The 72,089-nt window shown below is 34.0% G+C and overlaps 1 protein-coding gene, 1 long non-coding RNA gene and 2 pseudogenes across 2 annotated transcripts; 2 read left to right on the forward strand and 2 right to left on the reverse strand.

Annotated features, from left to right (window-relative positions):
• Window positions 1-2,327: 2,327 nt before the first annotated feature.
• Window positions 2,328-25,881, reverse strand: LOC114758810 (uncharacterized). Its single transcript, XR_003741854.1, has 3 exons — window positions 25,871-25,881; window positions 24,547-24,553; window positions 2,328-2,409 (listed from the first exon to the last, which is right to left on the reverse strand). It is a non-coding gene; the product is annotated as an uncharacterized LOC114758810 (long non-coding RNA).
• A 7,068-nt stretch (window positions 25,882-32,949) lies between these two features.
• Window positions 32,950-33,723, reverse strand: LOC114758807 (pathogenesis-related protein 1-like; annotated as a pseudogene).
• Window positions 33,724-36,017: 2,294 nt separating this feature from the next.
• On the forward strand, window positions 36,018-40,612 carry LOC114758808 (putative F-box/kelch-repeat protein At1g12870). Its single transcript, XM_028947893.1, has 2 exons — window positions 36,018-36,822; window positions 40,572-40,612. Exons 1-2 carry the CDS (start codon window positions 36,036-36,038, stop codon window positions 40,610-40,612), a joined length of 828 nt encoding a protein of 275 aa, XP_028803726.1. The 5' UTR covers window positions 36,018-36,035.
• A 404-nt stretch (window positions 40,613-41,016) lies between these two features.
• On the forward strand, window positions 41,017-44,966 carry LOC114758809 (G-type lectin S-receptor-like serine/threonine-protein kinase At1g11410; annotated as a pseudogene).
• The last annotated feature ends 27,123 nt before the right edge of the window (window positions 44,967-72,089 follow it).

Genomic DNA, 72,089 nt, shown 5'->3' on the forward strand with positions numbered 1-72,089 from the left:
GCCTACACGCGCCCCTAGAAGGAAAAATTTGAGAAAAATGAAAAAAAAAATTTCCCACTCGCCTTCTCAGCGCGTGTAGTGCAGATTGCCGGCAGAGACACGCGCCGTTCCGGCGGCCTCTACGCCCACCACCTTTCAGGTGGTGGTCCCACGTGCCCAGGTGGGTGCCACGTGGCGCTGCTGGCTCAAAAAAAATGTTTTTTTTTTTAAAGAATTTTTTATGGTGAACGGGCTGGATCGGGTTAGGTGAACCCGATCCAGAGGCAGACTTAGATCTGCAACCCCTTTTTTTTTGAAATTTTTAATTATTTTTTTTAAAGTATTTGGACCGGTTGGGTTTGGGTCCATTTCAGCCCAACCGGTTCCCTTCACAAAACATTTTTTATTTGGGGCAGTGACCAAAACAACGCCGTTTTGGTCATTGTTCATCGTCATCTTCCTCTAGCCGGGTCAACCCGACCCGAATGGATCGATGAGTCGGGTCCGACGGACCCGAAAACTTCTCTCCTCCATATCTTGGTCGTCCGGTGTCCATTTTTCGCGCACTTTATATCGTTTTCTTCATTTTTTCGTATTCTACACAATGGCATAAGTTTTATAGCCTAAAAACTTTATTTTAAGCAAACCCAAAATTGAAAAAACAACGGCCGAATGAAGGTACTGCATGAAACGATTTTCATGGAGGCAGAGAAGCAACCCAATATGTCTAAACATAAATATAAGACACAAAAACTATCATACTAAAAGTAAAATGGAGGATTTGCATAATATATTGAAGCAAATCGCAAGTTACTCAGACCGAACAATCAGAAAAAAATACTGATATGAAAACGCAGGCCACAGAATCAACAGGAAAAATCACATGCTCTGATACCAATGAAGGATTTCGGGCATGCCTGGAGTCTGCAATGAAGTTAGGTTGCCACGCAGAGGTCCGATCACGGTGACGGAGTCGGATCTGGGAGACACAGCAAATACACTGGAGGGAGAGTTTGGAGAGACGAAGAGAGAGTCTAATGGAGGAGAAAAAAATGCTTAAATCTACTGCCCAAAACTGATCCCTTTTGATCAATTTCGTAACTCCTTGTTTATTCAAATAAAAAACCGTCTCCTCCTACCCAACCGTTCCCGCCTTTGGAAAAATTTATGAAAGGGCGAAAATTACAGTTAAAGACCCAAGAGTTTTGCTATTTACACTGGAGTCCCAAATGATAAATCGGCTTGGGTCCAATCCACTAAGGGTGGACTGGCCCATTTTCTTACAAGCTCAAATAGATATTCAAACCGCAGATACAATACTTCATAACCTAGCTCATAGCTAGTAAGGTTTTCTGTTCTTTTTTTTTATTCACTACAAAAAATTCGACTTTCAGCGGCGACAAATGTCGCCGCTGAAAGTCCAAAAGTCGCCGCTGAAAAGCTTCAGCGGCGACATTTTGTCGCCACCAAGTCGTTGCCGTAGCGACCGTGGCTGAAACTTATCAGCGGCGACAAAAAAAGTCGCCGCTGAAAATGGACATTCAGCGGTGACAGAAAGTCGCCGCTGATGAACTGGACATTCAGCGGCGACAAAAAGTCACCGCTGAAACTCCTTTCAGCGGCGACATTCTGTCGCCGCTGAAAGCTGATGAGTTTGCCGCTCAGAACTGTCGCCACTGAAACATGAGAATCGACGGCGACTAATGTCGCCGCGGAAGCTTGCTTCGGCGGCGACATTGTTGTCGCCGCAGAATCTTGATTCGGCGGCGACAAGGAGGTCGCCGCCGAAGCTTGATTCTGCGGCGACAAGGAGGTCGCCGCCGAAGCTTGATTCGGCGGCGACAAGAAGGTCGCCGCCGAAGCTTGATTCTGCGGCGACAAGAAGGTCGCCGCCGAAGCTTGTTTCGGCGGCGACATATGTCGCCGCTGATTGTTATTTTAATTATTTTTATAATATATTAATTCTGCAAAAACTTTTATTTATATTGCTGATAAATATTATTAAAAGGTTTAATAAAAATAAAGTAATTAACACACAAATATGGTATATTAAATAATAAGATTTATAACCATGAAAGTGTTCTTTATGTCTCTAACTGAAAAAAAAAATTATTCAATTAAAAGATACATTACATAATACAGAAGAAAAATTACGTAGAGGGATCAATATTAGGGACGCTAGAAGTAGGGGTATCTGCAGGAGCATTTAACTGCATCTTTTGCATGAAAGCAGTGAACTGAGCTTGTATTCTCTGTTCCATCAACTGCTCCATCCTTTGTTCAAGTTGCGTACGCTCTGCTTCCATCTTTGCTCGCTCTGCAGCACGTTCTGCTTCTATCTTTTCTCGCTCTGCTGCACGTTCTGCTTCCATCCTCTCTCGCTCTGCAGCAAGATTTGCTTCCATCTTTTCTCGCTCCTCTTGAAATCTTCTTTCAAACTCTTCATACAATTGGGTGCGTACATTCTCAAGTGAATCACTAGATTGAGTGTGAAGTCTCTTCCTCCGAGGCTCTGCTCCATAACCTTTTCCTCTAACATATCCTGACCTCTCACCAAGAACAGCTGTCAATATCTCATCAGAGGTCATTCGAGCATCACTCTCTAAGGATTGCTGCTGAACGAGCTCATGCATGCGATCCTATAGTTACAAATTACAAATTACATGAATGAAAAAAATATAATTATTTAATTAAATATAAAGGACAGATATTTATACATACATGAATCTCTTCAGATCGCGAATCCACCCACTGTAACTGGCCATCTGCAGTCTTCCTAGTATGTGTTATCTCCCAAACCTGATCTGGGGGGGCAGGCTGTCCAGTGGTGGGGTCTCTCTATAAAGCATAATATACAAAAATAACAAATCTTGAAAAATAAAAAAATGGATAAAAAAATAAAGTGTAGTGAAGAGGCAACTTACTACAGAGAACTCAACCTCCGCAAATGATCGGGGACCACATGTATGCTTTGTTACTTGTTTTGCTCGGTTTTGTGTGTTTCTAGCACTTTTGTTCTACATCAAATTTGAGTAACTACTAAGTATGTTGAATGATATAATTATATTATTCATTTAAATAGTTAGTATTTAGTAAGATACCTTAAATGGATCTGATTGAAAATATGTCAATAACCACTCCCAATCTTCAAAACTTACAGTTTGAGGTGGATTTGCCAACCTTTCTTCATCAGTGTCAAATTTCTTATAGTGGGTATGCAAGTTGGTCTTCCAATTTCTGAAAGCATTTTGCAATGTGGTCACTATCATCTTTTGGAACTTCTCTTCATCTGTTGCAACAGCAGGTTGAAATTTTTCCTAAAATAAAAATCAATATCAGCATAAGTACTTGTTTTGAATGCATAAATAAAGTAGGATATACATTTACTAAACATAAATTGTACCTTCACTTTTAAAATCATAACATCAATATAATTTGTGTAAACATTCCTCCATTCAGCACAATCCTTCAAAGATATTGTGGTTCTAATAACATAACCACAATAATTAGCTAGCTCTCTTGCTCCTTGCCCTACTGCTCTTGTCATGTCATCTGTGAAAGTAAGCTGAATTTTTCCTCCAAATTTAGTCATTAAGTCCACATTGAGCGACTTATAAACTCCTCTACCTTTTTTAATTATATTAGAAGAGCCTATCATTCAAGTGAACAAATAATATAGTCAAAAGTATGTGATGCTAATTAGTTACTTGTATTATATAAAAGTAAAGAAAATTTACCTGCACTACTGTTTTGAGTAGGGGGAGAGTCGACAGGCAATTCCTCAAATTGTACTTGGAGTGGTCGAGGTGAAATGGTATGTCCAATTGCAGGGGTAGAGCTAATACCTCCACTACTTGTGCTGCCATGTCGTGTGAAGGAAGAGCTTCTCCCACCCGTCCTCTCTTTAGCCCTGACATATCCTGCAATAATGTACAAAATTTAGATTGTTTTTTATGTTAATAAAACTACTCTTTATGAAGATAGTATATATTAAAAAAATTACAAAATCTAACTTGTTAAGAATATATTAATAAAAACTACCATTTATGAGGATTGTAGTTTCATTCTGTTGAGTCCTCTGTGGTACTATCACTTGTATCATCATCTTCTATTTCACCTTCAATGTCACTTTCTTCTTCAGTATCACTATCATTACCATCAAGCACATCTTCTTCATCACTATCGTCATGAACTAGTGAATTAGATTCACTATCATCAATAAATCCAATCTCCATATTACTTCTTTGTGATGGTTCTCCTACTTGAATGAAAGTTTGGGGTTGCACATCATCTCCACACAAGTCAATAAAGATATCATGCTGTATAAGACTTGCATTTAAATCAACCACCAATTGTTGATAAGGCTCTTCATCAACCATTGCAATATTAACATCACTACCAACATTAACATTCTCAATCGGCATATTGAACAAGTCACGTGGATTCGTTTTGACAACAACAATCCAACCCGGGTCAACAATATCATGAGTGACTTGGTAGACATGGCATAGACAGCATGAGTTTGGAGCTTTCCTTGCATATGGAAAGTGAGCCTGAAAGCCGAAAATACAGATGCTGAGTCGTATTTTTCACATTGTCTCGCAAAAAAATTTTAAATTTTTAAAAAATAAATATATAGAATTTATTGCATAAGCTATAACTTCTCTTTCGGCGAACACATAAGCTATAACTCTAGCCATTAATCCAGACCTAGCATAACTTCTGAAAAACTATTGATGTTACCAAGAAAAGTATTTTTAAATTTAAATGCATATTTTCTTAACTAAAATAACCTCAAACGAGTAATGACGATCACAATAATAATATAAATTCGAAAATATATATTTATTTTGAATATTGGGAAAGTCCTGAAATATATTAATATTCATATATCATATATGTTATCCTTCATACAGAAGTTTTTGAAACGTGACAGCTTAACAATATAAAAATATTATATGCAGGAAGAATTACATTTTTTTCTCAGCACAGGAAGAGTTACACTGAACTATATAGTTTTGGGCAATTATATATGAAAGAAAAATGAAAAAGTGAAAGAAAATAGCAGATGCCATTGAAAAATAATGTCAACATGAGATGTTAGAAACATGCAGCCTTTTTCATTCTTAGATTGCACAATATAAACTTGGGGTCCCTAGGCATGTTTGAGGCGACTTAGAAATCAGTTCCCTCCGCGTCTTTGAAGTTTTGTAGGATGACATGTTTTATTTAAATCATTATTGTGAAATGTATATGGTTGATACTATTAGATCCACCCTTTGATTTTAGTTGATCATTTAATGATTTTGATTATCATAAAGGATCTTAAATTGTTTCAATCAAATTCGTGGAATTATTATAGCTAGTTAAAATATTCTTTTGGCTGTAGCAATTGAAATAATTTGAGATTGGCAAAGAGACCAAGCAATCGTAGGAAAGCTAGAAATATGATCATTGCATGACTAAGGAAAAAAGCTAAGGCTACATAAACGCATGCAAAGGATAGAAGATGTTGAAGACAATATAAATATATCAGCCCCCAACGTTCAGATTACGGTTCAAAATGATGTATAAGAAGCATGAACATAGATAAGAAAACAAGGAGAACAAAGAAAACACACTGTGCAATATACTTTATATTATGAGAATTTACAAGTTTGTTATGTGTTCTGCTCATTAAGTAAGAGCAAACCAAACAAATCTTGATCATACACCTGTAAAGGTTCTGAGTGAGCTGTGAGAAAATCATGTAATTAGTTATGGGTAAGCCATGCAGAAACCCTGAAAGATTGAATCGGTTGCATGTGAGTTCATTAACCTATGCATTCTTAACAATGTGTGTGAGATCTTGACTCCAACAAAAGATGGACATGTTATTGCACAGTCGATGGTGTTTCCCTGCTCAAGCTTCTGGTTCCAGGGGTATTGTCAGGAATCCAGATTGTGTCCTATTAGTTTTTTTACCCTCTTTGTAAGGACAAAATAGGCCCAAAATTTTTTCAACCCACCTAATATCTTCTGGTGTCTAGTCAAAACATTAACAACCTCACTCATCTCAAAACTAAGGTTGGCTAGGTAATCTGTCCAAGTGGTGCCTTTCTTATACTTCACATGTTCAAAACTATCGAATTATTCCACCATCCCATGGGTATTCAGATCCGGGGATAGCCACTACGGCTAAGGGACAGGGGAAAGGGGAAGTTCCAATGAAAGCTTTTCAAAGGTTATATATTAGCGATTGATTCGGAGGATAGAGAATGGAGTTGGAAGGCAGTTCAGTCTTGAATCTTCCCTCCCTCACTGATTGACTCCTCCGGGAAATGTCGAATAGTAGGGACAGCAGTTTAACAGGACACTTTTTTAACATGTCGAATAGTAGGCATTTCCCATATGATATTCCTCTCCTGTTTCCTCCCCCCACACCACCATATTTCCCCAAAGTAAATAAAGTTTCATTTACATAATGATCGATTATCATTTTTGGGTTTTCTGGCCACCTAAACTCATACTCAAATATACTTCTATTCCTCCAATTTCACAATAGCCAACAAGTAAACCTAATCGGTGAGAGGCTCGACCTTACCTGGATCTGTACTAACGGTGACGAAGCTGGAGAGTAGCGGCGATCCGGCAACTGGCGAGCAAATAGTGAGTTGCGGCAGCAAGCACAAATTGAAGGACTAGGAGGCAAGCTTGGTTGCAACTGCTACGGAATGGGGTCGCCGGCGCTGCGCAAATCACGAAAGGGGATGGGGGAGAAGCAGGTCTGAGGTCCCTCTTCGCCGTCTTCGCTAATCGGTGAGAAATGAGAATGTGAGATGCTGCCGCTAGCGCTAGGTTTGGAGGGAGAGGGGATTTGGGGATGAACTCGTGCGCGGCGCTGGTCTGATCTGGTGAGAGTGAGGGAAAAGTAAACTTTCAGAAGATTAGAATTGTTTTGGGTTTCAAAATAAGAAACTTTACATACAAAAACAATGCGCCAGCCTTGCCAATAACACACGTGGGTTCAGTGGCAGGGGAGTGTTAACTATTATAATTATCAGATCCCCTGTTCGAACTAGCCAGGTAACATTAAATGTTTTTTTTAACCTTTTTGAGCCAAAATTAATGTGTAAAAATTAGACATTTTCCAGATGGCCAGCCAGGCTAATAAATTTAATTGAAACCATTGAGCAATAGAAAATATATATAATATGCAACTCTATATGTTTTACAAAATTTAATTAATCACATTTTAAATTAAAAAATATAAATAGTAATAATATTTAATTAACTATATACATGATTTTATTATCTATATCTCTCACACATTTTTAATTAATTATATTATCTCCTTTAATGATTTTATTTCTCAATCCTCTCATACATATGTTCATCATCAAATATTATTATGTCAATTAAGTATACTCACACTAATTTAATTATAATAATCTCTCACATATGTTTAATTATGTTATCTCTTTCAATTATAATATCCTTCTCTCTCTCACACATACAGACTATCTCTCTTCCAATAATATTTACATCTACCTCTCACCTCTCACCCTCTCACTCTATATTTCATTACTTATCCCATCAAACTTGCATACTTTTTCACGCATGCCTCGATCTCATTTCTCTCCCATGCATAATGTTTTTCTATTCCATCTCTCAAACATTTGGATATGGGATATGTGTGTTAAACACACACTCCAAACTTTCTTCCTCTTCCTTTCTCTCTCAAACACCATATTATCTTTCTTTTAGTCTCTCTCTAACACAAAAATACATAAAAAAAACATTAATTATCAAAGTTACTTAATTACGCAAATAAAAGATTATAATATAAAATTTTTACAAAAAAAAAAGATTAAAAAAATGTGAAAAAACTTTCAGCGGCGACATTTGTCGCCGCTGAAAGTGAGCTTCAGCGGCGACACCAAGAGTCGCCGCTGAAAATAAGATTTAGCGGCGACAAAAGGTCGCCGCTGAAAGATATATTCAGCGGCAACAGGAAGCGTCGCCGCTGAAAGAGACATTCAGCGGCGACAATTTAAGTCGCCGCTGAAAGAGGATTCAGCGGCGACTTGAATTGTCGCCGCCGTAGTGCACACTTTCGGCGGCGACAAATTTTGTCGCCGCTGAAAGTTGAAGTTACAGCGGCGACAATAATATGTCGCCGCCATAACTCATACTTTTGGCGGCGACATACTTGTCGCCGCAGAAAGGCCGACTTTCAGCGGCGACAATAATTGTCGCCGCTGAAAGTCATATTTTCAGCGGCGACTCCCTTTGTCGCCGCTGAAAGTGGTCGCTGAAAGTCCAGATTTTTGTAGTGATTGTTTTTCAATGCAAATTATTTCCTTTCATGGATCGACCAATAAGGTCTTTGTCGAGCGTAAGTGCCAGGAGGATCATAGTTGCAGCCAATGAAAGTGCCTCCATTGTTACACCTCACTTTAGCACGACCAACACGAATCGAATTCTTCCATACCACTTGAGTATAATGCCAGCACTCCCCACCAACGCATGAGTTGCTATTGTAGCCATACTTCGCCTTCTCAGCCACCCACAACTTCATGGCGTCCGTGCCCGTCAAGTCGCCGGAGCTCCCTGTGAGGTTCTCACCATACTAGAAGTTAGCCTTGCGTTGGTTAGCATAGTTTCGGGCATAAGCAGCCACGGTATCATCCTAAACTATGTTTGGAACTCCCACTTGTGATCTTCCTGCGTTGTGGGCATTCACATAGTCCCGTGGTGAGTCCTGAGCATAGGCCATGATGGCAAAGAGAGCAAAGAAGAAGAAGAAAGGAAATGGAAGCTTTGATGACAACTCCATTATTCATTATTTTGTGATGTGTTTGATGAAGAAAATGGGAGTCCTTAAGGAGGAATTTACAGGGATTTTCATGTGGAAAATTAGCAGCATATAGCTCATGTAATGGGGGAGAGAAAGAGACTGATACATCTGTCTCTAAATTGTGTAGACTGGATATTTTGGAGGGATCCTATTTGGTAAAAGATTAAAAGAATGTATACGCTAAAGGTTTTTATCTCAGATGACTCTTTCGAATGTGAACGGATAGAAATTTTCCACGAAACCCGAGTATTAATAATTTACAACAAAGTTTTGGTAATTTAACTCTTGCATTAGGGTTTTGATAATTTTGGTGTTTCATTAATTCACATTTATTTATATATTTTCATTAAATTTTCTACTAACTATATGATATTAAGTACTGTCAGATTTTCTACTAACTATATGATATTAAGTACTACTAACTGTATGATATTAAGTACTGTCAAAGTGTTCCTAATGGAAGTGGAGTCCTCATTTGCGATCAACACCATGTGCTTATCGGTGTAATGCATTCTAGACAATTCAAAATCTGATATGAATAGTTGTGATTTAAAATCTTTAATACGTAATTTTCTCAATGGTAAATTTATTTTTTTAAAAAGTATTAGTTATAAGATTATCTTTATTTTAAATTTTTTATTTATTAAAATGAATAGTAATTAAACAATATAAAAAAACCCTAAATTCAATTTTGACCATCTAAAATCAATCTGGATTGTTCAAATTAAGATGAGCATTCTATGCTCATCATTGTGACGAGTATGGAATATGCTTTTGTGAAATTGTTTTTAGTTGCTTAAACACTAGGTCTCAAGTTTGAATTTGTATGAATGGAAAAACACTTTTGGGAAGAGCTAGTTTCAATTAGGTTTGACAGCACTCGAATATGGCCTAGTTAAGTGGCCGAATCAAAATGCTAGGGGGATGTTAGATATTTTATTTATTTATGATATGATACTTTGAATATTTGAAATTATATATAGACATTCTGCGTATCCAGTCATCTTATTTCACTAACGTATTCTAAGTGTGCCCTCTTGTTAGTTTTGACAGGTAATAGACGTTACTTCTAATAGTCATCAATATGCCAACAAGTCAGGGAAAAGATTCCCTAACAGATTTCTTCTATTTGTGTTTTACGCTTCCCGTTTTCAGAGAATATCTAGCATGCAAAAGGTATTTATGTGAGCTTTTTTACAACTACTCTAAATTGTGAGATTTTTTTGTTGTTGTTATGTGCGCGTGTGTGTGTGTGTGTGTTTTTTTTTTTTAAAGTTTTGTTGGGGCATGCTCAAATTAGATGGCCCGATCAACGCGAGGATCGTGTGGAAAAGTCAGAATCGAGACTTTCCGACGTATTTCGAATGAACAACAACTTTAATAAACCATTGACTTCGAGACCATAGTTTATACCGAACGGTGCAATTTGTTCAGTTACAGATCTTTCTAACGAAATTTAGTGACAAAGTTTTTATTTAGCGACAGAATTAGTGATGGATTAACAACAAAATCATATAAGCCGTTGCTAATTTTTCTGTCACTAATTCGCTAATTACCGCGGATTAGCGATAGAACATTTCCGTCACTAATTACTAACAGAAATTTTCCGTGGCCAATCCCTCACTAATTAGTGACGGAAAATTTCCTTCATAAATTAGCGACGGAAAAATTCCATCACTAATCTGATTTTTTTAAAGAAAAATTAAAATGCTACGTGGCGTCTCTACAGCTGCCACCTTATTTGTGCACGCTTAGTTTCACTAGTTAAGCTACAATGAACTTGCTGATTTATTATACAAAATTAAATATCAATAATATTCTCTTACACAAACAATTATATATACACATATACCTTATTAGAAACAAAAAAATAAGTTATATGATAATTTTAATCATAACTATTTTGTGACAAAATAATTTTTAAATATTATTTTACTATTTAATTTATAATTTTTGTTTAAAAAAATATTTTTAATATAATATTAATTTCTAATAACGCTAATCTTGAATTTTAAATCCTAAATAATTTTTTATAAATATGTTTTTTATATTTAATTTTTATTTAACATTAATAAAATATATGTTATAATTATATATTTATTATATTATATTATATTATATTATCTATATGTGTTTTATATATTTGATGAAAACCATTTATAATTAGTAAAAAAATCTTTTAATTCAAAAAATAGCTACCATAATAAAATCTAATAGATTATTCTATATAAAAAAATTAAATAATTTGAATAGATTATGACAAACAATATTCTTCTATTTATATATGCATTTTATATAATTTATTTTCTTAAAATTTTTTTCTATATACCATTTGTTTTTGCGTTGAAGACTAAAATTAATCTATATTATGAGTATTAATTATATCATGATCAAATTTTACTGTTTAATGATTGAAATTTAAAGTTCACTTCAACATTAGTTTGATTTATAATTATAAACTGAGGTGTTCATATAAATTCATTTTTTGGTTTTGAATTTCTATTATATATAACATCTTTCAATATATTGTAGATATAATATAATTATTTCTTTCTTGTATTAATTTGCATAAGAGAGTTATTAATATTCTTATCATATTTGTTTAATTATTATTAATAATAGAGAGGTGATTTTAATGAAATATAAATAAATTTTTCTAAAAAATTGCCTTCCAATTCTCAATATATACCTAATGAAAAGATAAACGATAATGATATCTTCATTAACATTATATCAATTTATTTTACAATTGAAAATATAGTTAAATTATTTTATTTTTAATTATTTTATTATATAAATTGTTGTAAGATTATAATCTAAAATGATAAAATTTAAAATTAGTGATGGAATTAGCAACGGAATTTTTGTTGACAAATAATTTAGTAACTAAAATTAGTGACAGAATAATTTTTATGCCTAATTCTGTCGTAAATTTTAATTATAAAATTTTAGCAACAAAATTAGCGACAAAAATTTCTGATAGAAAAACTTCTGTCGCTAATTCCATGACTAAATATTTACTATCAGATTTTTCAATAGATTAGTGATGGAATTTTAATTCGTCATTAAATCTAGCCGCGGAATTTTCATCGGTGATTCATTAGAAATTAGCTACGGAATAATCTTTCGTTGCTAATTCCGTCAGCAATAAGTTATGTTTTTGTAGTACAAAAATCTAATACTGTGGGAAACAGTAATGAATGAGACACATTGTCCCTAAGACGGGCTATAAATTTTTTATTAATCATATATATTGATTATCAACTCATTTTTATTTTCTTGTCGTGATCAACTCATTTTTATTTTCTTGTCGTGATCATATTCCGCAATAAGAATGAATAAAATATAAAAATCTTGTTTAATTATAAATACATGTCTACATCAGTGAATTGATTACTCTTCAAATATGATTTTTGTAATTACATAGAAAGAATCAAACACGAAACTTTGCTAAAGATGTCCATATATAACTATTCAATGCTATGAAAGGGAATAGAAGCCGTGCAAGGAACGGCACATGCGCGGACCACCATTGTGTTGTCATCACATGGCCCTTCCAATCCAACCGTTCAATGCTATAAATCAAAATATTTAGTTTGTAGCGCAAATTAAATTAAAAACTAAATCTTAGATTTAGGATCAGAGGTAGTATGAACAAAAAGACCCATTATTAGTTTTTATGGTTTCATCAAATTTTGAATACCTATATGGACTTTCTTTAAAATCAAAATATATGTTATACAAACATCTTTTTTAGTTTTGGGATTCAACTTCCATCCACTCAATTATACCCCTCCTTAATGTAAATATTACTTAATAATTATCATTTAATCATATATATGATATGTCATTATTTGAATTTACAAAATAATGTTAATACATATTATCATATTATAAATTTAGCTAATTTGTAAATAAAATTTTTATTTTACAGTAAATTTAGATGTTTAATTTTTTTATTAAAATTTACTTGTAATGTAATTTTTTAAATATATATTAGCTGAAAGTGTTTGGTATTGTATATATGTATTTTCAATTGAACTAAAAGTTATCTCTTAATTTAGTAAATTCCGTAAAAATATTAAACAGATCATTAATAAATATTAATAGTAAAAGATAAACTAGACATTTAATATAATGAGGGGTAAAGTAGTAAACAAGATTTATTCTAATATGTTTAATAAATGTTAATAGTAAAAGATAAACTAGACATTTAATATAATAAGGGGTAAAGTAATAAACAAGATTTATTCTAATATGTTTTTTAATTAAAAAATATACATAAGGTTAAAATATACGTTTAGTCCTTTAAGTTTACATAAAATCTCAATTTAGTCCCTTAAATTTATAAAGTATAGTTTTAGTCTTTTAATTTTAACACCGTTAACTCTCACTAATGGAAAGCTGACTCAGCAAATCTATCAGCAATTAAATGTACACGCTAGAGATGTTTATCTCAGAGGATTCTTTTGAATGTGAACGTACAGGAATTTTCCATGAAACCCGAATATTATTAATTTACAACAAAGTTTTGGTAAATTTACTCTTGCATTAGGGTTTTGATAATTTTGGTGTTTCATTAATTCACATTTATTTATGTATTTTCATTATTTTCTGCTAACTATATGATATTCAGTACTGTCAAAGTGTTCCTAGTGGAAGTGGCTTTAGCTGCTTAAGCATTAGGACTCAAGTTTGGATTCATACAAATGGAAAAATACTTTTGGGTTGAGCTAGTTTCAATTAGGCTTCACACAACACTAGAATATGACCTAGTTAAATGGCCATATCAAAATGCCAGGGGTGATTAGATATTCTATTTATTTATGATATGATATTTTGAATAATTGAAATTATATATATAGATATTCTGGGCATCCAGTCATCTTATTTAACTAAAGTACTCTTAAGTGTGCCTCTAGTTAGTTTTGACAGGTGATAGACGTTACTTCTAATTGTCATCACCATGCCTGCAAGTCAGGCAAAAGATTCCCTTACAAATTTCTTCTATTTGTGTTTTAAGCTGTCAGTTTTCAGAGATGATCTACCATGTACAAAAGGTATTTACTTGAGTTTTTTTTAGAACTACTCTAAATTGTGAGATTTTTTTTAACTACTTTTTATATGCTTCTAGAATTTGTCATACGGATTTAGTTGATAGGCTAGCGAAAGCTTCTCATGACATGGAAGCTAATTTTTGTTTTCTTGATCAATCTCCACTTTTACTGTGAGGGATGGATCTTGATAAATGAGATTAATTTGTGTACTGATTTGAAGGAAGTTTCTTTTTACTCAAGAATAGTTTTTAAAAGAATTCACAATATTTAAGTTTTTTTTTTCCTGTTAGTTAAAAGATATATTCTTATTAAAAGTAATTTTGTTCGAAATATTATCAATTACTAAATAGGAGTATATTTTTTAATAAAAATTTAAATATTGACTTATCACGATTTCACTGAACCCAATTGGTAGAATTAAGTCATTTGGCGGAATTAGTTTGCCACCATTTTGTTGTTGTTATGTGTTTTGCTTTTTTTCAGTTTTGTTTGGCCATTTTCAAATTAAATGGCCCGATCAACGCGAGGATTGTGTGGAAAAGTTAGAGTCGAGACTTTTTTACATATTCCGAATGAACGCCAACTACAATAAACTATTGACTTTGAGACCATAATTTATATCCAACGGTGCACTTTGTCCAGTTGGAGATTTTTTTTCCGGACGAAAATGACAGTTAAAGGAATCTAAACATTTTAATATTAATTTAGTAATAGTTACATGTCTTATACTTTTTCGTCATATAATTATTTCCATATATGCGTGGGTACGGGGATGGGAATGGGACCAGCCCATTCCAGTGAACAGGGAGGAGATGGGATTTTTGTCCCGTGTCCCGTTCCCATCCCAGTCCATTTCTCTTTTTTTAAAAAAAATTATAAGTCTTTATATAAATTTTTTTATGTTATAATACTTATTTTTTATTAGGCTTCTAAAGATAAAAATATTATAACAAAATATTATGTAAAAAACTCAATTATATAGTATAAAAAAAGGATAAGAATAATACTGTAAAAAAAACACAGTAAAAGAAGTATTATATAATGATTTTGTGAATTATTTTACTGCAGAAGGAAATTTTGTTGAGATAATACTACTACTTAAGAGATAAAAATCACTATAAAAATTATTATTATTATTAATCCATAAATTGAATAATCTAATAATAATTATTAATAAATAATTTTTTTAAAAAAATATTTCAGGACAGGACGGAATGGGATAGGTTGCGTCCTGTCCCATCTCTTCCGGAGCTCACTAGAACCAAAGACAAATTGAACACCCTTATATGGTTAAATAGTCCAATTTATATTGATGAAAAATTCTGCATGATAATTAATAATTAAGCAATAATATGTAAATACAAAAAATCTATTATTGTAGGGAATAGTAATGAATGAGACACATTGCTCCCTAAGACTTGCTATAAAATTTTTTATTAATCATATATATTGGATATCAACTCATTTTTATTTTCTTGTGGTGATCATATTCCGTAGTATGAATGAATAAAGTATATTAAAATCTTATTTAATTATAAATATATGTCTAATCAGTGAATTTTATACTTTTCAAATTCTTAATATAAGACTTATTTAATTAATTTGATTAGATTAAAAAAGTTAGGTAAGTTAGTTGATTATAAGAAATATGACATGTCTTTCTTAAAACATTATAATCATCTTCTTTAATGTCCTCGTTTCCTTTCCTACTTGATTATAGTTGAGTGTATATCAACATGAGATAATTTAAGAAAAATTAATAAATATGACAAATGAGTTATATATTTAGAATTAAGATTAACTTAATAATTAGTTCATATATTAAGAAATGGTGGGATATTAGATTTGATGACTCTTTAAATATGATTTTTCTAATTACATAGAAAGAATCACACATCGCAAAAGATGTCCATACATAACTATTCAATGCTGTGAAAGGGAATAAGCCGCGTAAGGAAAGGCACATGTGCGGACCACCATTGTGTTATCAATATCATCTCACGGTCCTTCCAATCCAACTATTCAACGTTATAAGAGTTTATATTATCTCTTGTGTTAAATATAATATTTAGTTTGCAGGAACAAATAATACTAAAAATTAGATCTTATATTTAGAACAGAAGGTAGTATGAATAAAAAGACTCATCATTAATTTTTTATAGTTTGATTAAATTTTGATTTTTATTCATATAATTTAAAACTGTGGTTTTATATTCCTCTAATTTATTAAGTTCAAAGCATTAATTTCCTGTAGTTTTATAAGTATTTGAATATAATTTTAACCACGCTAACTTTCTTAATTCCCATAAATATAAGATTAACATCGTTAAAAATATAGACCCAAAATCAAAACTCATTAGAGACCAGAATCGAATGTTGCTAAAAAATAAAAAATAAAATACGTTAACTTTCTCTCTATTTAACTTAAATTACAGAGATATTTTTTTTATTTTGAAAACCTATACAGACCTCCTTTAAAATCAAAATATATGTTGCACAAACCTTCTGTATAGTTTTGATATTCAACTTCCATCCAATCAATTGTTAGTTGACTGTTAAATCATAAGGTTGGCTTTTTTTTTCCTCACCAAAATGTGCCTCCTTAATGCAAATATCACTTAATAATTATCATTTAATTATATATGATATATCTTCATTTGAATTTAAAAAATAATTTTAATACATGTTTTAATGTTTTTTTTACTATTAAATCGATTACCATATTCTAAATTTAACTAATTTTTTAAATAAAATTTTTATTTTGCAATAAATTTAAATGTTTAATCTCATTTATTTATTAAAACTTACTTGTGGTGTAATTTTTTAAATATATATTAGCTGAAAATGTTTTGTATTGTTGTATATTTGTATTTTTAATTGAATTAAAAAATTATCTCTTAATTTAGTAAATTTAGTAAAAATATTAAATAGATCATTGATAAATATTAATAGTAAAAGACAAACTAGACATTTAATATAATGAAGGGTAAAGTAATAAATAAGATTTATTCTTATATGTTTTGTTGGATGTGGAAGTAACATAAAATAATAAACTCTCAAATATGAGCTGAAGAATCCAATTAATTTATTTGCTACTAGCGAAGCCCTTATATAGGCTTTACAAAGACAACATGCTTGCTAAACAATAGCATGCATAATGTCACATTCCGCCAATTTTAACCCTAAAAATGTGAATAATAAATTAGACAAAGGTTCAAGTAGAAAAGTACATTCAAAGGTGAAATAACTTTTGAGTTGAGATCGAACTTTTGTCCGGACTGATATTTTTGAAGTTATCGGTCCAAGAAGGGTAAAATAAAAAAATTGGAAAAAATTTCAGAAAATTTTCAAAAAATAGTAAAAAAAAGGTAAATTAGAGAGTTTGGAACCCTATTTGAGATCCTAGAAGTGGAAATGACAAAAAAATAAATTATTACAGATTTTTTTGTAAACAAATGTTTTTTTCCCAGAAAAACAGTGAAAAATTAGCCAGAAATAATTATTTTAAATATGTAGAGGCTCTCAACTCAAAAAAAAATATGTAAAGGCTCAATAATTTTAAAAAAATATATGAGAAAATTATTTGAAGATTTATTTGAGTTTATGAAATTATTTTTAGGCCCCGAAAATGAAAGGATTAATTTTAGAATATTTATTACCGAAATCTTGTTGGTAAAGCCTGATTTCGGAGAAAATTCAAAATAAATAGTTAGAGGTTAAGATAAACTCTAAAAACATGCAGGGAACCTATCTATATTAAAATATGATTTTTGATGGGTAGAACTAAATTTTTGGAGGTCTAAAAATATTTTTAAAAATAGTAACCGATATAGTGAGTTTCGATTGGAAATTGATAATTTATCATTGGGCCATATTTCCCTTTCCTTTCTAATCAGTTTTGGACTCATTTTGAGCCAAGAAAGCCTAGGAATTTCAAGCATCCCATGGTCTCTTGCCTTTCTAATGATGCAATAGGAGGCTTGTAATTCGTCCGAGATGATCCAAGGTATGATCCAAGTTCTTGATCTGATATGTATGTGGTTTCACGATATTAATTTGAAAATTGGCCTAAATCGGTTATCATCTAATAATTCTCCTTGACTGTAAAAATAAAAATTTAATCCTTCCTTCCAAGGAACTTGTCCCTTGCTTAGAGGTGAGAGTGGGTTTTATTAATGAGGCATAGACAGAGAAACATTTGAGGCAAGGTTGCCAAGGGTACATGGTATTTCTTGGTGCATGCAGAGATAGAAGAGGGAATTGAGAAAATACCCAGAGGTATTCCCAAAAGAGATTAGTGGACTCACACCTAAGAGGGAAGTAGAATTTGCAATTGATTTGATGCCCAGAACAAAACTAATTTCAAATGCTCCTTGCTTGATGGCTCCTAATGAGATGCAGAGTTGAAAAAGCAAATAGAAGAATCATTAGAGAAGGGTTGAAAAAGTAGATAGAGGAATCATTAGAGAAAGGTTTTATTAGATCTAGCATATCCCCATGGAGTGCTCCCATATTATTCGTTATAAAGAAAGATGGGAGTTTGAGATTGTGTATTAATTACTGAGAATTGAATAAAAGTAATGGGTCAAAAGTTAGAGACCCTAGTTAGAAGAGGTCTCAATAGAGGTCTTTTAACTAGAATTGAAATAAGCAGACCACTGATGAGTTAGATACCTGACCTAGATACCATATAATAGAAACATTTGAAGGATTATGCCTACTGGGTGGTATGATGATCAATGCATAACCATGTAAGTGACATGTCAGAGAATAAGAGAGGATAAAGGGAATAAGAATCATGCAATATTCTTGAGAATAAGAAAGATGAGAACAGATAAGAAGGTTATAGATGATAATTACACTAGCAACTAGAATAGAGAAATAAATATGTTTCTAATGGTGCTCAAATGTTTGATAGTGCTTTCAATTGGACGAAATTCCTGTAGATGATTGCTATTGCCCACAACATTAAGTAATTTTAGTAGAGAGGCTTCCTTTGATAAAGATATGGCAATTGAAAAATGTATCCTGGCAAAGATTGGGTACGAGAAAAATCTTGGTCATGAAGTACCTCTCCAAGAGTGAAAATATCCTCTGACACAGAGCTGATGCTACTCTCACAGGGAGTAAGCTATCCTCTATAGAAAGTATAGAAAAATAGCTCAGATGGAGTCAATAAGTGATACATCCACCATTGATAGTACTAGAAATGGAGGGCAAATAATTGTTCTAGTATGAGCAATGTGTTCTCCCATAAGGATAACTCCTTTTATGAGGATAGAGAAAAGCAGAAGAGGCAAGGCGCAAGATGAGCCTTACCCTGAGGAGAGTAAAATTGCTCAAGAAAAATGAAAGCGTAATATGAGGTAGATACTCCTTGAGCTTAACAGGGTACTACAGTATCATAAAGGATAACAAAAATAAGATGATATAAGTCTTCTCCTGATGCTCTTATGAATTGACAAGAGGCAGCAAGGACTGCAGAATCCTAAGACAAGTTAGATTGGCATTGACAAGTAAATAGGCCCTAAAGATGAGGTAGTGCCTAAAGATTAGAGAGGCACAATGAAGGGACAGTGGCCTGAAGTAGCTAAACTCAAGAGCTAAGGGAAAGAAAAATATAGATAGATGAATGATTTCAGAGTTAACAGAAAGAATTGAGTAAGGCCTGAGAAGGTAATACTGGCATCTGTGATCAGTCTTGAGGAATGATCAGTTAAGTTACTAATTAAGTGGAGGTGACTTATTTTGTTACTCAATCTTATGGTGGTCTAAAGTCTCCTAGAAATCTGAATGTGGCTCAAATAGATGATAATACTCTAGGGCTCACAGTGGATCCTAAAGAGGCTTACGGTAGAGCACAATAGCTCTTGAGGTCATAGTAGACCAAACCTAAAAGGAAGCGGCTGAGCCATAAGAATAAGAGTATAGTACCTCTTTGAAAAGATAAGGACCGGGGATGAGTTTAAGATATAGAAGCCCCCTCCAGTGGTTGACTAGTACAAAGAGCATACCCTTAACCTTTTCACAGATACCATTATTGTTGATTAGACCAAAAGCTATAAGTCTTGGACAATGTGCATTCAGGCAAGCTAAATATGAAATGAGAATATAAAAAAAAGGAAATAGAACCTTGAAATAAAGAGAAAAATGGCTGATAATGCCAAAACACCTGTTGAGGGTAGTGAAATATCATAAGGATAGGTATACAATTATGGCATTATCTTGAGAGAATATGCCTAGGTAACACGAGAAAATGAACAATGCCAATAAACTAATAAAGTACCTAAAGATGAAAGCCATGCTCTTGTAAATGATAGATAGAATGGACTATTCAGAATTGGTAGATATGCTACAAGCCTGTGTATTAAGTTTTAAAGGAAAACTGGAATGAGTACTTATTGTTGGCATTCATTGTCCACAATAATAGTTACCATTCCAGTATATAGATGGCTTTGTATGAAGCCTTATATGGTAGAAAGTACAAATCACCACTGTGTTGGACTGAATTGAGTGAAAGAAAAGTCTACGGTCTAGAGATAGTGGATTAAACCTCAAAGCAAATAAAGATGATTTGATAGAGATTGTTAATAGCACAAAGCAGACAGAAAATCCATGCAGATATAAGAAGGAAGCCATTAAAGTTTGTAAGTAGGGATCATGTTTTCCTAAAAGTATCTCCAACCACAAAAGTGGGTCAAACCCTTAAGGTGAAAAAGTTAATGCCGAACACCTTTCCAAATTCTGTCAAAAGTTGGGCTGATAGCTTATAAATAGGCCCTACCCCCTAATAATCTTAGTTAGATACATAACGTCTTCTATGTTTTCCAGTTAAAGAAGTATCAATCAAATCCTGCTAATGACATAGAGTATGATGATATCACACTTTAGGATGACTTAATGATTGAGGTACGACCAATAAGGATTAAGGATCGGAAGGTTAAGCAGTTGCGAACTAAGTCAATTCTACTAGTTAAAGTGATTTGGAAGAATCTGACACAAGAAGAAACAACCTAGGAAAAGGAAGATGAGATAAAGAGCGGTTACCCAAAACTCGTCACCTAAGGTATGTTTCAAATTTCAAGGACGAAATTTATTTTTAAGAAGGGAGAAATGTTAAATCCCGCCAATTTTAACCCTAGGAATGTGAATAATAAATTAGACAAAAGATTAGGTAGTGAAGTAGACTCAGAGGTGAAATAACTTTTGAATTGAGATCTAACACTTGTCTGGATTGATATTTTTAAAATTATCAGTCCGGGAAGAGCAAAATGAAAAAATTAGAGAAAAATTTTACAAACTTTCTGAAAAATAAAAAAAAAGGTAAATTAGAAGGTTTCGAACCCTGTTTGAGGCCTTGGAAGTGGAAATGGCATAAAAATAAATTATTATAGAATTTTTTATAAACAATGTTTTTCCAGAAAAACAATGAAAACTTAGGTGAAAACAATTATTTTAAATATATAGAGGCATCAATAATTTTCAAAAAAATAAGAAAAATTATTTGAGGATTTATTTGAGTTTATAAAATTATTTCTAGGCCATGTAAGTGAAAAATTATTTTCAAATATTTATTACTGAAATCTTATTGATAAAGCTTGATTTCGGAGAAAATTCAAAATAAATAGTTAGAGGTTGATATAAATTCTAGAAAAATTCAGGGGACCTTTCTATATTAAAATATTATTTTTGATTGGTAGAAATGAATTTTTTGTGGTCCAAAAATATTTTGAAAACAGTAATTGATTTAGTGAGTTTTGGTTAGAAATTGATAATTTATGATTGGGCCACACTTTCCTCCCCTTTCTAATCATTTCGGGGCTCATTTTGGGCCAAGAAAGCCCAAAAATTTTGTGCAGCCCATGGTATCTTATGTCAAGAGAGTCCAAGCCCAATTTAAGCCCAAAATACCAAGAAAAATCAAGAGTAGAGGAACGCTTGACTTCATCTAAAATTTAAGGATGATGAAGAGGGACACATATCCCTTTAAGTGGTAGAAAATAAGGTTATTTTGGAGGGGTTATGGCTAGCTTGTTATGTCTATAAATACCTCCCCAAATAAGCATAATTAGGCCAAAATTGGAGAAATTAGGGGAAACTCTGCTCAACCAAAAACTCATCATAAAATAACACCTAAAACCTTGCAAAGGAAGGAAAAATTATCAAGCTTCAAGCAAGGATCCATCAAGGTATGTTTAAACTTGATTTTGGTTAGGTTTAAATGTTGTGTTGGTTGAAATTTCATGACAAAATCATAAGTCTACATGCTGGCCAATTTCAGTCACTACAAGGAAGAAGCATTAGGGAAGGATAGAAACCATGAATATAAGCTTGGAAGGATGTGTTTAATTAATGTTTGGATGGAATTTTGAAAGAAATCCTAAGTTAGCGATTTAAGGGATCTATTCAGCCACTATGTGTTCTTGAAGCTAGAAATTATTTCAATGTAATTTGATAATTTTAACGATTTTAAAAAGTATTTTTGTGTAGGTAAACACCAAGAAAAAATATTTAAAATCATTAGAATCAAAAATAAAAATTTAGGACCCCTAAAGCATACTATTCGGCCAACATGAGTTAAGGGGGAAGGAATGTAATTTTGTTAAATCTGATTTAATATTTGGATTCTACAAAAAACTTGTGTAGGAATGGCCCAAGAGCAAAGATGAAACAATTATGTTAAAAATTAAGGAAAAACACGTTTATATGAGTTTATTGTTGAGTAATGGTGTTTATACTTGGATTATTGGTAATATGGTATATGTTTATGCTTGAATTGGTAGGCATTATGCAAGAAAACAAAGAGAAGCACTAAATCACATGGAGGCCAAATTGTATACTTGAGTAAGAGGTAACATTGTACTCATAATTTGATTGCTTTCTTACTAGTTTAAATGTGTATGTGTTATTTGGTTTAGATGGCCATGATGTGATTGAGCAAATTATGTGATTATGTATGAAATTCTATGTCAAATATGCCTTGGTAATATGTAATGTAGAATGGTTCAATGGCTTGAGTTGTGACTCTCTTTCCATAGCAATGAAATGGACATGAAATGTTGCATAATAATCTTAGTTTCATGATAACATGTCACAGTTTTACACAGCATGATTAACATGATAATTATAATTTATTGCTACTGAGATTTCTTATGAAATCTCATTCTTTTATGTTCAAATATCAACCAACTAAGGGTTGGACCAAGCAAAGAGAAAGGAAAGGAGATTATCTTGGGAGAGAATTGAGTTTAACACCTCTTGAGGAATATTTTGTAAATTATGTATGAATTATTGTAAATTATTATAATATTGATCAAGGATATCATGCATGTGAATATTTGATCAAGGAATCATGTTTAAACATGTGCTATGTGATTGAAATGGTCCTATGGGGTTTAAAGACAAGAAAAATCAAGAAAAACATGAAAAGGGGATAAAAGAACCCTAAAAATACCTCATTTTTGTACTAACAAAATTCTCAAATGAATGAGATTTGAGCTTAAACATGGCCAGCTTATAGGTTATATTTTTTTATCTTTAGAACAAGTGTATTTCATCAAATTTGGAGTTTTGTACAAAAAGTTATGTATATCTAAAGTTAAGTATAAATTTTAAAAAATTAAAAAATTACCATATGAACAGTATCACTTTGTGTTAATTATGGGATTGATTGATATGGACTAGATACCAATGAGTATTTTTTCCCTAAAGACCATATTGAGAGCTTTAAATAGAACTTAGAACCACTTTATTTTGATTTTTCTAGAATTAGTTATGATTTTTCAAAATTTAGCTTTGGTTAGGGTTACATGAATAGTAACCCGAATTTAATGAATTTTTAAGTTCAAAATTTTCCAATTTAAGGCCATAAGAAATGATTTTAAATAGTTCTAATTGGGATAAAATATAGTTTAAAAGTAAGGTGTGACACATAAAGCCCATAAATCCATGATTAAAGATCATGACTCTAACAGACCTATTATCCTAACTAAAATATCCACTCGCTAATAAGGAGGAGCTGACCAATTCAAATGACAATAGTAAATAAACAATAAGAGGATAAATCCCAACCGACTAAATAAATGACAAATAAATAATATCCTAAATAATAAAAGGATAAATCCCAATAATGCCTCCCTTAAACTAACAAGTCATAGACTTCCAGTTTAATTAATGTTCCTATCGATGATAGCCTCCCTCAAGGTACAAACAGCCAGTAACTTCCTTAGCTCCTCAAAAACTGCATTTTTTAGGGGCTTGGTTAAAATATAAGCAACTTGATCTTCACTTTTGCAGTAGATAACATCAATAATGCTCTCTTCATGAGATCTCTAAGAAAGTGAAATTTCACATCAATATGTTTGCTTCTCCCATACAATACCTGATTTTTTCAAAAGTTTGATTGCTGAACCATTGTCACAATAAATTGGAGTTGGGTCTTGCTGGATAGAATGAAGCTCAGCAAGAATATTCCTCAACCAAATTGCCTGACTAGCACACACAGTTGTAGCCATAAATTCTACTTCTGTGGTGGACAATGTTACAATTGGTTGTTTCTTGGAACACCATCAAACAGCACCAGATCCAAACACAAAAACAGAGCTTGAAGTACTTTTTCTATCATCTTTGTCTCCAACAAAGTCACTATTTGTAAAGCCAATTAAATGAGACTTTCCTCCTTTCTTGTACACAATATCATAATCAATGGCACCTTGTAAATACTTGAGGATTCTATTGGCAGCTAGCATGTGAGTCTCCTTTGGCATCTCCTATCTACTAATGAGACTAACAGAATACATTATTTCAAGTCTAGTGGCTGTTAAATACATCAAACTTCCAACAATTTGTTTGTAAAGAGTGATGTCAATATGCTTTCCTGGAGGACTCTTCTCCAACTTCAGCCCCAATTTTGTTGGTATCGTGACAGAATTGCAACCTCCTATTCCAAACCTCTCTAAAATTTCCTGGACATATTTCTTTGTGAAATAAAAATTCCATTGCCAAATTGCTTCACTTTAATACCCAAAAAATAATGCGTCAAACCAAGGTTAGCCATATCAAACTCTTTCATCATTGATTGCTTAAACTTTTCAAGCAATGTTGGATCATCCCCGGTATAAATCAAATCATCTACATATAAGCATACAATAACAAGCTTGCCATCTTCAATTTTTGTATAAAGTGTATGCTCATATGGGCATTTTTTAAAACTTGCCATAGTAAAATAAAAATCAATAAGACTATACTAGCCCTTGGAGCTTGCTTTAGCCCATATAATGCCTTTTTCAGTTTATAGACCCTATGTTTTTTTTTTTTGGCCTCCATGTTTTACATAACTAGGGGGTTTATCAACAAATACCTATTCTTACAACTCTCCATGTAGAAAAGCAAATTTCACATCTAGTTGATAAATTGGCTAACTGTGTTGAGCTGCAAGTGCCACCACCAATCTAGTTGTATCAATTCTAACTATCGAAGCAAAGACCTCCCTGTAGTCCGCACCATACTCTTGCTTGTATCCTTTGGTCACCAAACAGGCCTTGTATTTGTCAACTTCACCATTCTCATTGTATTTGGTTTTGAAAACCCATTTGACTCCTATAGCCTTTTGCCCCTTTGGAAGATTGGTAAGCTCCTAAATGTTGTTTTTCTCAATGGTGGCTATCTCAGCATCCATTGCTTGTTTCCACTTTAAATCTTTATATGCATCCCCAAATGTTACAGGATCATAATCAAAAAATAAAGCAATATATGTGAGTGAATCTTCATTTTCAGATTGATCATGTCCACTAACCTCATAATCAGCCATCTATGCCAGTCTTCTTCTGTTTCGTTGAGGTCGAGAACTAATGCCTTGTTGGTGAACCAAGGTAGTGGTGCCTTCTTCAATAACAGGTTGCTCTTGCCCCTTGCCACTATCATCAAGATCCAATAAAAGTGGCTGGTTGAGTGGATTTTCATGCCATGGCCAAAAGCTATCTTCATCAAATACCACATCCTGGCTAATAATGACCTTCTTGCTGATTGGATTGTATAGTTTGTAAGCCTTTGATTCCTTGCTAACACCAAGGAAAACACACTTCTCCGCTTTATCATCTAGCTTTGTTGTCTTTTGATCTGGAATATGCGTAAATGAGATGCAACCAAACACTCTAAAATATTTAACATTTGGTCGCTGACCAGTCTAAGATTCTTTTGGTGTCATATTTTGAATAGCATAAGAGGACTTCTATTCAAAACATAAACACCCTAGGATACAGCTTTAGGCTAGCAGACTTTTGGAAAATTGCTTCTTCACAAAAGGCTTCGCACTACATTCAGGATTGTTCAATTCTTCCTCTCGCATACTCTATTTTGTTGAGGAGTATAACCTGCTGTAAGTTGTCCATATATCCCATGAGAATCATAAAAAATTATAAATTCCTGTGAGAGATAAACATACTATCTCATTTTCAACCAAAGCTTTGAAGCTTTTAAAGACAATAAAAGCTTCAGATTTTTCCTGCAAGAAATATACCCAAGTCTTCTGGCTAAAATCATCAATAAACATTATAGAGAAACGTTTACCTCCATTGGATATTGGGTTATATTGGTCCACAAATATCTAAGTGAACCAATTCTAGTTGCCTTTTAACTGTCCAAGATTTGCTTTGTGGAAAGCTATCATGAGGTTGTTTGCTAACAATGCAATCTTGACAAATTTCTGTAGGAGTATCAAAATTAAGAAGACTAGAAACCATCTTTTTCTACTGTAACATTTTTAATTGTCCAAAATTTAGATATCCATATCAGTAATGCCAAAGCCATGCTGGACTACTTACTTTTGTTGAAAAACAAAAATTAGTAGAGCTAACATTTTGCACAGAGTGGGAAAAGCTTATTTGCAATAATCTTGGCTTCAGCAATCAAGCCACAATAGATCTCACAAATTCTGCAAACTTCACATTTAATAGACACCTCATAGTCTTTATCTTGAAGCTGACCCATACTAATAAGATTTGTTTTCAAATCTGGAACAAAGAACATATTAGAGATAATCTGTAAGGACGACTTTGTTTGGAGTTTCACCTTCCCTTTTCCTTTGACAGCAATATGAGAATTGTCTCCAAACTTGACTGTTGTGTGAAAAGTTTCATCTAAGTCAGAAAATGTAGATTTATCTCCACACATGTGGTTGCTACAACCTATGTCCAAATACCATAAGTCTGTATGGATTTCATTTGATGGTTGACACACCATTAGCAAAGAGACTTCCTCTTTAGTCCTAGTCACTTCTTCAGCCTCTTCGTTTTCAGTCACTATTGCAAAATTAGAGTTTTCTCCATGTGCATTTTTTAGTTTTATTCGACATTCAAAACTATAATGGCCATACCTGTGACATCTAAAACACTCAATGTGGGATTTGTTTGCAACCTTTGACTTCCCATTAGATGGGCATTATTGATCACAACCATTTCTTTCATCAGCTGCATTTGAGTTTCTTTCCTTCCACTTGTTTCTTCTATACCCAAAATCTTTAGAGTTTTGAAGTTCATCAAGTGAAAGATTGTCAAAATCTTTTGACTCTTCAATGGCACAAATAACAAAGTTAAATTTCAGCAACATGGACCGCAAAATTTTCTCAATGATGGTGACGTCTACAAGCCACTCTCCAAGGATCCGCATCTTGCTCACAATCACCGTAGTGCGTGAGAAGTACTTTGACACTGCCTCTCCTAATTTCATCCAGAAGGTCTCAAACTCACCTCGTAGAGTTTAATTTGAAGCAGTGTTCGCTTCGCCCTTGCATTCCCTTGGCACTTCTTCATGGAGTCCCAAATTTGCTTTGACGCATTCTTGCAAAGAATTGTTTCCAGGATTGAACGATCAATGGCTTGGAAAAGGTAATTCTTTGCCTTCGAGTCTTTCAATTTCAATGCCTCAAGTTTAGCCTTTTCACCATTTGACAGAACAACACCACCTGCAGGTTCTTGGATGCCATGCTCAACAACTGTCTAAAACTCTTTGGACTGCAAAAAATTTTCCATCAACATACTCCAATGGTCATAATGACCATCAGAGTGAGGGATAGAAGGTTGAACAAAATTCTTTGAAGCCATTGCCTAACTGTTGCAAAATTTCACTGAGACTCTCGTGTTTGCACTCGACACTCGGTGTTTGCACTCACACAATCTCTCCTCAACTTGGCTTTGATATCACTGTTGGATGTGGAAGTAATATAAAATAATAAACTCTCAAATATAAACTGAAGAATCCAATGAATTTATTTGCTATTAACGAAGCCTTTATATAGGCTTTACACAGACAATGTGTTTGCTAAATAATAGCATGTACAAAACCCATAAACCCATGATTAAAGAATATAACCCTAACAGACCCATTATCCCAACTAAAATATCCACTCCCTAACTCCCTAACAAGTAGGAGCTGACCAATTCAAATGACAATAACAAATAAATAATAAGAGGATAAATCCCAACTGACTAAACAAATGACAAATGAATAATATCCTAAATAATAAAAGGATAAATCCCAACAGTTTTTCAATTAAAAAAAATACACATAAAGAATCTTTTTAAAATATTCTTTAATAATGTATGTTATTAAAGAAGAAGGAAAGTGCATGTAATTAAGACAAAATAAAAAAGTGGTCAGAATATTTTACGCTAAAAAAATAGAGACCGGAATATATATTTCCAATGCACTAAAGCTTTTAAATAAACTTGCATTTGGACTTTTAATTTATGTGGATTTCTTATTTACAAATGCATGGCAATGTCTTTGTGATGAAACAGGAAATTTTTTGTCATATTCATCAGAATATTCTTTTATATAAATATATATTTATATCAGACAACTGGCTCTCTGGTCTTTATGGCTCAGTTTTGCAACTGATTTGTAATTACAATTACAATGACGCGGGCTTGAGAGCTGGTATATCCCTTCCTTTCCTCCAAACCTTACCCTTCGATATATTTATATCAGACAATAGGCGTATTTACATTGAAACAACTTTTTCTTCATTTTTAATTTAGCCACATTATTCTTGCCTTTATCCTTTAAAAATGCTTTTCTTTGCCTTGCTACGCATAAGTGTCCTCTTATTAGAGACCATTTGATTTGAGGTACCGTCGGACAGTAAATGTGGACACCTCTCACAGTAGAAACTCAAACTTTAATTTGTCATGGTAGGAGAAACTAGCTTCCTTTCACTAGACTCAGAACTCACAAAGAAGATAGCAGAGACGCAGGACCAATGTTCTCAAATGAAGTCTTCTGTTATCGTAACTTTCAAATTGGGAGGTTTTGGTGCGTTTAAAAATTGATTATGTTCCCCACGATTCTCTGCCATAACTACCCACCATCCTAACTGGTTTCTCATGCATTTGAAATATAATGGGCATATCCTCGATAAGTACCTGAAGTTCTGTTCATTAGCATCTGGATCCTCAAATGTTTTGGATTTGGGCCTCATCCACTAAGGATGGACCAAACATGGTCCAAAAATATGTGCATGCAGCTTTGCTTGGGTAAGTAAAGCGTAACGCTAACTTCCATGGATACACAATGCTGAACACGAATAGTTTTTCAAGTGCATTCAGAACCTCGAGATAAAAATTTCACAAATCAAAACTCAAGCTACAAAAATCGAATAAATTACTCTGTTATGAGCCATTCTAAAACTTAAGATTTCCTCTACTGTACGAATAAAATATCAAACTGGAATCGATATATCGATACAGTTTAGGCCTGGCTCTAACTGTAATCAATATCCGATACCACATATAAAATAATTATCATTTATAGAATGAACAAGATATTGCACTATTCATTTGCATGCACTGTTTTAATATTTAGTCTTCTCCAACAGAAACAAACACCAGAGTGCTCCATATATGTAATTTATCAATTTATCGCCCAACAATATACACAAAATGTCTCAAAATTAGCTTCAACATCTAAGTGACAGCCTTCTCCTTGCCTGTATCTCATAAATGGGGTGAGATTAGGAGAAATTTAAATCTCAGTATTTTTAATTAATTACTTGGAGCAATACACATGTCAGCTGGAAGAATTATGCTCCATGCAAACGAAAGCCAAGGGGCAATCCCTAAAGATATGGTTAATATCTTCTATGCCCCATGACAAAGAGTAAATCACTGATCCAATGTCATTTCCCTTCTGTATCTTTATGAATCTGTGAGGAGCCAGAGAAAAGTCCTCACTCTCTAGGTACCTGGAAGTTTCCACACAGGAGTAAGTTTTGTTTCAGAGCTATATTGTTCCAAATAAGAGATTGAGAAGCACGATAGGCAGATTTGGTGGTGAATTTGCCAGTGGCCATGAGTCAATTGCCGAGTACAAGAAAGCTCATTTATGCGAGCAGCAATTGAGATTCCTGATGATATGTCTTAGAGAACGTCTGGAGGTAAAAGATGTTGAAATATATTCCATTTCTAATGCCCAATATCATTAATGTAAGCAGAGATAGGATTAGAGAGCTCATGTTTAGGGATATCAGCATAAGATAGATGCTTCAATGGGCCACAATCACCCACCATAGGCAAGTGGTTGATGATTGGTAATGGTGACTATGTTTCTTTAAATAATAGGCTAGGGTGGCCATTAAAGCAGTCCGGTCTATCATATCCTTCCATGAAGGGGTTATGAGTCCCATGTTAGGGAGTTTCACTAGTATTGTAGAATTTATAAGTTCAAGAGATTTTTTTCCTCTTAATAGACTAATCTTTTAGGATTACGCTTTCCTTTTAAGTTTATGCTTATCACAAAATGTATTATACCTTATACCCTTAGACGTAAGGGACATACTCAGTGGGTTTGTTCATTTATACCTTTGTGGTTTTAATGGGCAATTTTCTTTTTATAAAGAAAAAGAAAGTGAATATAATTTTTTTTTTGTTTTGCTCAACTTTTTTACATTGGTTAAAATACAAAGGAGTTCTTTTTCCTCTTAATAGGCTAATATTTTAGGATTAGACTCTCCTTTTAAGTTTATCTCCGTCACAAAAGGTATTAGACCTTATGCCTTTAGATGTAAGGGACATCCTCAGTAGGTTTGTTTATTTATACCTTCGTGGTTTTAATGGGCAATTTTCTTTTTATAAAGAAAAAGATAGTGAATATAATTTTTTTTGGTTTTGCTTAACTTTGTTGCATTGGTTAAAATGCAAATTGGGTCTAGAACAATAACTATATCTACACTGGCTACAAAATTGGTGTAGAAAATCATTTTTTAACAACTATGAAAATGCCTTTTCACAGTGGTGACGAAGAGAACAAAAGAAATGTTTTTAAGTAAATGTTGATGGAGAAGTTAATGGTTCAACCGTCAACGTGTTACTCAAGGTAATGACCAAATTAAAAATCTATAAAAGTAACTGATGAATTAGAGCATAAAGACTTATTAATAAGGTCTTGCTTGATATTAGGTGAAAGTTTGTACTGTTTATTGTGTCATTGTTTATTAATATTTAATATTACCTTATCTTAATCATTTGTTTTTAAAATCAGAAATTCTTGTGGCAGATTAGGATGTGTGATGAATATTTTAGGTTAGGATCACGTTCCACACGTACTGCGTGAGTGGTCAAAGACAATAAGCATTTCAATATGAGAACACTCCCAAAATTTTCTTATGGAAAGAATAAGAGAGTATTATTAGGCTCAAAATAAGACCATAAATCAGGGCTCAAGTACTTTATAATAAGGACGAAGAAAAGAAGGCTCTATAGAATAATATATACTATTACCGTGTAAGTGAAGGTAATTTGATCCAATAAGATTTTTTTTTTGCCTGAATCCAATGAGATTATTGAAAGCATCAAACAACGGATGTTCCACATTTCTCATTAGTTTACAACGAAATTGAAGTTTTTTTTAAAAAAAAAAATCCAAAAAAATGATTGTTAAATTTTAAAATTTCAAATCAGGAATTATTACAACGCATTTTTGTAATAATTCCTTATTTGAAATTTTGAAATTCAACTTCTACAAATGATAAATAATAAGATCAGAGTAATAGACATTATAGTCAGAGTGTAGTAAGAGACTAATGAGAGAGGAAAGATTACGCCATCCGGTATTTATTACAAGCACTATATCCATCGCATTTCCAAAAGTCACTATAAATTAAAGGTCCAAAATGACTATCTTTATATCAATTCATATTTTATACAAGTCATGAATATTTTCAAATTTTATGTCATGCACGAGGAAAACATGTATAAAAGTTGATGCGTTTATAAAGGGCAAGCGGGTGAAGGAGGAAGTATTTATTGTTTTCAAAGTACTAAAAACACCTGTCATTGAATTAATTGATACGGTAGTTTAAGGATCAGTGGCTGACCTAGAGTCAATTCAATCATAATTAAAATAATATAATTTAATTAAAAAGGAATATTATTTAAATATAAAAACACTAACTCAAAAGTAAATAGAACGTTTATGTATAAGCCACATGTAATCCAACCAACAAAATACAACTACTAAAATTAAAAAAACGACATATTGCAATTTTAACTTTTTTTCTAAAACTCAAAAGGATGCCGTTTTTAGCAAAACAAAAGATGAAAAATTATAAAACCCAACCAGATCAACTCGTCCAAAACTCTTGATTACAGCAGCTGCGGAGTAATTCATGAGTTGCTATTTTTTCCTTTTCCTTTTCAAACTTAAAATGATGTCATTTTAGTCTCATATAGTGAGGAAAAATATAAAATTTGACTCAATCAACCTATTCAAAACTGTTAATCGGACTAATCCGAGAATAATTAGTTGATTCACTGGTCTGACTCGCTAACCTGAGTTAAGTTTTCGTATCATATTTTTTCAAGTATGAAGTAAGAAAAGTTGCCTTATAAAAAGGAAGCAAATGAGTATGTGTGTGTGTATAAATTTGGGGGTTTATCAAAATCATAGCGTTGTATATCTCATTAAGATCTAACATATTATTCATTGCACACAGGCATACATAGGCCCTTAATTAGCTGACAGATTATAATTAAGCTCAAACACATAACCCAACCACAAACACGACGCTTCATAACCTAGCTATTAGCAAGGTTTTTGTCCTTCATAGTTGCCAGGAGGATCATAGTTGCAGCCAATGAAAGTGCCTCCATTGTCACACCTCACTTTGGCACAAACAACACGAATTGAATTCTTCCACACCACCTGAGTATAGTGCCCGCACTGCCCAGCAACGCACGAGTTGCTATCGTAGTCATAATTTGCCTTCTCCTCAACCCACATCTTTACGGCGTTAATGCCGGTCATGTCACCGGAGCTCCATGCGATGTTCTCCCCCTACTGGCCATTGGAGCGGACCATCTGGCAGTCAGCCTTGCGTTGGGTAGCATAGTTCTGTGGATACGCTGAGACAGTATCATCCCAAGCTATGTTTGGAACACCCACTTGTGATCTTGCTGCGTTGTGGACATTCACATAGTCTTGCGGTGAGTTCTGAGCATGGGCCATGATGGCAAAGAGGAGGAGGAGGAGGAGGAGGAAGAAAGAAAATGGAAGCTTGGATGATACCTCCGTTGTTGAAGCTTGAGGTATTTGATACGATGATGAATAAATGTTTACAAGTCAATGATGATGGAGGGGTATTGGCATATAATTTATTCTGCCTTCGACGTGTTATTGAAAGTAATAATTGGATAATCCATACGTTGTAGAAAATAAGCTCAATCTTTGAATTGTTTACGGCAAATTTGTTATAAGCATGGAAATATTAACACGCCAAAGTTTGACTGACTTCCGTCAACCTTCTCCGTCATCTTCATCAATTAACCTCCCTTTAACGTTCACATTCCGTGCATCCATTATTGACCCCTTTAAGTCTAATTTACTTTCCAATCAATAAGTATATTTTTAAAATTGATATCCAATAAACGTTATATTTAATTTTTTATTTTATATTTATCAAAATTAAAAACTAAAATATAATAATAAAATAAAAATTGAATTTGGGCTTGATGAAAATTCATAATTTCTGCGATAGAAGTTGATCTCCCTTGAAATATTATTGAAGACAATCAAATAGTAGAACACCTCTAATTACTCCCCTGTTCTAATTATAAGTCTCAGTTTTTCTAAACACGTATATTATACAAAAACTATATATATACATATATATATATATATATATCAAGGTCATGTTTAAAATATTGTTTTTATCCTTTTCGTTTATATATATATATATATATATATATAACTTAGAGTATTGTCAAGTCACTTTAGGCTTGAGATTAATCTTTATCAGGTTGGAAATGTTAAGATTAAAATCCTTCCAATAAGTGCACTTCCTAAAAAGTATCCTTTTCATTTCTGTCCTCTGACAAATACCACTATTTTTATGCTTCCTTGGCCTTCAAATTAATTTAATGCCGTTATTTTAATGGATATTTTAGGGAAAATGCTTTAATTGACTTAGAAATTTATACTGAAACATATATTTGAAAAGAAAACTAATAATTATATTTTGGGACAGAAGGAGTAATGAAATTTCTTTTATAATGCATTTTTCAATTATTAATAAGAACTCTTACTATTTGTTTTGGTACTCGGTGAAAATTGGAAAATCCAAAATCCCAAATTAAATATATTTTAATTATTCACTTTGGTTTTGCTCACCCCTATTATTCTAGCGGAACTACCATTGATGTTCTGGTTGCATTAGTCATTTAGTTGGACCATTCAAATTTTAAAGCAAATAATCGATAACCACTGATTTTTATTTTTCTCTTTTGATATGAATATACAAAGGATTTGTTGACCAAAAAAAAAAAAAGAATATAGAAAGGATTTAGCTCCTTCCTCACGTAAAGGAAAATGCTTCCGCACTTTCCATGAAAATACAGAGCTTTGAGATTCTAAAATATATATATTTTTAATTTCTAATATTAAAGGACAATCTTTTGGTTACTCGTCAATTGAGAAGCGGAAGACGACGTTGATGATGATGGTCGCTCAGGTTCAAGGTTGCGGCCGCTCTGCCTCTCGTCTCCCTCTTCTGCGATGATGATGATGAATGGAATGGAGGTCGTCGGCGGTGATGGAAGGAACGGAGATGGTCGCCGATCGGTATGGGTGTGAGAGAGATGTGGCGATGGTGAATGGAAGAGGAGGTGAAGGGTGGAGGTTGATGGTTTTGACTCCCTGGCCGTCCGCTCTCCTCCTTCCCCCACGCCCCCCAAAAAAACACCCCAAAAAAGAATAATATCAGACTAACCTAATGTTTTTTTTATTTTTTATAAAACAGTGCGCTCCATCAAGCCCTTCAGTGTCAATATTACTGGTCCTCTTTTGTAATTTCGCTAGTCTTTAATTGTCTTTTTCACTTTCAGCTCTAATTTTAATTTTCCTGTAATGAAATTCAAGATAATATAAATACCATGCATTGTAAAAATCAAATCAATTCAAACAAATTATAAAAATATGATAATTTTGCCCTTTTGAGCTCTATCTTCATGCAAACACTTTTAATTTAAATTAATCATAATAAATATAATCAAGCCCAATTTAATTAATAAAAATCCCAAACAAGATATGAAAAATCATGATAAAATAAAGATTTATCAGTGACCTAAATAGGAATTTGGGTTAGTCAAGTGACTTTTTAAGAGATTTTTACAATTACAATAAATAAATTGAATGTGAAATAATAATAATAATAATAAATCGTAAAGATTCAAAATTAAAACAAAAGAGTTGCCTAAAGCAAAATTGTTGAATGATGGGATGTGAAATAGAGTAATGATTAATTATAATTTTTAAATATTCCATATTTAAAAAGATTTAAAAATATCTTGTTTATAATTTTGATTTGACTGTTATCATTTTTATTAATTTTAATTTATACTTAACTTTGAGATTCTAAAATATTTTGTTTTTAATTTCTAATATTAAAGGACAATCTTTTCGTTACTCGTCAAATCATGTCGGTATCTTTCTAATAAACCGGTCCCCATTTCACACAAATTTGAAGATCGGGGTGAAGCAAACCCTAATCACGGGAAAGAAGAACCAGGTAAGCGAAAATGGCCGTAAAGAGGAAGCGTTCTTCCCAATCGAGAGCCCTGACGCGCATGAAAACAAAGGGCAGCAAACCAGTTCTTCCCCAAGATGTCATCACAATGATTCTCGTACGGCTTCCGGTAAAATCCCTAATCCGATTTCAATGTGTGTCCAAAGAATGGAAAAATCTATTCAAAACCCCATCTTTCATCGCAGAACACCTTCAGCACTCCACACACCAAAACCCTCTTCTTATTTTTGAAGATTTTGATTTTTATGATCGTTTTCGCCTACGTTTGCTCAACCGTGAGATGCGAGTCCGTGATGTTCAGACCCATCCCCGTATCAATTCTAGACACTCTTTTGTTTGGGCCGTCAATTCTTGCAATGGCTTGATCTGTATTGTTGGGTTGCTCCATCGTACGCAATCTCTTTCGATTTTCCTGTGGAATCCAGCGACTAGAAAGCTGAGAGAGGTGCCTGCTGGAGATTATGATTTGTGGGTGATTGTGTCTTTGTATGTAGGATTTGGATTTAGCCCAACTCTTAATGATTACAAGATAGTGAAAATTCGTATGAACAATCTTTGGGTTATTAATGAAGTGGAAGTGTATTCATTAAATAAAAGGAGATGGAAGGAAGTAGAACTGGGAAGCTTAGATGGTGTAGCTGTTACTTCGCATGGCTTCACTTTTAATGGAGCTATCTTTTGGATTGGATCAAACCTTGGCGGCAGCATCCTGGTCTCATTTGACATAGCAACAGAAGTGTTTACATTGATACCGATGCCTCCTATACGCCTTTGGGGTACTCGTACATATAGCCACAAACTTACAGTATATGATAACAAGCTTGCTATGCTATTTCCTGAAGGAGATTCGGTTCATTTGTGGGTGATGGAGGAGGGTTCATGTGCATCCAGGGAGAAATTGCGTTGGACTAAGAAATATGCTAGCCGCACATTTGAAGGCCCCAGGTTGTTCCCATTGACTACTATTTGGAGGAATGAAATTGTTTGCAATACAAGGGAACTGGGTGTGGACAAACGACCAATTGTTATGTGGAATGTCACAACTGAAGAATTTAAGTTGTTAGATATCCGCAAATTTGGCTTGACTAGTTTCAGAGGTGGCATTTTTAATTATGCAGAAAGCCTTGCACTCATTGGCAATTAACTTGGACGTCAAATAGCTTATTGGGTTTTAAATCTTGATTGTTATATTTCATATTTACCTTGTTCAAGCACTTTTGGAAGAGTTGGTTCATTCTGTAACTATGACCCTTCCTGTGCTTAGAGATTTTACTAAGAATGATGACTGCAGATATGCAACAACGGATGTTTGTAGCTTTATTTGACTTATCTATTTATTCAGCTTTCTTTCAAAGTTGGACGCATATTTTAGTTGCTGCCGTGCGGTTTATTTGGGGCCTTTTGTGATTAACTGGTTTGTGAATTTCGTTAGGTATATACGTAGTTGTCCTTCTTACTTTTTGTGCTACGTGATCCCTCCGAGAATAGCCTTTCCACTTCTCTTTCCTTCTATTTCTGTTCACTTCTCATCTTCAACGATAAGAGTGAAATTTTAACGGTAGATTTCATATTTTATAAAATTATGAATAAAATTTTAAATTTATTTAAAAAATAAATAAATTAAACTAGTAAATTTTAGTCATGATAATTTAAAAGAATCATCAAAAAATATTCTGTAAAATTATTTCAAAAATATAAAATATAAACTGTTCATATTTCGATCTTAAAAGTTGAGTGATAAGTGGATAGAAATAAACAGAAAGGGAAGTGAAGAGATCCTTTTACCGATCCGTTCTTATATTCAATCTTTGTTCCTTGATTCTTTTTTCAACGAAGTCTATGATCAAATAAAAGCACATGGAAGGAAGTAGAATTGAGGAAGTTCTTAGATGGTGTAACTATCACTTCAAATAGCTTCACTTTTAATGGGGCTATCTTGTGGATGATGACGACATTATAGTCTCGTTTGACATAATAACAGGAGTGTTTACATTGATACCAATACCTCCTTTACCCTTTTTGGTTTCTCGTAGACCATTTGGCAAACCTCTTTTTGTAAAAGATCCTACAGTATATGATAACAAACCTGCTATGCTATTTCATACTTTGAGTGAAGACCTCGAATCGTCTTTGATTCACTTGTGGGCGATGGAGGAAAGCACATATATGTGCATCTAGGGAGAGATGGTGTTAGACTAAGAAGTATACTAGCCGCCCTTTTCGCGGCCGCTTGTTGGATCCGGTGACTATTTGGAGGAATGAAATTGTTGGCAATGCGTCTGCTAGAGGAGAATCTCTCCATTTAATTTCCTCTCTACTTTCTCTTCATTTATTATTTTTATCATTAGATTAACATCCAACTGTTGAGATTTAATATATTATAACAATATTATTATAATAGCAATCAAATAAAAATATATACATATATGAGTAGTGAGAAATTAATATACAGACGTTCCTTCTATAGATTTTTATTAAAATATTTTATAATTTTTTTTTGTGTTTTGATCCTGTGCTGTCTGATTATAATAACATCATAGTATTTATTTATGCATAAATTAAAGTTATTTATATATAATTTTATTATTTAATATTATATAATATATTAAATCTCAACCATTAGATATTAATCCAATGGTACAGATAGTAAATGGAGGGAAGCGGGGAGAAAGCTAAATGGAGCTTTTTCTCCCCCCCCCCCGGGGGAGGGCTTGGATCTAAACAAACTGATTGACGAAAAACTTTTATGTTCAATTTCACAACTAATGAATTTAAGTTGCTCGATATCCGAAAATATAGACATGGTTATGATATTTTCAATAATGTAGAAAGCGTTGTACAAATTGGCAAGATGGACGTTGAATAGCTAATTGGGTTTTACATCTTGATTATTATATTTACTTTGTTAGAGCAATTTTGGAAGGATTTGGTTCATCCTGCAACTATATGAGGCTTCGTGTCCGTTAGTGATTTTATTTGACTTATCTATGATATCATATATCAAGTTATCCAGTTTCTTTCAAAGTTGGAGGCAAATTTTAGCTGCTGGTGTGTGGATTTTTTGGGGATCTTTACATATTCGGCTAATAAATATACCTGTTATTCTGCGTACTATGTGAAGGAAGAAAAGCAAGCGAAGCAAGTGTAATTAAGTTTCTTGCTTCTTTTTTCTTTTTTGTTTAATTTCTAATGGGTATATGAATTAAATGAACTAGTTTGTGATCTTGGGTATGTACGTAGTTGTCCTTCTGACTGTTTATGCCAGTTTGTAAAAGAAGATCATGGAAATAACAGGAGATCATAAGTTCTTGGGTCAATGACAATATTCTAATTATTATCATCAATTTTTATATCTTGGCTGTGTATTATATATAAAGTGCAACTTACTAGATACACACCATTAATCTGGATTTGAAAGTTTTGAAAAGGTAGTTTTATGGTAAACACTTTGTATTTTCCCCTCTTCTGCGTCGTCTTCTCCCATTAATCTGAAACTCTCTCACTTGCCCTAATATCCAAAACTAACCGTCTGTGTTTATTTTTTAATATATTTAAATGTTATTTCTTGTACATGTTTTATATACTAGTACATGTATATAATATAAGTTTATTTAATTACTATATTATTGGTTAGACTGTTAAGCTATAAAAACTGTAACCTGATGCTAGTTATAACCTTTCCAGTTGGATATCCAAACTTTACTTCAAAAGTGTGTTTTTGCTTCTATATTATTTGAATCATAAAACTAAATAAATATATATATATATATATATATAAATAATTAGAAAAACCGGTCCCACACGCTCTCTCTAGTTGTGTGTGATGTGTCTCTATCAGGATCACATGCAAGATTATTTATTGAGACCGCAATGTTAATTTGTCGTTGACAAGGAAACGTTTCAGCTAGGTTTCTTCATGACCACTTGGACCTATTGACTCTACTATATGTTAACTCCTTGGCCTCGGTTTTCATATATACTCCTATGATCTTATTTTTAAGACATTTCTAATACTACTTTCAATTTTTAATATAAGAGCTAGTTAACTAGTTTGAATAGATTAAATAAACTAGTTAAATTAGTTATTTGTAATAAATGGTCATTGTCTTTCATAAAATATCTTTGCTAACAAATATATTGATTATAACTACCATTATTACAAAGGTTATCTTAAAAAAAAAAAGATAAATATGAGAGATAAAATGAATTGGGATCTTATATTTAGGATAAAAAAAAAAAGTCAAATGAACTTCTATATTAAGTAACGGAGGTAGTATGTTTTATACACACTAAGAAAAAACATAAACCATATTAACCTTTCTTGAAAATATAACAATTTTTTTTACTTTATCTATATTTAATATATATACCTTTAAAAAAATTACTATTTACATTATAATTAATAAATGTCAAAATAGTACATTTATGCTACTACTTAGAAAATTTTTCTTTCTTTTGCCTTATAATATAGAACCAAAGGAGTAAGTTACAACCAATGAAATCAGTCACAACTAATAAATTCAGCTACGTCAAAATGTTGGCTAATTAAAATTAGTTAAAAATAATAAATATGCAATAAATGAATATTTTGTTAAAGATATACCTTATTTGTGAAGGAAGTGAGAGAAATATGAGTGGAAAAAATTGAGTCTAATAGTTTATTAAATAAGAGAAAATGAGTAATAGTTAATATACGGTCATACATTTAATGGGAATAAAAATTATAAAAAAAGACAAAAAAATTTCAGCCAAAACAATAACTCATATAAAGGATCAGTAGTTATGTATGTATGTATGTATGTATGTATGTATGTATGTATGTATGTATGTATGTATATACATATATCTATATATATAGGAGGAAGTGTATCATACTTTTCTTCATGTCATTATCTTTTATGTGATGACCCCGACCCATGCAGAAGAAGGAACCAAAGACTTTCAAAGAACCCACCATAACCTTTTTCATACGTTTGTTCATGTGTCTCAATCACACATGACCGTCTGCTTCCGCCATCTTTGCTAGTTTTTTGACAATTGAAGTTTTGCACCCTCACTGGTCTTCATAGATGACCACCATGAAGCTCTCTCTGGCTAAAGGGCTAACTCTGATCATTATTCCACTTTTCCTAATTCTCTTTCTCTTCTCTTCTTCTTGTCACTCCCTAAACAGAATAACCCCAGGCAAGCCTTTTAAAAACGGCGACGTTTTGGTCTCCGACGGAACAACCTATGCCCTTGGTTTCTTCACGCCCGACAAAAATTCCAAAAACAGCTTCGTCGGAATCTGGTACAACCAAGTTTCAGAGCGAACCCTTGTCTGGGTTGCCAACAGAGGCAACCCTCTTAATGATCCTTCTGGAATTCTCTCAATCGACATTCATGGGAACATCGTTCTTGTTGCCAACCATACGAATCCAAATCCGATTTGGTCTTCCAATGTTTCACTCTCGTCGTCATCATCTCCCACTAAGACCTTCGCGAAGCTTCTAGACACAGGAAACTTGGTTTTGGTCGAAAATAATGGCACAAGTAAGGTTCTTTGGCAGAGTTTTGATTATCCCTGCGACACCATGCTTCCGCTTATGAAACTCGGATTGGATAAGAAGACCGGACTGAAAAGATTCCTTACCTCATGGAAATCCCTTGACGACCCGAGACCCGGAAACATGAGCTATAAGATCGACCCGAGAGGCCATCCTCAGTTCTTCGTCTACAAAAGCGAGGACCCCATCTATCCGGTTGGGTCTTGGACGGGTCAAAGATGGGGCGGAATACCTGAGATGATCCCAAACTACTTCATCTTCAACGTTAGCTTCGCGGATGATGCAAATGAAACGGGCATAATGTACAGTCTCAACGATCCTTCAGCGTTATCAAGAATGGTTCTTGATAATTCGGGTCACTTGAGCCGATACACGTGGCAATCCGAAGGCCATATATGGCAGGAAATCCTGCACATTCCAAGAGATAATTGTGACCATTATCGGCGATGCGGGTCAAATAGTTACTGTGACTCGTATTATGTTGTTGCAGACAAGTTTCAATGTGTGTGCTTGCCTGGATTTGAATCCGAAAACCCAGAAATGAGAAACGGGTCGGGTGGTGGGTGCGTGAGGAAGAAGGATGTGTCCACGTGTCAAAGTGGGGAGGGATTTGTGAAAGTAGCACGTGCGAAACTACCAGATACATCAAAGGTAGAGTTGGATGATAAGAGCATTGGCATGAGCTCGGAAGAATGTAAAGAGAAGTGTGCGAAGGATTGTTCATGTGAAGCATATGCGAGTGCAAATGAGGTCACACTGAGAGGCTGCCTGACGTGGCATGCTGACATGGAAGACATTAGGATATTTAATAGTGTGGGTCAAGATTTGTATGTTCGTGTGGATGCAGTTGAATTAGGTACAATTCTTATATTCACTTCTTTTTATTTTATTAATTGTTTGCCTTTTAAATTCAATTCATGTTTTAGACGTATGATCATTATTCCTCTAGCTAGTTCATACAGCCTTCCAATTCCTAATATAAGAATTAGATAACTCATTTATGGAGATTAAAAAATTAGTTAAATTAGAGTTATCACTCCTTTAGTTGATACTTTTTCCAATCACACTTGTTATTTTGTTATTATTGATTGTTAAAATATGCATATGTACTTATAAATTTATCCATCAATACTTGTAGTTTTTTATCAGCTCTCATTATGTAAATTAGATTTGTAAATTTTCATATTAACACTTGTTATTTATGTGTTATTAGCTTTTAAAATACATGCGTCCTCATAAATTCACCTATGAAATATGGATACTTATTATTTTGCTATTATTTATTGTTAAAATGTGTATGTGCACTTATAAATTTGCTTATGATTTTGACATAATAAATATAATCAACTTGACCAAATTTTTCTATAAAAAAAATTTTCATATTTTCCAAACTGCAAAATATAATATTATGGAAATTTTGAGGAAAATGAAAAGTCCCTGATTAACAGATTAATTAATAAATGGTTACCTGGAATTCAAAGGAGCGTAAGTACTTGATGTGTATATAAAAAAAATATAGAAAATATAATTTCAGATATCATTTTCCGATTAATTTTTCAATCAGAGACTTTTTCTTTCCCTAATTTCCCCAATAAATTATTCTTATAGAAAATTTCAATGGTATTGTCTTCTTCAACATATCATTCTTATCTCTGCAGCTAAATATGAAAACAAGCCTCATAGTTCTCTTGGCAAGAAGGGGATGGGCGCACTAGTCGTTTCGGTTTGCCTCTTAATGTTGGTGATCACTTTTGTGTATTGGTTTGCAAAGAAGAAGAAACAAGGTAAGCTAAATTTTTATGAATTTGTCAAAAAAAAAAAAGATCACTTTTCTAGGGCAGCTGAATTATATTGCACTTGATCTTTTACCATTCTTTTAATATACAGCGAGAAGAAGGCTTGATGGAAATTTAGTTGATAGAGGAAATGGTTCGGATTTATCATTGTTCAATCTAAGTGATATATAATTGCAGCAACTGAGAATTTCTCTGATGCAAACAAGCTTGGACATGGTGGTTTTGGTTCAGTTTATAAGGTAGTCATTCACTGGTAGTTGGTCTTAAATTTCACGAAGTTGAGATGAACATCATTTTTAATTCAATGGCATTAATATTTTTTAAAAACCATGTCTTATATGTAACACTTAATGGGAAAAATTGAAGTAATATTTTTGACTTCAGGGTATACTCCAAAATGGAATGACTGTAGCAGTGAAGAGGCTTCACAGCATTCTGGACGAGGCACTGAAGAGTTCAAAAATGAAGTTACTTTAATGGCAAAGCTCCAACATAGAAATCTGGTAAAGATTTTAGGTTGCTGCATACAAGGAAAAGAGAGGATATTGTTCTATGAATATTTGCCAAATAAAACTCTGGAGATTTTCATTTTTGGTACGTCTTCTTTCAAGAGCTTTTGCATAAGTAATAGTGAAACTTTCTTCTTCTTGTTTTTTTTTTTGGTTGTTGTTCTATAATATCAAAGTTTATCAAGTGTTCTTCACTTTTGATAGTTTTAATATTTTGTTCAGATCAAGCAAAGAAATTGCACTTAGACTGGAGCAAACGATTTGATATCATTTGTGGTTTTGCAAGAGGAATCTTATACCTTCACCATGATTCAAGATTAAGGATAATTCACAGAGATTTGAAAGCTAGTAATGTCTTGTTAGACTCTGCATTGAATCCAAAAATTTCTGATTTTGGCATGGCTAGAATATTTGGTGGAGACCAGATTGAAGCAAACACAAACAATGTTGTTGGAACCTAGTAAGTACTCAACAATGCAAAACACCACTATTTTAAAGTAGAATGAATTTTGTAACATCTGATAATCTTTTCTAATCTATAGCAGTTACATGTCACTTGAATATGCAATGGAAGAATTATTATCAACAAAATCTGATATCTATAGTTTTGGAGTTTTACTTCTTGAGATTGTTAGCGGAAGAAAATGTAGCAGTTAGTATGATGATATTAGCCATACTTTGGTTGGACACGTAAGTATATGTCTATAAGAATCAACCACTTAGAAATTAAAAATTTCTCTTCAACAATCTAATAACCAAATTCCTTTGATAAATCCAGGTTTGGGAAATGTGGAGAGAAGGTAGAGCAAGGGAGATTCTTGACCACCATTAAGAGGTGAGACATGTCTTGAACAAGTTATAAAATGCTTAAATATCGGACTTCTATGTGTACAAAACTATGCAATAGACAGGCCAACTATGTTAGAAGTCATTCCCATGTTGGATAATGACACAGTTCTTCCACCTCCTGAACAACCAGGATTTATTTTCAAGAAAACTACTTGTGATCAATCAAATCCATTTGCTGCTGAAGAATTTATTTCGTTAAATGGAATGAGTACTTCAGAAATTGAAGCTCGCTAAAGGCAATGACTCTTGAAACATTCAATATACTTGAATATGCTGAGATCTTGTGTAGTTCTGTTGCTTGTATGGATATTATGATTATTATGATTTTATTATTATGAAATTAATTATTTTTCCTTCTTCCATATTTTTCCATTTCATGCAAACATAAGAGAAACAATAATGTGTTATAGGTCAGCTGGACACATTAACAAGTAAAAATTCTAAATTGATAAGTCAGTTCAAGTGTTAACAAGTATTTTTCTACACATTAATAAGTGACCCTTGAAAAATAACAAGTTCAATTAACGTTCAAGTTTTAACTAATCTTTCATCTGAGCGTTCAAGCACACTAACAAGTGATCCTTACAAACTGACAAGTAAAATCCATTGAAATGACAATTTCATTACAACTGAGTTCACACATTAACAAGTAAAAAGGCTTTAGATTGACAGGTCTGAGCTCACATTTTAACAAGTATTTATTGCTTGCTATGATAGACAAGTTTGCAAACTAAGGGACAATATAACAAGAGGCTTTAGTTGCCTGACGATTAATATCTTTTTGGTGAGTTAAAAGGGTCATGGATTTAAATTTTCCCATATCATCTTTGAGGATTTAATTCGATGCTACTATGGGAGCTAGAGGAAGTGGTGGCTTTCATTGCGGCGAATAAGGATTCTGGTCATGACGAATACAAACAGTGACTCGCAAACACTAAGGTGGTATCTCAGCAAAATTGGATAGACTATGAGGTCATTAAGAGTAAGACTGATAGAGATCAGAGAGAGAGTAGTAGCCACTATTTAAAAGCTATCAAATTCCCCCTCAAAAGGAAGAGTAATGATAAGGAGTTGAACAAGATAGTTTGGGGTTGAGTCTATACACCGCTAAGAGTGTGTAGTGGCCGCCTAAGCTGGATAAACTCTTAAAGCCTCGTTAGAGTTGGGCACCATGACAGAGTACTATATCAAGTCCCTGAATAGATAAATAGGAACTTGGAGATAGTGCAATCAAGATAGATAGCCCTAGTGGAATTCTTGGGGATCAAGAAGAAGAGAAAGAAATGAAAATGAGACAAATAGCTATGCAGGGAAATAGCATTATGAGGTTGGCATGTTCCCAATAATGTTAAGAGATACTCAATCACTTGAGGTTAGGTTGGCATGTTCCCAATAATGTTAAGAGATACTCAATCACTTGAGGTTAGGTTAAGAGGCACCCTTCACAGGGTATATGGTCTTGGCTACGACTCTTCATAGAGAAAGTGGGGACTATTCCTCTGAGACAGAATTGTTACCATTCTAGACAGAGACAAATACCCTATCTGAGCAGGAAAAAGGGAGCAGCTGAGGCAAGGCAAGCAGAGTTGACTTCAACCCAATAGAAGCATGATTAGTCAAGAACAAAGCTAGGGTTCTATGTCCCTAAGCTTAACAGAGAAGGGTAAGTGGAAAGAAGAGAACCTCATAAGTCCTCTCCCTATGACTTCCAGAACCAGTTGCGAATAGGATGAGAGGCTCCCTTTTTTGGGGATAAGATGTCTGGATAGCACACTGAAGACATAGCAACCAGTAAGAGTTTGCACTTTTTGTATTAGAACGCCAATCATTATGCATGTTAGAGTATGCTCCTACTAAAAAGTGAAGTAGTGGAAAGAGAAGTTGCACAAGTCCTCTCCTTATATCATCCTCAAGTAGCTAAGAACGGTAAGAGCAGCTAGAGGAGTAAGAGAGCTCCTAAGGCAGATTGGCTTAGGAATCTAAAGAAGCAGATAGGTTTCCTGGAGAATTGAATGAGGCTTAAGAGAATGATATGGGCTATTGGAACAGTCTTGGGAAATGATTAGTCGAGTTACCAACTAAGTGGAGGCGACTTATTTTATTACTCAACCCTATAGTCAGAATCTCCCAGAGATCTTAAAATGGCTCAAAGTGATGATAGTATTCTAGGGTTACCATGGATCTTGAAGAGGCTTATGGAAGAGCACAGTAGCTCCTGAGGTCACAGTAGATTGAGCCTAAGGGAAAGTGGCTGAGCCATAAGAATAAGTGTACAATACCTCTTTGGGAAGATGAAAACCAGGGATGAGTTTAAGATACAGAAACCTCCTTTAGTAGTAGAACAGTACAGAGAGAGTATCCACAACTTCCTTCCAGATAACCTTATTATTAATTAGGCTAAGCTCAATTTTCTTCTGATTGAAAGAGGAAAGCCAAAGTTAGGAAATTTAGAGCGGTAAGACCTGAACAAAAGGTATTCAAGCTAGCCCCAAATATAGGAACAAGCCCTTTTGATACAATGATAAACTGAGTATTGACCGGTAAATCCTTAAGAAAAGGCTAAAGTTAGGAATGTAAACTGGAAAGACCTGACTAAAGGTAGAACAGGAAGGGTCTAAGATAAGAAAGTATCAGGATTTGAGCCTATCAACATCAGTGCCTTAGATTCCCATCAACACTGTTCAGTTAAGCATGCTCGAGCAAGAGTAGCCTAAGGAAGGATAACCTTGGGAAGTAATGTAAGAAAGTGCAAAGGCAAAAAATGTTAGCCATTTTTGGTAAGAGTGCACTAAGTCTAGTAAGATACAAGATAAAGTTAAGGTAAGTAAAGATAGGCTGAAGTTGACAAAAAGATTGAGTAAGGTCAATAAAGACAATATCAAAAGCACCTTACCGAATAACTCCAAATGAGATGGTAGAGTTAAGGAAATAGATATGGGAGTTGATAGAAAAGAAATTTATTAGATTTAGCATATCTCCCCAAGGTGCTTTAGTACTCTTCATTAAGAAGAAGGATGGGAGTCTAAGGTTGTATACAGACTACTGAGAGCTGAATAAGGTAACAGTAAAGAATAAGTATCCGACACCATAGATCGATAGTTTGCTAGACCAGCTGGTTGAAGCTACAGTACTCTCCAAGATCGATTTATGGTCAGGATACCACCATCTGAGGATAAAGGTTGCTTTTAGGACCTGTTATGACAATATGAGTCCTTAGCAATGCTGTTGGTTAACAAATGCCCCTGCTACTTTCATAGATTATATGAACCGGATTTTTACCCGTACTTGGGTTGGATGTCATAGTCTTTATCGATGACATTCTTGTGTACTCAAAAGGAACATGAGTAGCAGTTAAGGACTATTCTAAATACACAAAAAGAGAAACAGCCCCATGCCAAACTTACTAAAGGTGAGTTTTGGATAAATGAAGTTAGATTCCTAAGCCACATCATTAAGAAAGAAGGTATGGTCATGGATCCCAGTAAAGTTGAGACAGTACTCAACTGGGAACAGCTCAAGATGGTAACATAGATAAGAAGTTTCTTAGGGCTGGCAAGTTACTACAGGACTTTTCTGGGATTGCCCAATTGTTAACCAAGCTTGCCAGGAAGAATCAACAGTTTGTGTGGGATAGTAAGTATGAGGCGAGATTTCACAAGCTGAAGTAAATGGTGACCTCTACTTTAGTATCAGTGATCCCTGATCCGACACTACCATATGTAGTGTACACAGATGTGAGTAAATAGGGATTAGGATACGTATTGGTGTAGCAAGGTAGAGTTGTCACCCATACCTCACGACAGCTAAAGCCTAATAAGGAAAATTATCCCACACATGACCTGGAGCTAGCAATGATCGTTTATGCCTAAAAGATATGAAGGCATTATTTGCACAGGGCAACCATAGAACTATTTTGTGATTATAAGAATCTCAAGTACCTGCAAGATTAGAAAGAGCCAAATATGAGATAGAGAAGATGAATGGAGCTACTCAAGAACTATGACTACCAGATCAGGTACCATCCAGGAAAGGCCAATGGAGTGGCCGATGCCTTGAGCAGGAAGGTAGTGTAGGTAGCAACCCTAATGATTAAAGAGGGTGAATTGTTAAAAGATATAAAGGATTGGGGTCCTATCTGTTAGATACAGTTAACATAATGTAGCAGAAGGAGCAGGAACGAAGGTCTTGTTGACCAATTGGATTAAAGGAGTTCAAAGAAGGGATGAGTTATCAAGAACCCTTCAAGTTAAGTTATTAGACCAAGAGATAAGAGATTTTGAAATCTCAACTAAGGGAATATTAAAGTATAAAGGAAGAACATAGGCCCCTCTAATAAATGGTCTCAGGAAGCAAATTCTTGATGAGGCATATAAGAGTAAGTACACGATTTATTGAGGAAATACCAAGATGTAACAAAAACTTAAGCAGAGGTTTTGATGGCCCGGTATGAGATAAGATGTCACCTAATATGTGACAAGATGCCTTACGTGCTAGACAATAAGGATGGAGCATAAGAAATCATCAGGATTTCTACAAACTCAGATCTCCTAGAGTAGAAATGAGACAGCATTTCCAGGAGTTCTATTATAGGATTACCTAGCACGTCATCAGATTATGATGCGGCATAGGTCATAGTCGATCAATTGACAAGTTAGCCTATTTCTTGGTAATTAAAGTTAGAGTATTTGCCAGAGAAAATTGCAAGGTTATACGTTAAGGAGTTTGTTAGATTTTATGGGGCACCAAAGGCCATCGTGACAGATAGAGACCCAAGGCTTACATCCAGATTTTGGAAAAAGATGCAAGAAGCCATGAGAACCGAGTTGAGTCTCAATATAGCTTATTACTGCAACCAGACAGGCAAACAAAGTGAACGATCCAAACCTAAGAAGACATGTTGAGGGCATATGTTTTACATTTTTAAGGAAACTGGAATAAGTACCTACCATGGGCAGAGTTTGCTCACAGTGGTAGCTGTCATTCTAGCCTTCAAATGGTCCCGTTTGAAGTTCTACATGGGAGAAAGTATACATCCCTAATTTGCTAGACAAAACTTAGAGAATGAAAAGCTTAAGGTCCAAATGTAATCAATTGAGCCTCTGAGCAAATATCGCTAGTTAAGTAGAAGTTGCTTACGACTCAGATCAGACAGAACAGTTACGCCAATAATAGGCGGAAACCATTAAAGTGAAAAAGTTGATGCCAAGGTACATAGGACTATTTGAGATTTTAGAGTTATAAGCCCTGATCAAAATAAATTCAAGCATGCTAAATAGGGAAAAAGAAAGGAGCATTCTCCTCGGGTAACCTCTTAGTGATAGTCAAGCTAGAGGTTTAGCCTTGAAATTTTGATGATGAAATTTTTAAAAGAGGGAAAGAATTGTCACATCTCAATTTTGAGGCCTAGGATCCTTGAAACTAGTCTAAAGAAGGTAGGATACTAAGCCCTTTTGAGCAGAAGTCCCAAAGATGAGAAAAGAAGTCAAAGCAGTTTTAGGGACTAAATTGCAAAGTGAAAGTTTCCAGGGGTTGAGGTGTGATCAAAGTTAGAGGCTTTGATAAAGGCTCAAGGGCCTAGAAAAAGAAACAAAAAATAAAAATAAGCCAAGGGTTAAGTTAGAAACCTCAAAGAGAGGATTGTATAAAGTTAAGTCCAAACAGGGACTAATTGTAAATTCAGAAAGTTATGACCAACAGGGGTAAAAATGGAAGAGTATAAAGAGAATTCCAAGAAAATCCCAAAAAAATGGAAAATAATATTCTAAGCTTCTTTTGTGAAGAGAAATGATAAAAATACCCCTGAGATAGCTTAAATAGAATTTATAAGGTTATGACTAATAAAAAGTACACTATTTGAGGTAATTATTTAAAATAGCACGATACCTAAAAAATGTACAAAAAATGAATTTAAATGGTTAAAAGGTTATACTAATTTATAAAATTAGTCTTGCAACCAAAAGGCCAGTGGAATGACTTTAATAAATTAAAGAACCGATTATGCCGATAAAAGGGTATTTTAGTAAATGATTTTTATGCAAGGCTTAAAAGAAGTGTTATGACTTGAGAAAATTCATAGATATTCTCTAGAATTAAAGGGAATTTATGGAGTACACAGAAGAATTTTCTGAACTCCGGAAGGCCATAAAGAAAGTCAGAGAAATGTGGGCTAATTATAATAAGAGGAAACTTAGGAAACAAGTTTTGATTCAATGGCTAGGATCTAATCTCCCTTCTCCTCCACCACTTTTGTGACACTTGACACCTTCTAGAAGAATGAGGTAAGGATGATGCAAGAAGATGATGCAATGATGATGTAAAAGTCAACTTAAAGTTCCAAAATTGTGCTTACTCTTTCCATTAGCTACCAAGGGCATTTTGTCCATTCAAGTTAAATTTTTGGCTATAAATAGGCACTCCCTGCCCTCACATTTTGTCCAATCAAGTAACCATAGGAGAGACTCTATCGCTCTTGCATTTAGAGAGAGAAAGAGCTATTTCTAGTAAGAGAAAGTCCATCTAAGTTCAAGAAATCACCAAGGTAGGCTCCTAAGCTCTTTGTGAATTATTGTGGGCTGTTTATATATGATTTTATATAGTTTTGGATGGCCATTTTCCATGGGGAGATGCTGCCAAAATTTCAAAAATTATGGAAGGGTTTATCAAGGGTTTAAAGCATAGACTGCACACTTGAAAAGTATAGGTTTTGTTTAGTTTTGAGTGAGTTTTGGAAAGAAAATCCCACCCCTATTTATGATAATTCAATTCAGCCAAGGAGAGAGAATGGGGTTGGAGTTGAATTTGATTTAATTTGATGCTTTCAACATGTTTAAATGATGAAATGGTGTAGGAAAATAAAGAAAGGAAGCGTAGAAGCATTAAATTTGAAAATGAAAATTTGGTTTTCAAGACACCCTAGTTGGCCAAAATGAAATCTATAGGGAGGGATTGAATATTCATGAATTTAAGTGAATATTTTGATTCCTTGGGTAAAATTGTGTAGGATTAGCCTAAGAGAGTAATTTTTACAAAGTTAGAATATAAATCCAAAAATTAGCAGAAAAGGGGTAAGTTCAAGAAGATTAGCCTTAAACTTTATTTAATCTCTTGGTCCTAATAGATTGTATGATAAATGTGACTATGTTTAGGATTTTGAAACATCTAATAGGATGTGTTGGGGATGTTGACCGAATGCCTACATGGTTGGAAAGTCAAGAGAGTCAAAGGAAAAGTAAGAGGAAAGCTTGAGTTGCAAGGTAGTGAACTTACCTATTGTTATTGCTTGATGTTGTATGCTTGTGTGTGATGTTGTGTACATGTTAGTTGAATGTTATTGTGACATGTTTTAGCTGCTGTAATTGCTATTCGTGATGGGTAGATTATGTCTCCTTAGCCATGCATCAAGAAGTTAGCTTTGAACATGCTAAAATGTCACTAATTAATAAGAGAATAAACAAGTTGCGTGTAGTGCATTAGCATCCATCTAGCATGATTAATATAGTATTGTTTGCTACTGAGATTCTCCTAAATCTCACCCCTCTCTAAGCAACCATTTAGGTCAATCAATGATGGGTACTAATGGCATGAGAAGCAAGGAGAAGAAAGTGGAGAATTATTGATGTTAACAATTAAGGTTATGTTCAACGTATAATTCTCCTACATTGTAATTTATGTTATGAATGCCATCAATACAATGTATTTACTTAGAATGTTTATGGCATGAATGAAAGTATACGAGTTTGAATGGGAAAGATGAAGCCAAAGTTTTACATCACAAGGAAATAAAAAGAATTAAAGCAAAAGTTAGTTAAGGGATAAAAAATGTAGTTCCTAGAGCAATTAATTTCAAGCTTCAGTTTGACCTATCAAATGAATGTGTTAAGGTAGGATATTTGGTAAACCTATTTTACACATCTCAAGTTTTAAAATGAGAGGTAAATCACCTCAATTGGATGTGTACATAAGAAGATATGAATTTTCAAATTTGAGATACAAAATTTGGAAGTTCCAGATTTTAACAAATGAACAGTAATCTTTATCCGATAAACTATATGAACTGGGCAAGGATAAGGCCAGTTGGATATTTTTTCCTTGAAGAGTATTGAAAGAGCTTTTCGTAGAATTTTAGAAAACTCCATACGATTTTTCTAGAGTTAGTTATGATATTTCAAAGTTGGACTTATAGTCTAGAAATTGCACAGTGAACTATAATTTCTGAAAAGTAACTTCCTAAATGAGATTTTTAAGCTCAAGACCATCCAATGTGGTCTAAAAAGATTCTAAATGGACTCTAAGGTATGATATAAGTAAGGTGTGATAAAACAAGAGTATTGAATGCAACAGGAGGAGTTTTTGCAGAAGGTAGTTCACGTGTTCAATCCTACATTCAATGCTTCTTCGCGCCTTTTATAGTTGGAGAAGTTTAATAACTATTAGACGGAAGAGCTTCTAGCTGTTGAGAGTTTTAGTTGCGTGTTTGCCCAGTTGCAACGGTATTCGCTATTAATGCTTCTGATATGGTAGGTTACAGGCTACTTAAATAACCATTGAGCTTGCTTCATATTCTATATCAATACTTCAATCTAATGAGTTTTTCTTTTAGAATGAAGCTCATAAAGATAATTGATCAAATGATAATAATATTCATATGGTAGATGAGAGGAGAATAATCAAACATCATATCCAATAACTATGAATTGAAATCTTGATCGAAGTCATGATCAATAACTGGTTTATCGATTACGTTATCGATTAATTAAGATAAAAGATTTTGAAATAGATAACTATGTTTATCGATTAAGTTATGGATTGACCCAAGATCAATCAAGTGATTGATAAATGAAAAGAGTGACTTGAGAAAGATCATCTAGAGAAAAGGCTCAAGGTCACTTATGATTTTGAATCCCTTAAAATGGAGAATTAAGATAAACAGTAAGGCTAAGAAAAGCTCAAAGAGAAATATTTAGAAGATTTTTGAATTTCACCGTAGTTTCTTGTTATTGAAAGAACTGGATCACTTATCGAATAAGTGATTGAAAAATGCTTGATCGATCAAGTTATCGATAAAGATAAGCAAGAGATAGTTTATTTTCAAGGTACATTGATTGAATAGTTTATCGATAAATGGATGACAAAAAAATTGATCGATAAGAAGAGGTTTAACAAAGATTTTCACAAAGAGCATAAATCCTATGATGATCAAGTAAGTGATCGATTAAAGATTGATCGATCAAGTGATCGATAAAAATATAGTTGAGAAACTTAGTTTTGAAATGCCAGGAAAATGTTTGATTGATCACGTTATGTGAAAATAGAACATTCAGAAGAATGGATGATCGATCATTTTATCAATAAATCAATGATCGATCAAGTGATCAAGGAAGTGGTTAACACAATTTAAATTAGTAAAAGGGTAATGATTGATCATTTGATTGATAAATCGTTGATCGATCAAGTGATTGATAAACTATTTTTCAAAACACTTAAACAGAAGGAAAATATCGATAAATAGGTAAGTTGTTAAGCAATGATAGAACAAGTTATTGATAAAGTTGTGATCAATAAAGTGATTGATAAATGGTGATTGAAACAAAATACAACGAGAGTAGAAAGCTTTACCATTTTTCTGTCTTCTCATTGATGACTTATTTATCCATCATGTGATCGATAAATACTTACCAAAAATTGTGTCTCGTTATCTGTCAGTTGTTCGATTATTGGATTATCGATAAATTGATCAATAATTTTCCGCATACTTCTATACAAAACAGTGTTAACAATGATTGATCAATTGATCGATCAACACATACAAATTGACTTATCTATCAAGTTATCAATTAACATTTGTGCTAAGTTATTTGTTTACACAGAAACTCTATCTATCATGTGATCGATAACCCTTGATCGATCAGGTGATCAATCAACTTACTAAAACACAGATTCCTTAATTTGTTATTATTAAAACCTTAAATCTAACAGGATTGTAGCACAATGATGCAACTCAAGTCGTGTTCATTTTTAGGAGCCTTTATCGAAGACCTAAGCTATACTAAATGCCATGCAATGCAATGAAATGGGGTTTTGGGTTTGAAGATTAAATTGAAATGCAACTAAACTATATGTAATGGAAATAAACCTGAGCAGCAATATTTTTGGTATTTTTGATAAGATGATGATGGAATGAAAATGGATGATAGGAAATCTCTTGAAAATGGTTTTAATGGCAATTATAGTTTACTTAAGATATTGAGAGTTTCATAAAATCATTAGGTTTTCTAGAATAACAACCTCAATGACTCATTGAGTCCAATGTTTAAATCAATAAACTTCATAAATGAAAACATTGTTTGCCCTTTCCTAATGTGCAATTTGAGAATGATCATGCAATTGGTTCATTGCAACTCAATATCAAAAATAACCATGCAAGATAAGACAGAATCAAGAGAGTTACAAAGAAACATATATGTGACTACATATATTAAAGCACAGAATTCAACATTAACCAATCCAAACCATAAATGTAAATCATTAACCAATGATTACAGTAACAATCCCAAGTTCCTAACCAAGAATTTACAATTCCTAGACCTCGAAAGCCATAAATCATATCTAAAAATTGAAAACTAAAACTAAACTCCTTGTTGAAGTTTGGAAACTTATGCCATTCTACCATCTTCAACAGTTGATAAACCCTAGCCCTCCATAGCTTCAAGACAGGCTCCAACCAAAGTGAATCCTTCAGCCATGGCAGCTAGGAGTGGAAGGAAATAAGATGGAGTGAAGGAAAGGGGAAAGAAATAGATAGGAAAGAAGATGGAGGAAGAGAGGCAAGATGATGAGAGAATAGAGGTGTTGGAGATGATAGAATGGAGTGATTGATTGAAAATAGGGTTTCTAAGAGTCTAAGGAGTCAATCTGGGTCAGATCATATAAGCAGAGGCTCTATTTTTGCATTCTGGATCCGAATCTAACATTACTGATACAAAGGAGTTGGCCACGGTGAACTCAAAAGTTTATCGCGGCGGACTATTCCAGAAAGGAGCTTCAGTAAGATTTTGATAGTTGGTCGTAGTGAACTCAAAAGTTTGCCATGGTGAACTATTCCAGAAAGGAACTTCAATGAAATTCTAAAAGTTTGTCACGACAAACTATTCCATAATAGTCACTGATGCACATTTTCGGACTTTTTGTCATAGCACAGCATTTCATTGGTCATGGACAACCATTCCAGATTCAATATTTTGACTTCTTATGTTGTGTAATGCTTTAGTCTTCAATCTTGGCTCTAAGTCTCAAGTGTCCTACAATAAAAAGAAACAATTTGAAGCATCATTGGTCTTAGAAATCAATTGAATACAATTAATAACCAGTTATGACAATTTTACCCTAAAAAAGACACTAACTCAAAGCAAGGACTCTTAATCTAAATTAAGCACAATTATCATCAAAAGGAGCTAAAATCTATGATAAAAACCCTTAAAATGATACAAAATAACATAGCATAATTGGGTTCAATCACTATGCTATTTGTTTAGTTAGCGTAGCAGTTAGAACCCAATGAAACGCTTTGCTAGATAGACCCTCAGAACACGATGCAAGGGCCTCTCCCAATCCGCTACTGATTTGACCGTGTCCTTACTCCTTGGGGTCAAATGCAATAATAAATCCAAGCATGTGATATAGTGTAAAACTCAGGTCCTTTCACTTTTAGGAGCCTTTATTGACGACCTAAGCTAGCTAAATGCAATAAAAACATGTAATTGAAAAGGGGGTTTTAGGTTTTTAAGATTAAAATTGAATTATGACTAAACCAAATATTAATGCAATGAAAATAAACCTAAGCTACTGTATTTTTTCGTATTTTGATAAGATGATGATGGAATGAAAATGGATGATAGGAAATCTCTTGAAAATGGTTTTAATGGCAATCATAGTTTACTTAAGATATTGGGAGTTTCATAAATTAGGTTTTCTTGAATGACAACCTTAACTATCCATTAAGTCCAATATTTAAATCAATGAGCTTCATTAAAGAAAACATTGTTAAGCTCTCCTAATGTACAATTTAGGAATGATTGAGGCAATTGGTTCAATGCAACCTAAAAATCAACTCAATATCAGAACATAACCATGCAAGATAAAGGAGAATCAAGATGATTACATGGGACATATATGCAACCACATATATTGAAGTATAGAATTCAACATTACTACATGTATAAATCATTAAACAATGATTATAGCAGCAATCCAAGTGTCTAGCTAAGAATTACAACTCCTAAACCTAGGAATTCATAAGAACATAGCTAAAAACTATAGATTGAAACTAGAGCTCCCCTTTGAAGCTTGAAAACTCATGCTACTCCACCATCTTCAAGAGTTAGAAACCCTAGCCTGCCATAGCCTTGGAAAAGCCCCAACCAGAGTGGAATCTTCAGCCATAGCAGCTAAGAGATGAAGGAAAATGAGGTGGGATAAAGAAAATGTGAAGGAAATGGATGCTGAAGAAAGTAGAGATGGAGGGGTAAGAAGATCAGAGAATAGAGGTGTTGGAGATGAGAGAATGGAGTGATAGGACAGAAATAGGGTTTCTAAGGCTTTAGGAGGTCAATCTGGGTCGAATCATTTGAGTAGATGGTCTATTTTCATGTTCTGACTAACGTTGCTGATACGAGGAATTTCATCACGGTGAATTAATGTATTAGTTACGATGAAATGAACATTCCTGAGAGGTCCTTGGTGAAATTGACATGTTACACTGTGACGAAGCGTAGCATTTGCCGCGACAAACTCTTCTAATGCTGATCCTCTTAATCTTGTGTGTTTCAATCTCTTAGTCTTTAATCTTGGCTCTATCTTTTAAGTATCCTGTAATGAAAAGCAATGGTTTGAAGTATCAATTGTCCTAAAAATCAATTGAATACAATTAATAACCAATTATGACCATTTTACCCTAAAAAAGACACTAGCTCATAGCAAGGACTCTTAATCTAAATTAAACACAATAACTATCAAAAAGAGCTAAAAACTATAGTAAAAACCCTTAAAATGATACAAAATAACATAGAACAAATGGGTTCTATCAGTTATGGTTAATTTCAGATTGCTTAGAACAATAACAAAGGATTATTAAAGAGGTGAGGGCAATACAAGTTCGCTAGGAATAAGAAAGAGGCATTGTAATAGCAGTAACGGTAGCAAAGGCAGTGGCTAACCTCAATAAGAGACAGCAAGAAGAAGAAATTTCCACAGCTAAAGCATCAAAACAGCTGCCTAGATCGGCAATGCCAGTATTATACCCTAACAGTGATAAACCCTGATAGTATCAGCAGTAGATGACATGTTTTTGCAAGCACAATCCGCCATTGTTTGACAGAGTGTTTGACATCCAAGCAACAGAGGACTGGATTAACTGCTTGGAAAAGATTTTCAAAGTTTTAGACTATTTGATTGGGCAAAAAGCCCAAATGGCAATCTACAAGTGAGAAAAGGATATCGTGGAAGAACACCAAACATATTCTTGATGCTCAGAATATAAGAGTGATATGGGAAGTGTTCCTGGAGCAGTTTTGCAATAAGTATTTCTCACGGTTAGTCAGGGATGAAAAGGAAGCAAAATTCCTAACCTTGAAACAGATAAATAATGAGCCATTTGATGAGTACTTAGCTAAGTTTATCTATCTTCTCTACTCCAGTTATCTGCGTTACCGAGAGGATGAGAGGTAGACAACTGAGAAAATAGTCAGAGGACTGAAGCAGTCTTTAAGGGAGTTGATTGCTCCCAGGTAGTTCGAACACTTCAATCAGGCAGTTGAAGCCCGTCGAATTATAAAGAACAGCTTAAACCATGATCTTATGGTTAAGTTTACTCCCAAGTCAGAGAAGGGAGATTAGGGTGGCATATCTTTTAATGCAAATAGGAAGAGGAAGAGGCCATAGGGCAACTGAAAGAGTAAGAAGGAAGGCAAGCCCCCAAATGGCAAGGAATGCCCAACTTGTGCCCACACCAAGACACTCCGGGATAGTACATTTGATATGAGTACTAGTGCACTGCTTTAGATTTGATATGTATGCCTTCCAGGAAATTGATGTGGTAATTGGATTGAATTGGTTGTCGTCCCTAATCCTACCCCCAAGAGAAATAAAGTTAAATCCAGAAGTTAATTTGAACTTCATAACAGAAGCCCAGATAGGCAATAGCGCGATAAATAAAGCTAAGTAAGACTAGCAGATGTTAAGAGAAAAGTGTGTTTCATCATGATAAGGCAAGGGAATTGGTGAGATGAACAAATACAAAAGTGGTTACGAGAGGAGGTGGTAACTTTCATCGCTACAAACAAGGATTCTAGTCACACTAAACGAACACAATAACTCTCAGATGTTGAGATGGTACCTCCACGAGACATAACGACTCTTAGAGGTCACAAAGAGTAAGATTAGTAAAGTTCAGAAAGAGAGAGGTAGCCACTATTTAGGGTTATTAGATTCTCCCTCAAGAGGAAGAGTAATGATGAGGAGTTGAACAAGATGGTTAGGGGTTGAGTCTATACACCATTAAGAAGGTATAATGGCCACCTAAGTTAGGTAAACTCTTATAGCCTCGTTAGGGCTGTGCCACCATGATAGAGTAGCTATCTTAAGTCTTGAAATAGACAAATAGGAATTTGGGGATAGTGAAGTCAAGATAGATAGCCCTAGTGAATTTCTTAACGATCAAGAAGAAGAGAAAGAGACAGATAGCTTTGTAAGGAACTAGCTTAGAGGTCGGCATGTTTTTGTTAATGTTAAGAGATACTCAATCACTTGGGGTTTAGGTTGAGAAGCACCCTTTGTCAAGCGATAAGGTGTTGGCCAGAAATCTTCCTAGAGAAAGTGGGAATTAGTCCTCCAAGTTAAAATTGACATTACTCTAGATGGAGCAAGATACCCTATCTAAGTAGGAAAGGGAAGCAATTGAGGCAAGTCAAACAGAGTTGACCTTACCTAATGGAAGCATGACTAGCCAAGAACGAAGCTAGGCTTGGATGTACCTGAGTTTAGCAGAGTACTAAAGCAAGTAGAAAGAAGAAGAACCTCATAAGTCCTCTCTTTGTGACTGCCAAAAGTAGCTGTGAACAGAAAGAGAGGTTCCCTCTTATAGGGATAAGATGTCTGGATGGCACGCTATAAACATAGCAACCAGTAAGAGCTTACACTCGTTGCATTGAAATGCTAGGCATTATGCATGTGGAGTATGCTCATACTGAAAAGTAAAGTAGAAGATAGAAAAGTTGCATAAGTCCTCTCTCTGTACCATTCTAAGATAGTAAGAGATGGTAAGAGTGGCTGGAGAAGTAAGAGAACTCCTAAGATAGATTGGCTTGGGCACCTATTGAGACAAATAGGTAGCATAGGGAATTGATATGAGGCTTAAGAGAATGGTATTAGTTTTGGAATAGTTTTGGAGAATTATCAGTTAGGTGACCAATTGAGTGGAGGTGACTTACTTAGTCCTATGGTCTAAAGTCTCCTAGAGATCCAGTACCTCTTTGGGAAGATAAAGACTAGGGATAAGTTGAAGATATGGAAACCTCCTTCAGTTGTGAACCAGTACTGAGATGGTACCCATAACCTCCTTCCAGATAACCTTATCATTGATTAGCTTGGGTTCAATTTCCTTCTGATTAACAGAGGAAAGCCAAAGTTAGAAGAATTAGAGCCATGAGACCTGAAAAAGAGACATTCATACTAGCTCTAGATACAGGAAGAACCCCTTGTGATAAAGAGATAGACTGAGCATTAACGGGCAGATCCTTAAGATGAGGCTAGAGTCAAGAATGTAAACTAAAAAGACCCAACTAAAAGTAGATCAAGAAGGCTCTAAGACTGTAAAGTACTAGGGTTTAAGCCTATCAGAATCAGTGTCTCAGATTCCTGTTAGCACTGTTTAGTTAAGTGTGCTCAGACAATAATAGCTTGATGATAGGTAGCCTCTGGCAAGTAAGGTAAGAGAGTATGAAATCTAGAAATGTTAGTCATCTCAGGCAAGAACGCACCAAGTCTAGCAAAAATGGAAGATAAAGTTAAGAAAATTATTAGACCACATAATGTCTCAAGTAGTATTATTTTGGACTGAGACTTGAGATTTACTCAAAGTTTTAGAGGTCCCTACTAAAAGAAATAGACACTACTCTTAAATTCAGTACAGCTTACCTTCCATGGACAGATGGGTAGACACAAAGAATGATACAGATGTTAGGAGATATGCTACGCGTATATGTGCTTGATTTCGACAGTAACTAAGGTATGTACGTACCGTTAGTTGAATTCGCTTAAGATGACAGTTTCCATTCAAGTATCTGAATGGCACCACATGAAGCACTCTATGGGAGGAAGCATAGATCTCCTTTATACTGAGTAAAGCTCAATGAAAGAAATATGTATGGTCCTCTTATAGTAGATCAGACATCCCAGCAAGTTAAGGTTTAGTAAAGACTCCTAACAGTTCAAAGTAGATAGAAGAGCTATGTAGATACTAGAAGGAGACCATCAGAGTTGAGATTACAAACTATGTTTTCCCTCAAAGTGTCACTAATGACAAACATTGGTCAATCCCTAAAGATTAAGCCATTGAGTCTGAAGTATGTTAGACCGTTTCAAATTTTGTCCAAGGCTAGACCAGAAGCTTAAAAGTGGCCCTTCCCTTGAGCTTGAGTCAAATTCATGATGTCTTCCATGTCTCCCAATTGAAAAAAGTACCATCCAGACTCGACACATGTCATAAGCTATGATGACATTGTGCTCAGAGACAACCTGTCTTTTGAGACAGACTGGAGTGAATCATTGATCAAAAGGTCAAACAACTAAGGAATAAGAAAATTTCATTGGTCAAAGTAGTCTGGGAAGAAGCTATATGGGAGACAGAAACTGAAATGAAGGGAAAGTGTCCCAAGCATTTCCATTAAGATACACTTTAAATTTTGAGGATGAAATTTATTTGGGAGGAGAAATATCACATCTAGTAATATGGCAATTAGGAATAAGGATATTCCTAGACATTTAAGGGCCAAAAAGGATAAGGAGAAATAGAAGATTTATGGTGGAAAATAATTATTATGATCTTCTAGGTCAATTATGAAAAGTTTGACTAATTAAGAAAAATTGATCAAGAATAATTATGAAAAATAATTCCAAGTCTCAGAAAATTAAGAAAAAAATAAGGATAACATTCCTTGAGAATTATATGAGGTTATAGAATTGGTTTATGACCAAATTACCCCTAGAGAAATTGCAAAGGAATTTAAGATTGATTTAGTCTAAATTAAGGCCTTTTATTTGAAAAATTCCAAATAAATAATTGGAAGGAGAATAAAATCCCAAGAAAATTCCTATGATGTTATAAGGAATTATAAGAGAGTATGAGATTAAAAAGAGACCCTTAGATATCCAATATTTTTCCTAATTATTTAAACAAGTGAGAAAATCAATAATAAGAAGGAAATTAGTTTTCCTTTTTATATAATTAATGGGAATTTGAGTTTGAGCAAGAGAGGGTATTTTGGAAAGAGAAAATTGATGAAAATAAATTATGGATTTGATAGAAAATAATTACAGAGGTCAGAGTACTATAATTATAGAAAAGAAATTAAGCTCAGAGTAAAAGTATACCGATAAGGTGTAGATTAGAGTCTTGCACTTTACTTGGCCCATAAGTTGCCACTTGTCAAGCTCTTATTAAAGAGTAAGTAAACTTTCCAAGTGTCAAGCCTCAAGTGGAGGAAAGTTTGACTTTTGAAAATTAATTATAATTAGAATTAAATAATTAAGAGAGAAGTTTCAAGAAGGAGTATGGAAGTGACACTTTGCAAATCATTTATTATTGGTGGTTGGGATATTTTGGAGCATTAAGTGAGCTTTTCCTCCCCCATTTTTTAGATATGGTTCAGCCAAGGAAAGAAGAGAATGAAAAAGAGAGAGCTTGAAGTGGAAACATGGAGAAAGCAACCATCTTGGATCAAGTAAGCTTGGAGTTGAGGTTGGCAGTTGATTCTATGTTGTTTCTTGCTTGATTCTCTTGAGTTTATTGGTCAAAAATTCTGGTTTTTCCTCTCTTGGTGGCTGGCCGAAATGAACAATGGTTAGGGGAGGGGAGTTTTGTTGTCAAACATAGTTAGAACACTATGATTTAAAGTGGTTTCAAGTGGTTGGTGTTATTTTTGAAAAGTTTTTCTTGGTTGAATCTTAAGGAGTACGATTCGGCTACTTCAAGAACTATGAGCTAGGATGAGTTCTTTTAATGTTTTGATGCTTCCATAGTGTTCAAAATGGAAAATAGTGTAGGATAAACCTAAAGAACAAGTGTTGGAAGCATTAAAATCAAAGTTGTGATTTTTAGAAAAATCTAGACCCTATTCGGTCAACTTGATTCTTGAGGAAGGAATTTTCTTTTCTTAAATCCAAGCCTATATTTGGATTCTGCATGAAAAATCATATAGGAAGAGACCAAGAAAGAAGTTTTAGGACTTAAAGAAACAAAGATCAAAAATTAAAGATCAAAGGTTAAAGCTTTAAAGGGCAAGGGTTTAATTCAGTTTTCTTATTGATTTTTGATATGGTTTGGTTGGTAATATTGCTGCCTCTTTTATGGTTTGTGATGTTAGGGTTTGTTAATTGTGGAGCAGAAGAAGAAAACCAAAGAAGCAAAAAGCTTTTTAGATTAAGGTGGTAGAATTTAATTAGCCACTAATGTTAACTTTGCATTATTATTTATGGCACGAATGCTTGCTATTGTATGGTTGAACTATGATGATTGTGATATGATTACTCCTTGCATTTGTTGTCGTGGCCTTGCATGTTGAGGTTGCATATTTATAAGAAGATTAGTTCTCCTATGATAGCTAATGTGAAATGCTTTATAATGATGCATGTTGATGTTTTAGTTGATTGATCTTGCTACTGGGATTTCATTGAAATCTCATCCCCTATATGTAACCTAACATTTTAGGACTGAATCACAAAAAGGGAAGTTGCAAATTCAAGGGTAATTGTGGTGGTGATCCATGAGGAAACAATTACATTTTGGTCATGTAAATGTAAGATGATGGACGCTGTAACCCCAAGTAGGACACCAATTTCGAGCCATATTTTTGTTAAGTTCCCAAACAAATTTCTTCACAAAATTTAATATGCTTAAATTTCAAGTCATGAGCTTCATTTTGATAGCTAACACATTAAAAATGGCCAACTACACAAGTTTTAATGATTTTCCAAATTTAAGGTCCAAAATCTGGAAAAAGAGCTTTTACCAAAAGAATAGAGGTGAATTTCACAAAAACCTAACACTTTTTCAAATGAAATTGTTCACAAGATTATTTTTTCATGAAAGAACATTCAAAGGGCTTTCCATAGAATTTTGAACCACTCTATTTTAATTTTTCTAGGTTAAGTTATGAATTTTTGAAGTTGGACAGAAAACTGAATTTTTACATAATGAACAGTAAAAATCCAAAAATCAGCGTTCTTGTGATAAAATTAAGCCCAAATCCATCTAATGTGGTCCAAAATAGTTCTAATTGTACTCTAAGTTGCTTTAGTAGTAGGGTATAACAGAATGTTGTATTTTTGAGTTTGTATGTCTTTTGTAAAACCTCTGTTTTCAAAAACTTTTTGAAGGATTAGGCTTGTTTCAAGGGTTTAATGTTGTATTTGTGATTGATTTTGATTTTGAAATGAATATGGTGAAGTGAAATTTTCTAGTGCATTGAGATTAAGCATGATGTGTTCTTTAACCTAAGTGAATGAATATGGGAGACAAAGCCTAGTTGGAAGGATTCTTTGGGCCTTTATATTCATTTCTTTTGTGTGTATTCACTTGTCTCTTATACTCTCTAGAACTTGTCTTAGTTCTTAATCAAGACTACATGTAACATTAGTACTCTTGAACATGATTGAGGCATTTATTCGATTAGCTACTTAGACCAAATGGCCAACCCTTACATGATTTATCCTTTGCTACCCATTTGAGCCTTATTAGTCAATCTTCTATTCGTCTCACTTCCAATTGTATAATCTCTTTCTTACAAGGATGCATATCTCATGTCATTCATTCCTTTAGAATTCACTAGTATTATGATGGATTCAATTGATAGATTGATATGAGGAAGTGCATAAGAAAGGAAAAAAATTGAAAGGAACAAAGAAGAAAAGGAATGGAGAAAAACAAAAAAGCGAAATATAAAAAGAAAAAAAAAGAGAATAGAAAAGTTGAAAAGAAATGAAAAGCAAGAAAGGAAAAGAAGAAGGAATAAAAGTACCTTTGTAACTTTAGAATTCAAGATCAAGAAATCAAACTTTAAATTGAACATTACTAATGCTATTGAATTTGACACATTGGTTTACATATTATCCTTTACCTCATAAGTATTCTTGTAAACTATTTTCCTATCTTTTACATTACAAGCCACCCAAAAGTCCTCTTGATTCTCAAGAGCCCATGTGTTTGAGTAGTAAAGATGTAGAGCTATTACAAGCATATGTTAGAGTATTTGAACAAGTGAATAGAGTAAAAGAATCCTAAACACTTGTGATTTGAGTGGTATACTAATTTCCTTGTGTGGTCTTATATATCTTATTCACTTAGATTAAATTGTATATCATTGATTGATTTTTTTGCATTAGAATGTTGCATAGATTGATGTTGGTCAAAGAATTATTGTTGGTTGCTTTTGTAACTTAAACTTTTGAGCTTGCCTATTCCTTATCTTTCATCATTCTCTAAACATTATGTTTAAACCTAATTTTTCCCAAGAGTGCAAAAGCTAAGTGTGGGGGAGTTGATAAGTCTCATTATTTGCATATATTTTTAGTCCTAAACTTATGCTTTTGCCACTTATAATTGCATATTTTGGGTATAATTAGCTTTCATTGTGCATAAGACCTGAGGGAGTTGTGAGGTTTTATTTATGTTTTTGCATGATTTTATGTGATTTTATTTGTGTGTCTTTTTTATCCTTATTTGGTGTGAATTTCTGGGACCTTTACTATCATTTTCACATTCTGTCTGAGGCACCACAGCATGTCATAGAAGGTGTCACGGTGGATTTGCAAAAGTACTCTCGGCAATAGGCACCATGGCGAATTATCAAAAGTGTCACGACGGACTTAGTTTAATAAGGAGCTGAGAATCACTAATTGAAATGACACCGTTTTGGCTAGGCGCCACGGCAGACGACAAAAAATTTCAGATTTAAATACAAAAGTCACGTGCTCATCAGAAGGAGAACCATTTCGACCCACTTCACTTCAGATCACCGTATATCACTTCCACGCTCTCTGTCTTGAATCCATCTCCCTTCTTCTGCTTCACGGACTCACTCCACTGAAAAATCTCACAATCCTTATCACTCTCAAACTCTCCATCTCGCATCTCGATCATCACTTCATCTTCTTTCTTCGTTCTTCTGCCATGGCGATTTGGGAGCATCTCGATGTAGTTCTTCTTCCATCCATGAGCAGTTAGGCATTCATCCTTCCTAAGATGTGAAGTTGAACCAGAGCCATTGCTTTGACAGGGGAGTTCGCCTCTTCCTAAATTCAGTATTAGCTCGTATGGTTATATTAGTTGATTGTGATTTAGATTAGATTTAGATTGCTCATCCTGAGGAACTCTGTATTCAGATTGTAATGTGATGTATTGATGGTGTATTCTCTGATTCTGAGTAGATTTGATCAGACTATTAAGTCTAGTTTGACTTGTTATTGTGATAGAGTTTATTGATTTACGGTAACTATTAGTTGATGTTATCTTGAGAATTTTTGATTCACCCATTTATAATTCACTGCCTATTTTCTCTTGATGACAATTGGCTCCTTATTTTATGAGATAATGAAGGTGAAGCCATGCTCTTAGGAAGAATCACCATTGCATTCTTCTCATACCTCCTGTTACTGTCTCTCATCTCTGCTATTATCATTTATCACTTATCTTAAATCAGAAAATTAACTAATATTAGGTTATTGGAGTAATTCAATCAAATAAAATCAATCTCAGTTCTTACAATTAATTTGTGATTGGCATTTAATTAAACTAAGCTCCTAAGCAATTGAACTCCTTGTGAATTGACCTAGGGTTGAGCCACTGCACTTATAAGCTTAATTCTAGTATCTTTGAGAGCCCCTAACAACAAGGCTTATCAATCATCTTGCAATTGAAACTCAGAGTAAGTGTCATCAACAGTAATATCAATTATATTAACATCCAAAAGAGTATAGTCTTCATAAGGATCTTTCATTGCCTCATACATGTTAAAACAAACCTTATGATCTCTTACTTCTATAGTGATGGTACCTTCTTTCATGCTGATCATTGTGTTAGTGGTCCTTAAGAAAGGTCTACCAAGAATCAATCTGGTGTTATCAACAAGCTCAAAGACATGTTAAGTACACAAAAATCAGCAGGAAAAAACCAAATCCTTAACCGAGACTAAAGTATCCTTGATAATGCCCTTAGGGTACCTAATAGTCCTATCGGCTAACTAGAGTACTATGGTAGTAGAGTTAAGTGTCACACCTTACTATTATATTGACTTAGGTTCCTTTCAAAATTATTTTGGATCACATTGGATGGTCTTGGGCTTAAAAATCTTTGAAAAACGCTAATTTTCGGATTTTTACTGTTCATCGGGTAAAAATCCAGTTTTCTAGCTCAACTTCAAAAATTCATAACTTATTCCAAAAAAATCCAATTGGAGTGGTTCAAAATTTTATTTAAAGCTCTTTAAGTCCTCTTTCAAAGAAAAAGAATTTCATGATCCAATTCCTTATGAAAAAGTGTCAGGTTTTTGTGAAAGGTAACACTATCCATTTGCTAAAAACCTTTTCTCCCAGATTCTGACCTTTAACTTTAAAAAATAATTAAAAATCGTACACTTGGCCATTTTTAACGTTCTGCCTATCAATCTGAAGGTCAAGACGTCAACTCTAACCATACCAAATTTTGTACAGCAATTCATTTGGTAACTAAATAAAACATGGCTCTAAACTAACATCCTGCTTAGAGATTACAGCACCAACCACGGAATTTATACATAATCAAATGTCCATGAATTTTTATGGTGTAACACCATAATTTAGCCTCCAATCTGTAGCTTGCTCTTAAGCATTTTAGGCCCTAAAATGTTACATTATATTTGGGGGATGAGATTTTTGAAAATCCCAGTAGCAAGACCAATCAACCAAAACATTAACATGCATCAATCACAAGCATTTCAACCTTTTGCTATTAGTAGGGAACTACATTACCTCATACATGTAGCACTCTAACATGTAATTGCCAAGGCACATAAAGCAAGGAGTATAGCTACACAATCATCATCATCCTCATCATTTAGTTCAACCACATAATAGCACATGAAATTGCATAGCAATCAATGCAACATTCAACATTAAGGTCAACTAAATCTTACTACCTTAATCCAATGCTCTTTGATTTTCTTGTTCTTCTTTCTTGCTTCAACAAATGCCAAACCCTAACATGGCAATCCACAAAAATGGCAGCAAAAATCATCAACCATTCCTTATAAAATCAATAACATAATTCAAGTAACTCCTAAACCCCCTTAAAGCTTCTATCTTTGTTCTTGAATTTTTAGAGTTGGTTTTCATAAACCCTAAAAATTCCCTCTTGGCTCATTCCTACATGATTTTTCATGTAGATTCCAAATATCTACTTAGATTTATCAAAATAAATTTCCCTCTTTCAGTTTTGATCTGGCCGAACCATTAGGGTTTAGAATCCAAAAATGGTAACTTTGATTTTATGACTTCCAACACTTGTTCTTTAGGTTTATCCTACACCATTTTTCATTTTGAACACCATGGAAGCCTCAAAAATTTGAAAAAAAAAATCATCCTAGGGTCTAGATCTAGTTTTGGCCGAACCATACATCTTGAAGTTCAACCATGAAAAACTTCTTAAAACAACACTAAACCACTAGGATCTACCATACTTTGAAGTGTTCTAGCAAGATTGAACCATAAAACTTTCTCCTCTACAATATATATGTTTTAGCCAGCATCAAAAGAGAAGGGAACCTATGATTTTCAACCATACAACTTAAGAGAATCAAGCAAGGGATGACATAGAATCATCTACTAACCTTAACTCCAAGCTTACTTGATCCAAAGTGGTTGATTCTTCCTTGTTTCCACCTCAAGCTCTCTCTTTTCCCTCACCTTTCTCACTTGGCCGAACCAATAACTAGTAAATGGGGGATGAAATGAGCTCATTAATGAACCAAAAATATCTCATCTATCACATTTAATGAGGAGCCAAGTGTCAAGTGCCTACTTGGTCTTGTATTTTCCTTTTAATTAACTTAATGACAATTGAAATTAATTTCAAAAGTCAAGATCCTCTCCATTGGTAGCTTGACACTTGGAAAGCTCTAATTATCATCCATTAAAGGCTTGACAAATGGCGACTTGTGGGCCAAGCAAAGTGCAAGACTTCGATTAACACTTTATCGGTGCACTTTTACTCTGGGGGTTAACTTCTTTTCTATAATTACAGTGCTCTGGCCTCTGTAATTATTTTCTGTCAGATCCATAAATTATTCTCTTTATTTTTATCTTCTCAAATTGCCCTCTTTGTCTCAAATTTAATTTCCCAATATTTAAATAAAAAAGGAAAACTAATTTCCTTCTCTTTAGTGATTTTTCCACTTTTCCAAAGAATTAGGAAAAATCCTAGATACTTGAGGGTCTTCTTTTAATTCCATAATCTCTTATAATTCCTTAGGATATCATAGGAATTTTCTTGGAATTTTACCCTCTTTAAAATATTTATTTGGAATTTTCCAAATAAAGGGCCTTAAACTAGCTTAAATCGCCCTTAAATTCCTTTGTAATTTCTCTAAGGGCAATTTGGTCATAAGACTAATTTTATAATCCCATATAATTCTCAAGGAACCTTGTCCTTATTTTTTCTTAATTTTCTGAGACTTGGTGTAAAACCCTTAACCTCAAACTTTATAAACTCGTCACAAGATCACTACTATGGTAGAAAAGGAAAACTGCTAAAATGAACTACCATAGTAGAAAGAAATTTGCATATTTTTAAAAGTTGACTTACAAACTTGGGTCAAACTCAAACTTTGTTGCATGCAACTAAGAATCATTCATTAACATCTACTGGGCCTTCGAGCCTCCGGCCTGGGTAACAACATACATCACATCAGCCTATCCAAAATGGTTTCCCAGCCAATAATTCAGAGTTTCGTAAGATACTATAAATGGCCTTCGGCCAACCCAAAATAAGGAGATAACATTCTCTCCAGTTTACAATAAGGCCGCGTAATCAAAATATTTCAAAAAGCAGTCCTAAATGTGGCAATATATACTAGCCATACATATACAAGTGCTAGAGGCCTAAAGCTAACCAAGCTCAAGCCTCTGTGTCTCTTCCTAATGGCACATGCCCGGAACCTTCACCTGAAAACATTGTAAACCACGGGGTAAGACAACGTCCCAGTAACCAATCTTTCCAATTGAAGGTACTACTAAATAGGTGCTCGTGAGGTGTCAAGTGGGGCAGTTCACAAGTCATATTATAAATGATAGCCACAATAAATCATACAAGTGCAATGATGCAATCCCATCAACCATATCCCTCACTTTGGGGGATTTTCAAGAGCCGAACCCGGCCTATCCCTCACTATGGGGGACGTAAGGAGCCAAAAGGCCTATCCCTCACTCTGGGGGACGTACTGAGCCAACCATCATGCATTAATGGAGGCCTTACCACGTGGTAGTAACTATCAAAAACTCTCACCAATTCCCAATTCATGCATCATGCTCAAACCATAATCAAATAGTAATTGAACATTTCATAATTAACTTCTTTCAGTGGCATATCTTTCACAATTCCAAGATTCATTCATCATCAATCGAAACCCCACAAGACGATTTTCTTTTTTTTATATATAACATACACTTTGAACATAATTGTTACTCGGAGCACAAAACATAAATCTACTCATAATACCACAGAAGCATGTACTAAGGATTGAAAAGTGGTTACCTCTCGCCTGAGCAAGGAATAATAACCAACAATACGGTCCGTGCACCAACAAGGCTCACAACCGGTCTACACAAGCACACAAACACACAACTACCATGTATTAGCTTTCAAACTAATAATGTGGCCAAAACAACATTTGGGGACACAAAATTCCTAGCTCCAACCAAAACTCTACCCAACTCAAAGGGTATAACCATCAAAACAATACTCCAAAGTTATAAAAGTCTATTAAAACATCAAATCCCTTTTCTAAGCATCAATTAGAGTTCAAACCTCAAGGACCTACTATAGGAATTCAACCTCCAAACATCCCATTTGAACAATTGAAGTCTTAACAACAATCTAAACTGATTAAACATCCAATTTAACCCTCCTTAACATAACCCAATTCATAAAACTCAAAATCAACCTCTACATTATCATCCTCAATCAAAAACCTCCCATTTCCATAAACCCTAACTTCAAAAACTCAAAGTTCTTCAAATCCAAGAAAACTATACTTAAACTAACCCAAGGCAATCAATTAAACTCAAAACAATCGGTCAAAAACCTCAATTCCATCACAACCTAGAAAATCCTAGGGTTTCACCACAAATTCTCAGAAATTCCAAGAAAGAAAGTAGATTAGAGGTTAAAATCACTTACTTGAGGTAATGGATCCTTAGAAATGCCCTCTCCAAGTCAAAACACCGAAATCCTAGCAGAGCCTCTCTCTCTACCTTCATATTTTCTAATTTTCGTACAACTGAACCCTCCAGCGATTATATAGATTCGTGATCTTTCACTGCGGCGAACTCCAATCTTTGTCGCGGTGAACTAATCCCGAGAGGGATTACTCGCCTGAAAACCTGACTTCGCCGCGGCGAACTCTAATCTTTACCACGGAAAAAGCTTCCCGAGAGGAAACTCTCACTCGCCTAGAAAATCTTCGTCGCGGCATGTCCTCACCTTCGCTGCGACGAAACCTTCCCGAAAGGATACTCTCCCTTGGAACTCCTGGTTCGCCGTGGCGAAGTCCCTGAGAGGGATATATTCACCTATTCCTCTAACATACCTCAAATCCAACCCAAACACCAAGATCAACATTAAATCGCTAATCTATCCTCAAAATCAACCAAAAGAGGTTATTAAAACCCGATAAAACTCAGGATGTTACACTTGGAAATATTTTTCCATAATTATTCTTGACCAATTTTCCTTAATTAGTCAAACTTTTCATAATTGGCTTGGAAAATTATAATAATTATTTTCCACCAAAATTCTTCTATTTCTCCTTGTCATTTTTTGCCTTTAAATATTTAGGAATATCCTTATTCCTAGTTGCCATATTACTGGATGTGACATTAACAGTCTTGACTCCTAATGAAGTGTACATGAACTTAGGCATGG

This window comes from Neltuma alba, unplaced genomic scaffold (genome assembly GCF_004799145.2).
Source record: "Neltuma alba isolate B1F8T4 unplaced genomic scaffold, ASM479914v2 tig00010750_pilon, whole genome shotgun sequence".
NCBI classification, from domain to species: Eukaryota; Viridiplantae; Streptophyta; class Magnoliopsida; order Fabales; family Fabaceae; genus Neltuma; species Neltuma alba.

Coding starts and splice junctions, on each gene's coding strand:
- LOC114758808 (XM_028947893.1), top strand. CDS start 36,036: ATGATTCTCGTACGGCTTCCGGTAAAATCCCTAATCCGATTTCAATGT. Junction 36,823..40,571: donor TTTGTGGGTGATGGAGGAGG/GTTCATGTGCAT, acceptor GAAGGAAGTGAG/AGAAATATGAGTGGAAAAAA.